The 72,089-nt window shown below is 40.1% G+C and overlaps 4 protein-coding genes across 4 annotated transcripts; 2 read left to right on the plus strand and 2 right to left on the minus strand.

The window, feature by feature from the left end:
• Positions 1-24,798: 24,798 nt before the first annotated feature.
• Positions 24,799-40,754, minus strand: wdr43 (WD repeat domain 43). Its single transcript, XM_071471125.1, has 18 exons — positions 40,483-40,754; positions 39,471-39,605; positions 38,859-38,980; positions 36,632-36,752; positions 35,055-35,173; positions 34,823-34,925; positions 34,409-34,473; positions 33,930-34,089; positions 31,907-31,993; positions 31,621-31,746; positions 31,296-31,445; positions 30,884-30,970; positions 30,751-30,782; positions 30,488-30,551; positions 29,649-29,762; positions 27,843-27,912; positions 26,097-26,155; positions 24,799-25,943 (listed from the first exon to the last, which is right to left on the minus strand). The coding sequence occupies exons 1-18, from the start codon at positions 40,687-40,689 to the stop codon at positions 25,791-25,793; spliced, it is 1,974 nt and encodes a 657-aa protein (XP_071327226.1). The 5' UTR covers positions 40,690-40,754; the 3' UTR covers positions 24,799-25,790.
• Positions 40,755-41,703: 949 nt separating this feature from the next.
• Positions 41,704-45,668, plus strand: trmt61b (tRNA methyltransferase 61B). Its single transcript, XM_071471126.1, has 8 exons — positions 41,704-41,857; positions 41,959-42,818; positions 42,952-43,054; positions 44,066-44,256; positions 44,400-44,491; positions 45,074-45,276; positions 45,355-45,435; positions 45,536-45,668. The coding sequence occupies exons 2-8, from the start codon at positions 42,033-42,035 to the stop codon at positions 45,568-45,570; spliced, it is 1,491 nt and encodes a 496-aa protein (XP_071327227.1). The 5' UTR covers positions 41,704-41,857; positions 41,959-42,032; the 3' UTR covers positions 45,571-45,668.
• Positions 45,669-45,722: 54 nt separating this feature from the next.
• Positions 45,723-51,178, minus strand: spdya (speedy/RINGO cell cycle regulator family member A). Its single transcript, XM_071471127.1, has 7 exons — positions 50,884-51,178; positions 50,264-50,560; positions 50,098-50,156; positions 49,934-50,019; positions 49,645-49,816; positions 48,833-49,190; positions 45,723-46,299 (listed from the first exon to the last, which is right to left on the minus strand). Exons 2-7 carry the CDS (start codon positions 50,511-50,513, stop codon positions 46,238-46,240), a joined length of 987 nt encoding a protein of 328 aa, XP_071327228.1. The 5' UTR covers positions 50,514-50,560; positions 50,884-51,178; the 3' UTR covers positions 45,723-46,237.
• Positions 51,179-51,590: 412 nt separating this feature from the next.
• On the plus strand, positions 51,591-57,922 carry pcare1 (photoreceptor cilium actin regulator 1). The gene is made up of 2 exons (XM_071471430.1): positions 51,591-56,282; positions 57,004-57,922. The coding sequence occupies exons 1-2, from the start codon at positions 52,906-52,908 to the stop codon at positions 57,125-57,127; spliced, it is 3,501 nt and encodes a 1,166-aa protein (XP_071327531.1). The 5' UTR covers positions 51,591-52,905; the 3' UTR covers positions 57,128-57,922.
• Positions 57,923-72,089: the final 14,167 nt, after the last annotated feature.

The raw sequence follows: 72,089 nt of genomic DNA on the forward strand, positions 1-72,089 counted from the left end.
GTCAGTGGTCAGCATGTGTTGTAGTTGAGTTTCCCTTATTTCCTCACATAGAAGGTGTCAACCCTAGCTGTAGCTGCTGTGATCCCATTCCAAGATGGAGTCCAGTGTCAGCAATGTCACTGTCTTTCCAGATTTGAGCAAATATCTTTATGAGCACAATGTCATCACAACTGAAAATAACGGCAAAGCTACAAAATAAGTTTTGAGTCGTATTAAACTGGAATCATCATTCAAACTGGTATAATAGTTTATCTCTTGTCAACCATATGTTTTTGTAACAACAGCAGCATGTCCTGCCTCACTTATAAGCTGAAGTGCGTCAAACATATGTGACATGTTGGGAGAGTATTGAACTGAGTTATTAACTGGCCTGAGTTAATGACAGCAGACACTGACACATAGCCTGTGTCAGAGGCCTCTGTATGACGCACCACTGCTGCCTGGTGCTCAGCCACAGTCCTGAGGAGACCTCTGACCTCTCCGCTCCCTCTGGACAGCCGCTGCCTTCCCTTTTATATGACTTCATCAATCTTAGCCGTTAAGTCTCGAGCTGTGGCTACTCTCACAGTGAAGAGGAGGTCTTTGTCTGCCTGCCTAGACCTGTGGGATGATTTGTTGATCTTCATCTTGGAGAGCGTTTGTTCACTCAGACAGGTACTTCTGAATGTGCTCAACACAAGATGGACCTGTGGCATCCTTTCTGGGACGAAATGGGCCAACTTGACCCTCTGCTGCCCTGTGACTCACCCGTTTCTCTCTGTCTCTTCACTCTGTCACCGACTACAAATGATTGGTTTCATATTCAGTCTCTGTATGTTCATTCTGGAGAAACAAAGCAGTTATCTTCTGTGCATTGTAGCACTATTGTGACTTGTAATAGACACAACCCTGAGAGCGCTCCTGGTTCGGTGAAGCGACTGTGTGTCTCCTGGGTAAAGATATAAATTGTAACTGTGACTGAAAGTTTGTAGGCTGACACAGCACTTTTCCACAGAGTAGATGATGTCAGTGAGTCAGCAACTAAATGAATGATCAGGGCGATATTGTGTGTTTAAAATAAAGATCTTTTATTTGTTGTGAAATATTTATGTTTTATACAAAGACAAAAAAAAAAAGCTCAGTAATGAGAATGACTTGCATTTTCTTGCTAGGAGTCAAATTGAAGAGGTAGACGCTTCCATTTCCACTGCTGATACCTCAGAATGGGACACACAGTACCAACCACTTAAAATGAATTTGTGATCATTTCATACTGAATTTCAAAGCCTTGAGGTCAGTGAAGCTGCACAAAAACCTACTCTGTGTTCACTTAGTGCACATCACTACCTAATTCTGCTTTTGGGAAAGCAGTGGTGGTGACTGCACCTGTTGCTGCCTGATATGTCAGATGGTGAGGAACGCAGTTTAGTTTGAGAGGATTTAACTGCGTCATGCATATTCAAGATCACCTGTTTTTACTGCAGCAGTACACATAGAGTGAGATGAACTGCAGTGCCGCACTAAAAACATAAAGCAGAACCACCTATCAAACTGGAACAGTTTTCCCCTTGAAGGCCATAAAAATGGAGCTTTCCTCATGCGTTTAGTAGAATTTGCATCGAGCTTCCATTCAGCTGAGCCAACAGGACGGGAAGCTTTAGTGACAAATGAGATGCAGAACAAAGACTTTTTCTTTTCATTTAAGCCCCTTAACAAGAACACAGGTCTGGAGGGGGGGGGGGGGGCTGTTATCATTCAACCTTCAAACTGTGCTTCCTTTAAAATCACAGAGCCTTGAAACTCTATCTGTGTACACCATTTCAAAGCTCTCAGTATCACAGTACCAGGATTTCAAACACACACACACACACACACACACATATTAAGTGGTTTTACACTTTTGGACTTAATATATTGAATGTAAGTTGGTTATAATTATGATGTGCTCAGCAGCAGAGGCCTGAGCAGTGAAATCACTTTAAACTCATGGTTTCCAGTCTTTTCTACTTTTTCAAATTACTGTCAATGAAACTGCAACAAAAGTAAGTGAGATGACACCACTTGTCCCATTTACCTCTGAAATGTTTCTAACCATGCTTGTTGTCTGCTCAGCCAAATTGCCATCTTCATCCATAAAGCCCCTTTTACACTGGTCATAAAACCCACTAAGACCCACTTACATCGGGCCTTTGTCTGCAGTGTGAAAGGGAACAATCAGCATTCACTCCCGGGTCAAATGACTCTGCAGTAGAAGCAGGTATTTATCGGCTGCGGCTCCGATCGACAGTGATGTAAACAGTTTTCTCCCCTTTTGCTGTTTTGTCTTTTAGAGCACAAACACTATATACAGACCTGTCGCCTGCACAGTGCTGTTACATCTAAAACACCACAGCTACACTATGCGGGGGAATGAAAGGGTGAGCTGCTGAAATAAGTAAATTTAAAAAAGCATCTCCCGCAGCGGCGCCGACACCTGCGGAGCACCGTTTACCTCACTCTTTCTCCCCTGCGTCTGTGTCTGTATGTGTGTGTGTACTCTGTAACTGCATGTGATGTGTTAGTGGGTTTAACCTGCATTTAAATAAACCTGTAGGGTGTAACATTGCTTGCACGTACTATCCTGTGTTTTCCTTGTGTTTAGGCATTAGTTTTGTTACAGTTCAGCTCCAGCATTTCCTGGTTAAAACAAAACATCCATGTCTCTGTATCTGTGTGCATGTGTGATGATATGAGTTTTCTGTAGTTCAACCCAGGGCCGGAGACATTATGTTTTCACCCATTCTCATGAACAAGATGTCTCAGTAACACCTTGAGGGTATTTCTTCAAATTTGGCAGTCAAAGGTCAAAGGTCAAGGTCAAGGTCAGAGGAATCCCTTCACATTTGGCACAAATGTCTGCTGAGACTCAAAGATGAACTGATTAGATTTTGGTGGTCAAAGGTCAAAGGTCATAATGAAAACAAAACAATAACAAAACGCTTTTTAGACAGAACTCAAGACTTCACACAATTATGACAAAGTTTCACACAAATAGTTAATATTTTATATGATTCTGAGTAAACGGGGATGTAACCTGAAAGTAGTCTGATGGTGAGGTGGTAATTCTAGTTATTCATTATTATTATTATTATTATTATTAATCGCTGAACTATTGGCATGTTTTTAGTCTTTGAATCTGCTGCCAATCAACTGCTCCAGGGAAACTCAAGATGCCCTGCAAATTAAAAGCCTTTAAGGAACAGGAAAGCCTTAAAAGGTAAAACAATATAGACAGAAAATGTGCAGTTTAATTAACAGCAGCTTAGCAGTGATCCAAAAATCACTAAATGCAAGCATCTAGAAAGAATGAATAAAACAGTATTTGTATTTAAAAGAGACACCCAGGACAGCAGAGCGGTGACATGACTCTGTTATACTGCTGTGGGAAGGTGCATTATCCCAAATCTACAAGGACAACATACTGGATGTGTTGATGCAGCAAACAGCATTAGTTAATTAAAATGTGAGTCGATAAGATAATTTCTTATTAAAATATGATCAAATTAGAAATAAAATTCTGCCTCTAGTATAATGCTGCTTTTTAAAAAAAGGCCTGGGTCTGTAATAAGCAGGCCCCTGGCACATTAAAAGCAGGCTTAATTTGGCTAATAGGTTTTGATCCTTGAAGTCTATTTACAGTATTTAGAAATGTTGTTTATCTTGGAGCAGTAAAGCACACAGCGGAAGTAGCAGCAGATTCTTCTAAAGCTTGAAAAAAGACACTTAGTCTGCGTGCCATGATTTTAATGCATCCAAGTCCATTTCCAGAGTTACATTATTGATTCAAAACTTCCAGTGTCATCATTACTGATATTAAATGAAGCTTGCCGGAGTGCAAATGCTCTAACAGTTTACTTCCTGAGTGTACACAGTCTGCCTCCCACTCGCTGTCAGTTCACGGCTGTCTGTATCACAGCATTCTGACAGACCTGACAAAACTTTACAAGACATTAGAAATATTAAAGCTGAATTCTACCTCCTGGAGGACTATTTTGTTTTTCAAAGTTACATATCGCAGAGACTGAAAAATATAGTGAAGTAGATGTGGTTACCCACCGCTTAACCTCCCCGGGAGCTGATCTCCATATCAGCTCCTTCATGTTGTACTTGCTGTTGTTGTGCTCCAGAAGGTCCCCAGCAGTTAAAGGAGGGATGAGCAGTGAGAGGCTTATTCCCGCTCCTGCTGCTCTACATGGGGGCTTGTCAAACTTAGTTTACAGGCTTGGTGCTGAGGTCTTGCCTAAAGCCAATAAAGTAGATACAAAACCTCTATGAATATATAATTTACCTCCTGACTCCCACCACCTAAACCCATCTATCTAGCTGCTTGGTTAAATGAAAACTTCTTTCATCGTTCACCAGAGTTTTATTTAATAGTCTCACTTGTCAGGTTAGCACAGAGAGGACTGAACTTAAATTAAACATCGCAGTGCCGAGCTATTCACCGTCAGGCAAATATGACTTCATCCTGACCCAAAGGTCAGTGTCATTATGTTGAAATGTGATGACTGTTTTTCTGTTCTTTAAATGCAGCAGTGTCTTCACTCAGTCCTCCCTCGGCTCTGTCCTCATCCTCTTACTCCATCATACAAACATCTCAAATAAATAAAAAAAGAAAACAGTGAAATTATTGGATGGCTCAGATAGTGATTCCAGCTACTTTTCCTCGGGCCTGCTGTTAAATGTGATGGAGACTCTCATCTTTATATGACTTATACTTGCTGCCTTTTGAAAAGCTTGGAACTCCAAAACCCCAGCTTTTAACAAACTAAGAAAACAGCCTTGTGTTATAGGAGGAGTAGTACACAGCTTGTGGAAACAGTACAATGTGCTCTCTGGCTCTAAAGGAGCTTTTAACAGATTAAAAAAAAACATGATTACATCATCAGGGTTATTTCACATTGGGCTTTAGAACACAGTTTAAAATGATTCATTGATTTATCGACAGACAGAAAGTAAATAGGTAATTATCCTTAATATTTGATTACTCATTTGAGACAAACATTTACTTATGAGCACACTTGCAACTCACATGGTTAAGCACATTCCATATCAAGGCTGAGTCCTTTGCTGTATTTCACCCCCCATTCTGCCTCTCCCCTGCCTTTCCTGTCTATCTCCACTGTCCCTGTCAATAAAGGCAAAATGCCCACGAGTAAATCTTCAAAAAACAAAAGCATTTATTATTCCAGCTTCACAAAGACAGGAAAATGTATTTTCTTTGTCTTATATAATAGCATAATGAATATTTTTGGGTTGGTTTTGGTTTTGGACTAATGCCAAGGTCACTAATGTGGTCCAGACCCAGAAACTGTCTTATCTGGACCTGGACCTATAACCTATCAATTATTTAGAATTATTAAATTTTGATGAACGTTCACATGATGCTACCAACCAGTGCTACCAAATGGTGCCAATCACTCCCACGCACAGGGGACAGATGAGTCAAGACACATAAATGGGGGAGTTGAGGGTGAGATATAAGAAGGAAAGAAGATGTTACAGCTGTTCATTTGTTGAGATTGTTTATTAGATAAATGGATGAGACTGATCAGATGTGACTAGGGAAACTCAAGCCACACTTTTTATTTCATTTTTGTAAAACAAAGCACTTTATATTCTTTAAGATGCACATTTTTTAAAAACTCTATATTATATATTTATTACAGCCCTCATTTTCCTTAAAATCAGAAAAGAGCTTGCTTTAGTGTTAACAAAGACCGAGAGAAGATATCACATCAAATATCAGGTCTCTGCGCTGCCGTCCAGAGTTTGTTAAAGAAAAATTTAAATTACTTCTGCTTGCCAGTAAAACTCTCAGTGGCCTTGAACTTCAATACATTTGTGACTGTATTTTACCACATGAGCCCTCTCAGGTCATCTGGCAGTGATCAGCCAACTGTTTCCTCAGTAGTGTAGCCAGAAATCATGTTGTGGGTCAGCATAGAGTACGGCCACTTCTAAGACCATAGGCAACTATTACGATAGCATTAAATCATATTTTAATGAAGTAACATTGGGGTGATCAGGGCCTGCAGGTCACCATTCATGTTGGGAATACACAGTTTGTTACAGAAGCTTGACTTTATGTCGAGTCAGATACTTCATCAAGTCAACTGCAGGATAAAAGTAGTTGCTGGCTGGTTCATTTAGGGCTGAATTAGTATCGTCCACATCGTCCGTCCACTTACTATCTGACAGCAGTGCAGACCAAGCTGCAGCTTTGAGAATAATGGCTGGATTTGAACATTTGACAAAGGTCAGCGAAATGCTTTATTTCACAATTTATTATTATTAAAAAGGCTAACATAAAGTAGCTAGTTTGATAGGCTCCCATTCCTCTGTGCTGAGCAGCAGGGTCACTGTACAGAGTGACAGAGGCTGGTCGCTGACAGATGGGCTGCTCATTCAGAGGCAGAACTATCATTAAGTGGTAACAAGAAATGTTTTATTTTCAGGAGTCACAGTTATTCACTGGAATTCATTAACTCAGCTTCGACCAGATGTGTGTTTGAAGCCCAGTGATCGATGAAGTCCTGGGCTCCGAGTGGGTGGGCTCAGGCCCACCCGCAACTACGTGTATGGAAACATGGAGTAACATCATTTACAGAGTTACGATGCACCACAGAGCTTTGACTCAACCTTGCACTTATATATCTACCTTTCTATCTATTTCTGGTTTTATATGTTGGATTTATTTCAAAATGTCTAAAGGTAAATGTTTTAATTTGTGTAATTTGCATTTTAATGTTTTATACTGTACTTCATCTATATATTTTAATGCAATATGTAAAAACCATTTTGAATCAGGGACGTTATGTGAGCCGACATTTGAATGCTAAGTCAGCGCCATAATTCTGAAAATGTGACGGTACATGTTCTTCATAGAGATTGTTCCAGGACTGATGCGGGCAGTTTAATATCCCTGCAAGCTTCCTAGTCTGACAACAAATGCAAAGAGAAGAAGAATGTGGCACAGTAAACAATAAAAACGACACATGGAATAGCAGCAGCAAGTGCAGGTGCAACAACAGGTCTGCAGTGGCTTGTGGAAAAAAAAAACTGCCAAGACTGGTGTATGGAGATATTTTATATTTGACGCAGATCAGCAGGGACAATTTATACACAACCACAAGCCGGTATGCAAACGGTGGCACAGAGCGTTTCAAATGAGAGGAGGAAACACCTCAAACTTATCTAAGTAGCTCAAAGACAGACAGTACGATCTGTGCACTGAATTCACACTGAGTTTCAGTTGTTGACTTTATATTTACAACATGTTGTGTGTGTGTGTGTGTGTGTTTGTGTGTCAGTATACTGTGTGTGCAGCAGCCTCTATTGTTTTCTGTTTTTTTCTGTGGTATCAAATTTGTTGTTGAGAATGGTGGAATTTCATAGGTATTGGTAGCAACAACCAAATTTCCAGTATTGCGACATCCCTGCTCTGAATTGCCTACGTGTATGAAATGTGCTCTACAAACAGATTTCTCTTTCCTTGCCTTGTCTTGCAATATCAGAGGTGCAGGATTCAGTATTTTGGAGCTTGACCTATTGAATCAGCAGTCAGAATAACTTTGTCTATGCTGCTCTGCATGCTACAGACTATACTTTTTTTTAAATTGGAAATTTTTGAAATTTGTCTCTCAGTTTTACATAAGACCCTGTTTTACATACAACGACATGTTTTACAAAGGGCTCTAAGAAGCAGCATGGTTTTCTCCAGCCATAAAAAATGCATGTAATCCTTTACTTTATCTAAAGTCAGTATTAGTGAGGGGCCTTGGTGGCCCCAGTGCTCCTTGACAGACTGTCTAAGTCTGTGAAACTCTGTCACTGCTGAAAACATCAGGCCACAATCTCCAGCAGTCATTCAGCTGGGTTTAAATTAGACTGCGGAGGCTATAATATGTGATTCACATCTTTTTCATACTCAAACCATTCATGACCCCTTGTGTCCATCTCCGCTCATTTAGCCAGGTTTTTCTTTCAGTGTGTACATAGTTTTTTTCTTGACAGTGAAAAGAGTGAGACTGAGCCCGAGTGCTTTTTTTACTATTTAAATCCTGACCTCTCCTAACCTTCAGGAAATCGCTCAGCTGGTACATTTAGACTAACTCTGTGTTAACTTCTGTTTGTTTTAGGCCCATTATGAAAAGAATCATCATTATGTTGGACCAGGAGGTTACTGTCTTTATGCAGTTCATTCGTTCATTCCCCTCTCGCCCGTACAAGTGGAGGATGATAGCTGGAAGCAGCTTTCCTCAGAGGTAATTTTGTTTGAGCTAATGAGCGGTGAGAGAGAAGCTGGCTCGCCGTTTGCTTTTAAACGCCTTTGATGAATGACTCCTGTCCCAGTGGCTCCCGCTGTCATTAGCTTGACACCAGATAGAAGTGAAGTCCTAAAAGAAAATGGAAAATTGATTTACCTCAATTTTCATCCGGAGCAAATAGTTCATCCCCGCAATCCCATGCGACGGTGCACAGAGCAAAAACTGCCAGCGTGTGCTTCGTGCCGCACTCATGTGGAAAGACGCTGTTCTAATCAGCAGTTATGCTGTCGTTTCACTGCGCCGCACCTCTATTAATGTGATATGAAAGACAGTCACCAAAGCTGTCTAACTTGGGCGACGTTTCAATGGGATTTATTTGGAAAGCTAGTCCTGTTCTAATTGTATTAGATTTGAGCATATGTTCTGGGCCTAAGTGAAAGACACATTTGGGGATTAATGAAAAAGCCGAATGTTTGATATTCTGAGCCTGGAGGAAATGCTTGTATGATTACATGGCTATATTTATCATTTAGAGTAAGTCCTGCGGGCACATAAATAGAATAAAGAAACCACCAGTGGCAGGCTCTGCTGCTGCCAGTGCCTCCTGTAGCAGGGTTAGGGTTAGGGTTACCTTTCTAAATACCTTTCCTGGGGCTGCGTGTGTGGAGCTGCTCAGAGTCAAATGTTGGTCTAAAGTGCATAAAACTTCTAAGGAACATAACTTATATTTGCCGTGTATAAACATCCCCCTGTTAGTGAGGAGTGACTTTCCACATTTTGGTATGTATTGTGGTGACTCCTCTTCATCTACCTGAAGCGTGGTCATCAGTGGCTTCTGGTGACACCTGGGCCCAGTGTTCAGCAGCCTATAAAATCTAGGCCCTGTCACTCGTTCTCTGTTGGTGATGTAACACCCTTGGTTTCTTTGTGTTTCTCTCTGTTTATTTTATGCACCCTACAAAACTCATGCACACCCACACTCTCCACTTGCACATCATGCACTTTAACACTGATCTTACTGATATTCTCCATGATTGTGGTTCTTTGTTAAGCATATATTTCACTGATTTGTTAAAGAAACTAATCAGCCCCTTGATAAGCCACGCTGGTCAGGAGGAAGGATTATCCTGGCAAAGGAGAAATGCTCACTGACACAGATTAAAACATGTTTGCAAAAAAAAAAAATGAGACAAAGAAGCTTTTTGTGTGCTTAGAAAAGTCTTAAATCTTTAATTTTAACTCATGAAAAATGGAAGCAAAAACAAAAGTGTTGCATTTATGTTTTTGTTCAGGATATATGAGGTCCAAAAGCCTGACACCACTCTCCCATTCACTTGACTATGTTTCTGTCAGTACACCCCCCACCCCCCCTTTTGTGATGACACAAAATAATGATTCATAAGTGCCTGGAATCTCAGTTTACCACGTGTTATTGAGTTAACTGCTGAGTGTTTATTAGGAAGTAGTGAGAGAGGGACCAAACGTGTGATTTCAGACACACAAAGGTGTATGAAACTGTGATGACTGATGTGATGCACTTCAGGACGCCTGTAGGCTGAGTCAGAGCTTGAGGGAAGGTCATGATTTAGACGTGATTGTAGACCTTAATTTTACAACACAGCAGTCAGCACCAGAGAATCACTAAAACTCTGTTAAAAGGTTTTCACATATAAGTAGTTTAGGTTTAGGACCTGCATTTTTAAGAGATTTTTTTTGGGGGGTAGGGGAGTTTTACATGTACCTTTCACCATTTATTGCTCTTTAAAGGTCTAATAGCATCACTTCCTGCTGAATGAATACCCCTGTGTTAATGACAGAAATGTTTTGCAGCAGTGTTAGCTGAGTTTTACTGACACAAACAGATGCTCTAGTGGAAATAAATTAACTGGTTGAGTCAAACTTTAACAGGCAGAGCCAAACAGCCTCAGTTGTTCAACATAAATCAATAAGAAACTTTCGTGATAGACAAAAAACTCATATGGATTTTAAGTATCATATATGTATGCCTTAGTTATAAAGTTCTTGGCTGTAAACCATTTCACGTTGGCTTTTCTTGTGGTGTGCTGGGACGTATAAAATGTCAAAGCAACAACAATAGACGAAAACAGTTGGAAACACAAAAGAAGAGAGAGAATAAATGATCGGAAGATAACATCTAACCAAAATACGGCAAACATCATCATTTTTTTTATTGCACATTGTCTGTGTTCGCCATCTGCGTCCTCTCTGTTTTGACTTTATGGACTGTGGTTATCTCAGCCTCAGGCAGGATGCCATTTCAATGCAGACAGCTCATCAGGACCACTGACAAGTGTTGAAGTGTGAAAATGAGAAGAGGAAGTTGGGACCAAAAATACACATCAGTGTTACTGGCACTGTGCTTTAAGGAGTCACTCAGCATCTATACAGTGTTTTTAGCTACGACACATTCATGTGGCTTGTATTATACTCTCGGTCTTTCACCATTTTCTGGATGTTCAGAGTCTTGCTTAGAGAAGTGGAAATCATTTTTGCAGTCTTCCCTTTCGACTGAATCTACCATTTTTGTTGCAACCTCAATCAGTGATGCCAAGACAGGTGATTCACATTTGGCAATTTGAAAAGCTGTCAGCAAAACGTTTCCAGTGTCAGTAAGACATGGCCGATCCATTCCCAAACATTCAATGTTTTTTATGACTGAGTATCAAGTGGAGACTGGCCAGAAAACAGTGTTCCTGCTCTATAGAAAGTATCATTACAGGAATAGAAATTGTCTTCATGATCACTTCTCTAATGGAGCCTAGTTAAAGTTAACAGGAAGCTGATTTAATTTACCTTCTTTCTTTTCTCATTATCACTTATGCTTCAAGCTCTTTTTTCTCCTTCCTGCTTTCCTCTGTTATCCATTTACACAGTGAATCAGTCAGCCAATAAGCCAAACACTGGGGGGCCACGCCACTCTGGAGATGACAGTCATGCCCTGCCCCTGATAGGACTCTTGGTTTGGACTTTGTATTTAATGTTTTTTATTTTGAAATTATAACCTTGGATGTTTCACTTCGTGTCTTTGTCTGGCTGATGTGTTCCACCTGTGTTCAGTTACCCTTGCCTCCCTTCTGTATTCAAGTCTGTCTCTCTCCCTGAAAGTCCTTTTGGTTGATTAAATAAATCCTTGAACTGAACCAGCATCTGCCTTTACATCCTGAATATCTTACCTCTGTCAGACACTGTCACATAATTTCACTTTAATATGATTTTTTTTCCCCAAATAATTGGAAATTTCTTAAACACTAATTGAGCTGTGTAGAAAACACACATCCTTATTTTTGAGGTGATGGACTGAGTGTTTGAAATTTATCAGAGAAAGGCTCTGTTGCACTGTGAGATTGTGCATATGAATAGCTGATGTTTCTGAAAATGGAACAACCCACGCAGCTCATTATTCCATATTGGTCCAACTTCTCTGCAACACTGCTGTGAAACTGCAGGTCTTTGTCTGGTTCATAAGCAGCAAGCTGGAATACAGGCAGTTCCTTATTCTAATAATCAATCTTCAAAAAGTTTGTATGTTTGCATGATTTCTTATGTTTGCATGTACTACGCTTATGTTTGTGTTGAAGAAAATACCCTGACAAGTGCTGTATCAACCAATCACTTCGTCTAATGATGCGATGTTGAGATGTCGGAGGTGGGCACGTTGTCTGCTCTGCAACCTGTAGGCCGGTGGAGACATTTGTGTGGATATTCGGAGGCTTCTGTTAGCCAGCCCAGTGATTCGCAACTGGGTACTTTTACTGCAGAGGTACTGCAGAAGGGTTTCGTGGAACAAACTATTTGATTAAAAAATGCCCACATATTTGTGTTAAGGAGGAAAAAAAACACAACTAGGTTCACCTCCCACCAACCTCAGTCAGTTGTGTTTCTATGTGCTGCGACTGAAAGTGTGTAACGAAAAATCTCGGGAAAGGGAGTCAAAATAATACAAAATAATGGATAAATAGTTAATGTACAGTGTAGCAGCAGCAGAACTATCACAAGCTTGACTTGAAATGAAAAGTGAAAAAAAAAAAAAAAAGTGAAAAAAGGAGAACTAGCCAACAAGCTAACACTGCAGTCCCATCCATCCCTCTTTATCCTGGAGGGTTGTTAGGGCCTGGAGTCTATCCCAGCTGACAATGGTGAGACGGAATAAACCCTTTACAGGTTGCCAGTCTGTTGTAGTTCTATTGTTTAATAATTATTTTAACAATATCCACATTAAACAGGATAAAGACTATAATGTTTACCGCTGTCAATAGCTAATCGCACTCTGACTCTTGAACACACTGTGACACTTTATGTATTTTGTTTTTATTCATTTTACACATTTATACTCAATCTTTTTATTTTTCTGTGCTCTATTATCTATTTTTAATGTAAAGCACTTTGAATTTCTTCTGTGTATGAAATGCACTATATAAATAAACTAACCTTGCCTTTTTATAATTAATAATGTTAAATAACATCCAAAAATATTTAAATAAATAAATAACTACCATCCTGTAAAATGAAGAGACAGAATATCTTTCTTATTTTGTCTCTCACACAGAGCACAGCCTCTGTTTGGGATCCACAATAGTTTAGCTTTTATTTACTTCCAACTCCAGAACGTAACAGACTTTTACTAGAGGCAGGTCTTTATTTCTAACTCAGTTCTTACTTAGTTCTAACTCAGTTAACTAATTTACATGTTAATACAAACTCAACGCTTCCTGTAAACATTTCAAATTAAAAGCCCCCTAGTGTTTCAGTGGACAGAAACTATTTATTTCTTCACAGGGCTTTTATTGCTGTGCTGCAGTAAGTGTACTGTCTCATTTCCAGTTATTAGAGTTTCTGTTCTTTACATGCTATTCAGATCTGCTAGTTTCTTTAGCAGTTACTAATGACTTCTCTCTCTCCCTCTCGCTCTCCTGCTCCCTCTTGTTTGGTGTGTCAGATGTATAAGAGTAGTTTATTTGCCATAATGGAGACAAGGGTTAGTGTACTGAAAGCGCTCCTCCACTTCCCTGCAGTTCCCAAGCAACCAGGAAACCAGAGCAGCTCAGTAGACTGCCCGTCACAAGAGGTGTAGCCCTAAGCTCCTGGACTGACATCCACACACGGACCAGTCATGCACCAGGTGTACACGCAGTTTGCTTGAAAAAGTCTCTACATCTAGTGACAATGTGCTACGTTGACTGTAAACACCCCCCTACCAGAAACTCCATCTCAGTGATGTGGCAATGGGCTGACCAGTGGTGAAATGTGATCACTCAGTCAGCCAGTCAGTCAGTCAGCCAGGGACATCCCAGATTATAGCTGTTGCAGTCCAGCCAAAAAGTCACTTGTTTCTTTGACATCCTAACTGGCAGACTTACAAACTGTTTCCCATTGAGGTTTAACTGAACCAATCTTTGCCACCCAACAGCTCTGGCTGTGAGAAATTTTTGTAAGAATTTCAGTTTTCTGTTTGTCCTGGACGACAACATCTGTCCATCCTGTATGTCTGAGAGAGAACTGAGATGAAAGTTGTTAATGGTATTTTCACAATTCAAGTTCGGCAGACACACCACACAGGAACGCCACCAATCTGAATACTCTACATCTGTATATTTTTGACTCACTAATGCAGTTCAATAAGTCTGTGTGATTCATTTACACTCCACCCCCCTCACATGTCTTCTGTCTCTTCCCTCTGGTGGGAGGGGGAAGGAAACATCAAGCAGACCAGACTGCAAGATGCCAGATCACAGAGGATCAGTTCTTCTACCAGCCCGCCCTCACATCTGCATCTTTATTCTTGAATAAATAATCACACAAAGTTCTTGTTAAGGTGTAGTTTGTACTCATGCATTTGACACAAAGCAAGTTATCAGTGACATTTACATTTACAATGACTGTTGCTACGCCTGTCAAGCTTTCCATTCTTGCACAATCCACTATGATGACTGTGACAGAGTTACAACTTGAAATTTTTAGTATTTTTTTAAGATCAGGTCCTTATTGAAAAAGCCTTTTAAAAAAAACAAAGTTTCCCATGAGCCCTAGCTTTACATGTGCTAAACGTTATGTCAGCAGAAGAGTTGAGTCCAGAGTGGATGGGTCATGGTTAATTCAGCCGTGTATAGCAGCAGCAGACTGAACACTGGAGAGGTTTTCAGACTACTGCAAAGTTTAATATATTATGGTGGTGAACTGTGGTTTTTTCTGTGCACACAAGGTCATTGTTGGTAAACTTCAAACCATGAAGGCTTCACTCTCTTGATAATGGTGGCCATGTGACCTCTCCTTCAGCACCACAATCAGGCCAAACTTACGCTGCCCTTACACAAACATTGTCCTCGGCCCAGCAACTGTGAAAATAACAGCTGACAAGATGACTAGGTTGTAGAGGAGGTCTCTATTCTGGTGAGTGCTTTGTTGCTTAGCTTGTAAATTTGCATCACACTCCAGTGGTTTATGCTAAAAGTGGAGGCAGTTGAGGCTCGGTAAAAGTGGCTGCAATCAGCATTACTGCAAGACACTGATGATCACAATCACATTCAGCAGTGATAAACAATGTCCTTGTGTCTAGGAGGTGAGCAAAACCACACAGCAAGGGCTTGCACACACATTCCCACACACACTGTCAGTCACACAACAGTGCAGTATTGATGTGTAGTGGTTTGAAATTAGTTCATCTGCCGTTGAAGACAATTTCAGTTGCCACTGACAATTCCTTGGTTCAATGCAAATGTATGACAAAACAAGAAGTGCAATAACTTCCAACAAAACAACACAGTAGATAATAATAATAATATGATGATGATGATGGAAAATAAAAGGTTTTCCACAGACCAAAGAGTACAGGCTGAAGCTTAGTCTAGTTTAGCACACATCCTGTTTGGAGTCAAAACTAATATCTCACAAATACTTCACAATATTATCATCCTGTCACACTAGTGCCAACATGCCAATCTGATCATTTTTATATTGCTCATTAAATTATTGTAAACATTATACACAAGTGCAGAATTCCTACATATTTTCAGGTCCAGATGTTGATGCCCTTGTTTCCTAAACATTCACTTTAGAAGAATATAAAGTAAAGATATATTTTGACTTAACACATCTGTTTTCAATTTAACACATTCTCATAATTTTGGAGCCTTTAACTGAATAAACATGTTGGTTCTGTTAAGTAGGCTACTGTTGACACCTCTTACAACTAATTATGTATCGTGGAGTCTGTAACGTGCGCAGGGACATTTCCATGAATAAAAAAACATATGGACAGAAAGATAGGTGGCAGAGTAGACGGACAGATGTCTAGTGTTGCACTTGTTTTGGCTAAGGGGGGTCCGGTAGGGTCCGGTATAGCAGCTTCAGAAATTAAGCTAAGACCATTTCTTTGGGAGGGAAATGGTTCACTCACTGGTTAGGAGTTCCAATAGTGCAGTAAACTAATGAAAACAAACATACTCAAACATACCCCAGCTGGAACTTTAAAAAATTGTTTTCATGTTGGAAGGAGTGAAGAAGAAGTTGCCTGTCTGTCTGCAATGCACTTCACATGACAATATTCACAATCTGGAATTAATTCTTTTGAACTGTGGACGCTTACAGACTAAAGGAATATACATGAATGCTTCAAAGGTAGGGAGTCGCCACCGTTTTTGCCATCTTGCTGGTTTATGATTTTGTTAAATCTGATTGAAGTATGCTTTTGTACTCAAAGTTTTTTGTAAAATGTTGGATTGTGGAGAATCTATCCATGCTATCGATGTGTAGCATATCAATAGTGGTTCAAACATTGATATCATTATGCATCTTGCTATGCTGCTTTGCACGAGGTTCATGTAGGAAAATAGCTAAAACAACAAAATCTAACACCTCTCACAAGATGATAGATGGTATTAAAAGTAGTGGCCAAATTTAGGTTTGACAGCTGATGTAATTTCACAGCACTGGATGCCAGCTAACATTTCTTTTTCTGTTTTTAAATGAAACTGTTTGGATATTTTTTGGCAGCTCACAGGCAGGCGTGGTGCTGACAAACACTGAAAGGCAGAGTGCAGTCAGAGAGTGGGCTGGAGTGTAAAATCAATGTCATTTCTGTGTCACCAAGATGGTCCAACTTAAAATGTCAAGTGCCATCACTGAAGATTTCCCTGTATTATGGACAAACCTGCTGTGTGTGTGTGTGTTTGTGTTTGTGTATGCGTGTCCATAAACACTTCTGAAAGCTTTTGAAAGTGTTTGCAGTTCCAGGAAATGACTTTTGGTGACATTTTAGTAGCTATAAAAAAAAAAAAAGAAAGAAAATAAATTGGGCGAGGTATTGGACAGTTTGGAAAACTTCAGTGAAAACTGAAACTGCATCAGCATATGTGCAGGGGTTTCAAATTACAATGTGAAATGTTGAATTAAATATGAAAAATTATTCCTCTCTCTGCCGATGCACCACTTTATAAATAATAAGCTGACGCTCAGCTTTCAGACTGATGGTAAATAATGTCAAACCCTTCTTGTTTATTACTCTTGATGCTGGTACTGACAGCATTACCTGAGCAATGTGATGAAATATGTAAGATACTCTTGTCAAAATCTCTTCAAGCACTAGATTAGATAAATTTCCCAGATAGCAGGAGGCAGTTATTCCTCTTGTCACGCATAATTCTCTGTGGACATGGGGGTGAAGTAAGTTTGCTGCAACCACCATCGCTTGTCAAGACACTCAAGAGGCTATTTGTTATTCCTCGTCTGTGAGAGGGACTGACATTTCCTATTGGCAGCCGAAGCACATCTTGCGGCGCCCTTTGCCCCCTTCATCTCCTGCGGTTTGCTCAGCTGAAATGGGACAAAGCTCGCGGGGCTTTATAGAAATTCACTGGGGAACTCCAGCGGAGCCACATCCAGGGGTTTTCTGACAGATGTGCCATGGTATTGTGGGAGTGCGATCGCCTCCGGAGACTGGTGGATCACCTTATTACATACATTTACAAAGGAAATGGAAGCATGAAGATAATAATATTTGAAGCCAGCAGGCGAGTTAAAACTTTTCCATGCTTCTGTTCCACATGCAGACAGAAGCTGAGGAAATAAAATATTACAGCCTGCACCACTTGGTGAGGAACTTATGGATTTATGCTTCTCTAGACTTTATTATTGAACAGGATGAATGTTTTCCATTCACATGATATTTTCCTCTTATTAATACTGATTTTATGGTGTTCACTTACTTGAACCATTTCTACTGCCTGGATGCAGCACTCCAGGCACCTGCAGAGTGTGACTATAATGCTTTTAGCTGCTGGAAAAAAGACAAGTGATTCAGATTCCAGCAAAATACCTGCAAAGCCTTCTGGTTCAAAACAGCGTCTATGGTGTGGTGTGACATTCTGGAAATAGGTAATGGGCAAATTGAATGGCTAAGTGGGAATATGACACAGAAGACTATCCAAAAATGACTGAGGACTGGAGGGCTAAACTTTTTTCTTTGGACCCTCCCCTTGACTTCACATATGGAATCAATGTTTCTACGATGACTGAATCCTCATCGAATCAAAAAGTCAAAAATAATCTCCTTTTAAAACCACTTTTCTTTGACCTTGATGGATGGAAAAATGGAAAATGCCCTGAGGTCAAGATGTGAAGTTCATACGGACTTGCAGAGAGAATCTGACTGCACTTACACTAGGATATTTTAAAACCAACTTTATTAATAACACGTGGACCATATATATTCCTTTCCTAACCACAAACAGGATTGAAAAATAAGATAAGAAATGAACAAGTAGAAAGAATTAAATTAAAGCCATTAAAATAATAATTCAGTGAAAATAATAAAGCAACTGAGAAGAGGCCAGAATGAATTATATTCAGACACAGGAAGGATATATAGACTTTGATTTTTTAAGTAGTGAATTATTTCTAGCGTAGTGAGTGGGGTTTGAAATGACATTTATGTATAGATTGTTATGATGATGATGAAGATGATATGCTTGTTCTTCAGGATGAGTCCAAACAGGATTTGAGGGAGAAGAATTATCCATATGGATTTGGGGCTCAGCCAATCATACGAGGAGCTCCATTAGTCTTGGATCGTGTCATAAGCATTAAATAGATGCTCTGTTGTTTTGGCATTTTACGTGGTTCTGCCGTGTAAAACTACAATCGTCCATCATGTTAAATGTTGATGCAGCAAGGAGTTGGAGGAGGCACTGAAGCTCCTTAATCATTTAGAGAGTTCGATCAGCTCTTATCATGCCTGCCACGTAGATACTTCTGGGTCATTTCACTCAGTTGGAAACCTTTCTAAGCGAAAAAGACTTTTCGACCGCATCCATCAACTCGAGGTACCACACAGGTCAAACCACCTACAGCTGAGGCTGGATCACTGGGCCCCGACAGCTCCTGCCGTTCAGTGTCGACTTCAGCTGACAAGATGAGGTCTTTAACGTGGGCCCTGCTTTATTTGCAAATCTTGAGACCCTGTCTTGAAGAGGCTCACGATATAAAAATCTAGTTTTATGAGCTTGTGCTATTTTAGTTTGCATGTTTAATCAAACTACCACACAGCAGCCCTGGGATCATGTAATATTCCAGCATAGAAAAAAAAACCTCTTCGCACACGTTGCATGGAGAGGTTGAAAAGTTCAGGACAGACCTCGTTCTGAGTCAACGAATAAACTTTTATTGCCATGTGCGAAACAAGAGAAGAAAAGTGAGAGATGTGAGAGCCTTTGGTGCTGAGACCCCATCGTGATCGTATGTGAAAAGGGGGTGAGGCTGTGCAAAGTATCGGAAACCCCCCCGGGGTTTCGACACTGATGGTGTTGATGGGAAAAGGAGAATCTGTTAAAGCAAATAAACTACTTTCATTACATGTATCATTATTACTAAGGGAGTTAGAGATAAAGATCTGAGTCTAATGAAAGTCTGTTATGGTCTGCAGCTGAGGTAAATAAAGGATAAACTGTTGTGGATCCCTGATGGAGGCTGTGTGAGAGACAAAATAAGAAGGATATTCTGTCTCTTCTAACTTTCTTTCTTAGTGATCATCTTACAAATACATATAGCTGAAAACACAGCACAACATTTGTCTTTAACTTATGTGTTTGGTGATTTTGTCAGACAACGCTGTGGTTATAAAATCTGGATCTGACCTTGGGCCGTCCAATCATAGACTAGGTTTTGACCTTGTCTTGTTTAACCCCTCACTCCAAATTCCCTCTGCTCTCCTGGATGATGATTTTTCTTTGTTTCTGGCATGGAAGTAAATACTACTCATGATCCAGGCCACTGATGCTATGGAGAGGAAACCAGTCAGAGGCAATTTGTGCCACAGTTGTGAAATTCGTCCAAAATGTGAATTCACTGTAGCTGCAGCTTGTAAAATCTGTTTCTTAACAGTGTAATCTACCTTCTTTCTGCCATCAGTGGCTCACACAATCTGCTGCTGTGTCTTACCAAACTTCACCTTGGTTGTAGTTGTGGTTAGTTGTAGAGTTGCAGTTAACTCCTCATCTTGCATATTTTATGTCCTGAGACTTGTATATTTCTTTTTGTATTTTCTAATTTATATTGTAGTGATGATTCAACCAGGAGGGCTTTGTGCCAGTCCAAGCTGCAGGCTCTTACCTCTTGGTTCCTCCAACTTCACGACTCTCTCACAGCTAATTCCCCCCCACCCCCAGCTACAGTGAAATGATTGAATAGTCAACACTGCCAGAGCAAACCAATCATCTTGTAGGGACTGGGGGACTGGCAAGTGTTTCAACGGCAAATTTATTTATTAAAAATAGTCAAATGCACTTAGAGGAGTAGAAGTACATTCAAAAAAGCAAGGGTGAGGACAAATATAAAAAGAAGATGTATATGTGTCAAAGCGGTAAACCTGTGGATGAGATGTGACAATGAAGAAAGAATGTGTAGTTTACTTTGCAAATTTAAATAATTGTTTTAAAAATATGGTGATAAATAAATATAAAATGGAGATATGATTATTAATATTGCATAAAAGTAGTTGTGAAAGCCTTTTAAAACTTTTCTTCCTTTTGGTCAGTCATGGCGGTCAAATGTTTCTTTCCATTTTGCGTCTCCTTGTTTCTATTTTCTCTGCTTGCTGACTGTAGTGAGAAGGTCACAGATTCATGTAACATTTTGTAGAGAGGGTGGGTGTACTAAACTCTAGCTTCAGCCTTCACCTTTTCAGCCAATACTAGTGTGTTTTTGCTTTTTGTCTGTTTAATATGTACATGGACCGAAATAAATAACTGAATTGAATTGAAATATTTCTATTTAAAGTTTGGTTAATGACAGCCAATTCACAGCACATCCTTTCTGAACATAGATTAATTTGTTCAGTGTCATTTCATATTCAGATTTTCCTTTTAAATTATGACCATTCTTTCCTTTTTTTTCAGTTTTGTTCAGTATGTTTTTGAGTTTCAGTCAATAGACTCCTCTCCACATCTCCATCCATTTATCAGCTCAAGTGTTTGACTAACCTTGAAGGTGCTGCTTTGTCAGAAGTCTAGAGGACATACCTCATCCTTTCTGGGTGGACTGAAACATTTCCTCTTTGAATATATGGACTTTCTGCATAACATCAGCATGGGGTCACAAGCCGGGTCTGCAGGTTAGATCGCACAGTGCTTCTAAAAGTTTTCATTTGTCCGCAGCGAGCTTGGAGAGCTGTCCTCCGCCCACCTCTCCAGCAGTCAGCGACAGTGAGAGAAAATGTGGTGACAAAACACAACCTGTGTGTGCTTTAAAGTGATGTAATGTTAAAAAGTTTGAACTGTTGTAACTGCTGCATTGAATTATGCATGCCATTCATTATTCATGCACCCTCATGAATGCATTATTCAATGTGCCAAAAGTCCCATTCACACAATTAGGGCTTTAGTGAAACACTGACATTTCATAAAACAGTTCATAAATGGTTAACTACCAATACTGGTGGCTCCAGGTAAACAGTCGCCACCAATCATTTGAAAATTGACACAGTTTTCTTTTCCTTTGGCTCAATTTGTCCCACCACAGTCCAACCACAAGCTCTGTTAATGAGCGGACATCTATTCTCAGTCATCAGTAGCATGACAAGATGATGTCTTCATCTTCATCTCCCTCATCCTCAAGACCCTGCAGGCAAATCCAAGGACAAGGAAAATGTGGCTTCTAGCCAGTAAATCTGACAACACTTGAGTCCCATGGTGGTTCCCATCAAGATAAACTCGCGCCTTAACCCAAAACTGTGCTGCTGCAAGCCTGAAGAGAGCCAGAGGGGGGTTTAGAGGAAGACGCAGGCGGCTGACCAGAGGTGGGGTGGGGTTTCATGGAGGCGGCTCAGTAAAGTGAGACTTAGTGTGAAAACTGTCTTGCGTGAGCCTGACAAACCAAACAGGGAACAAGTTGCACCTTAAAGTTCACTCAGGGGACAGATCACACTGACTCACAGTGAGGGAAACACACAAAGAAAGAATGAAATGGAGAATAAAATAATACAACAAAAAACTGGCAACAAAGCAAGTTGATCCTGAAGACGAGCCAGACCAGGACCAGGTTAGTCTGGAGGGAGAGGTTTCCATGGTAACTGCTCTCATTTATGAAACAAAATTTCTAGAGAATAAGTCTGCAAGGCACTAGACACAGCTTATAAACTTCATCTGCTGTGACCACGATTTCAATATCTGAACTTTTTGCTGTTGGGGAGTGAATGACTCAAACTCAGACTGTAAAGGTGTGTGTGTGTGTGATTTATGAGAAGCAAAGAGCATATCACTTACTGAGAAACTTCATCTTCTCATTGCCTCACTATGGGAGCACTCATGCTCCAGCAGCTCTATCATGGCTGACTCACCCATTCAGGTTCAATCAGTGCTAGATTGCAGCTGATTCAGTGCAGTCATACATAGACTGCATCTTCCTAAAGAAAAGATTCACAAAACCCATCCAGAGTTTCCTGTTTGTGATAGATGTAACTATCTCTGGGACTCTGGGTCGTAGTCTCTGGTTTGTCCTAAGATTGTCCTTTAGGGCAGGACATCTTCAAATGGTATTAAAAAACTTGACAGTGCACTGCCACACAGTGCACAGCACACTTTCATGTTTGCTAGTTGCAAAGAGGACAATTCTGAAAGAATGGAAGGCTACCAGCACTAATGGTTTCTCCAGGCGGTTTAGGGAGCTGGTCTCAGGGATACATCTTGAGAGGCTTCAAAGCAACACACAAGATTTTAATGACAAATTTGAGAGAAACTGGGGCCCGATCACTAAGGTCCAATATTGTACAAAGTAAGATTTCCGTGTCTTGAGTTTTAAAACAAGCCGTCAGGACTTCTGGAACTTTGTGATGTCACAACAAAGCAGTCACCGCCCTTAGCCATGCCCCAAGCCCCACCCACCTGGACCCACCATCCAACCATGCAAAATGAGTCAAACAGAAGAGAGGCTCAGCCAGCTGACAACTAACAACTGACCTGTTGTTACTAGAGCTCCAGAGAGAAGCCTGAGAGATGTAAAACTACACTGATGGTTTTTGGTTCTTAAAACCACAAATATATTTTCTTATGGACATCAACACTTCAAGTAAAAGTGTAAAATATGGGACCTTTAACTCTCCATCGTGTTAATTGAGGTCACTGTTTCATGATTTCGAATGTAACCATTCCTTGCCATATGCTTTCTTTTTAATGCTGGGCTGATACAGGCTAAAAGATTTCACTGTTTTCTACTCTGACTTTTGTTCTTCTGTTTGTCCTTTTTTATCTTGGCATGTTTGAAAGTTTATTAATAGATGTTTTGTCTTTGTTTGCATGAAGGAAATTAAACATAGTAAAATAAAACATGAAAATAAAAAGGCTGGCTCTCACTCAGTGGTTGTTGTGCAGTCAGGTCTGATTCATTCACTCAGTTTTAAGTTCCTTACATACTGTAGCTTCCTGCCAAATCAAGTCCTGCTTCTCCAAAAAGGATGATACCAAACTATATCCAAACCAACACAAGACTGCACTTTCCCATTTTCTGTTTCACAAGTGCACTCGTGATGTGAGACGGTTGGAATGCAGCCCAGGCTCCTGGGGTAAGAACAAAGAACAGCAGCAGGTGAAGGCAGGACGGATATTTGTCCTATACTGTAAAAAATGACCTGTGCTCTCAACCTACATCACAAAGTGAGGCTTCAGCACAGGAGAGCGTCCTCCTCCCCTCTGATTCAAATCATAAATTCACTCCATTACGCAAATTACATTCTGATATTGTATATGATCACTGACAGGTTCAGACTCTTAGAAGAAATACTAAGGGAAAATTTAGGTTAAAAAAAAGAAAAATATGAGCAAAAGCAGAGCCAACAACAACAGCAGAAATAAAGATTTCAAGGTAAATGTATAAATCCTTCATATTTTTCTGCCTGTTTCTTCAGGCACTTTGAACTCTTCACTTTCAATTCATTTTGTCACAAAATACATTTGTTAGATAATAAATAACATTCAGCAAGATTTTGAAACATTAATCCTTAAACCAGCTGTTGTAACTGTAAACTCCCACCTACAGCGAGCTATTTTCAGAGCAGCTGCTTCGACTAGTAATATAAGGAAAAGCACAGAACTACAGACCAATGAGGACTGTCCGTGTCTTCCCTCCCTTCAGGACATTTACTGTACCTGCAGCCGACCCCATCACGACAGACACCAACCACCCAGCTCGTGTCACTCTCAAAATACTTTTTGAAAACACTTTTGTTGAAGCACAGATCTCACTGCATCTGCTTCGCCAACCTTTGAGGCTGGACCGGAGAACCTGCGGGAGCCACGCAGCAGGTGAGAACTGCTCAACTGATGCTGTGTGTTTTCTCCTGCACGGCCATGGGGGGCAACACTGGGCCTATTCCACACAGAGGTGACATTCAAGCTCTGTCAAGTGTTTTCAATCAATACTTTTGTTTTACATTAGGGAAAAACATGCACAGGAGCTGGTTGCTTATGTTTTTTCCTACTTCCTAGATATTTACAGCGCAGCAGAAACTGTGTTATTGAAGATTTAAAGTTCATGAGGCGTCTTGTGGTCCTAGATTCACCGTCACCTAGAGATTTCCCCAGTATCATTTTAGAGTATTTCTGTTTGCGTTGGGCCACTGTGGGCGATGATGCGTATATCAGAACTGCTTTATAGTAACACTGGATTTTTATATATTTTTTGCAAATGTGCATCTTTGACACTCCTGTGTGGCAGTTTCTCCATTAAGCTTCCCAACTGATTTTTTTGGAAAATGTACTATAATCAAAATACAGTCTAGATAGTAATATCACCATATAATGTAACATTACATGTTTGACAATTTCATCCCCATTGCCCGCTCCTGGGCTGAACATATAAAGCCTGAAACATCTGTCGAGCTGCCTGGGACATAAAAAAGAAAATATGCCCATAACGTCAAATACAAACTCCACTTTGGTTACTGCCACACCAACATCAAGCAAATTTAAAAAAGCAGCACTTCCCTCCCCCCACCACACACATTAAGCCATTTTAAAAACCCATTTATTCACCTATTAGAGCAAAGTTCACATCTTTTCTCAGTCGCCCCTGTGACTATGGGTTCGTGGCAGCGGACATCAGGACATGCCCAGAAACTAAACGCACAGAAAGAACACAGTAAAAACAAGAGGACTGCAACAAATCCAGAAACCAAAAAACAAAAAAAAAAAAAAAATCACAAACAAACAACAGCTTTCAGGAGACTTTACAGGAGTTCATTTAATCCCAAGGATTTCTGGGGGATAGCTGTAGAGGGAAGAGCTCATACAAACACTTCACTGTACATACAGATTTACATTGTGTGGGGACATGATGTATCGTGTTGCCTGGCAAGCCCACCTCTGGATCGAGCAGTTTTCTGTACAACAGCCGGGGGCCCTGCATCCCAACTCTACACCTGAGCTGTGTTTGCATCTGTGGGCTCTGCTGAACATGGGGGCTTCCAGATGACCTACAGAGTGGGATTAGAGTAGACCAATTACAGACAGACTGCTGTCTCATCTACTGTTAAGCTGGACATACAATATACTCTGATACTATTTATTATATATCAACATTTGGAATGCAGACTGCAGTGTAGGCAAACTGGGAAACCGCCAAATGATCTTTTCAGTCATTTTAATTCAAACTCAGGCTGTAGAGCTGGTGTGCAGACTGATCCGACAGAGCAGGAGGAGAACTTGCATCAGTTTTGTTTTGCAGAATGTTTTGCCCTCCTCCCTAAAATGTTGCACCTGTTCCTCAGACGGGGGAAAGACAGAGAGCATCACGTCACCAACGTTGTGGGTGAATCAAGTTATGGCGAGGCAAGGGGGGGGGGGGGGGTTGTCGAGCTGCCCACGTTTCAACATGTGTCCCTCGATTTTGTAAAACCATACTTTGTTCTGATAAAATCAAAAGCATGAAAATAAAATGAAAGTATATATAACTCTTTCAGGTCCATTTTATGTGTGATTTGTGGCATTTTTTCTTCCTCATTCATTCTTCTTCACTCTCGTTCTCGTGCTCCATGTCTTCCTCTCCGTTTGCTTTGGACTCTGTTCTGCTGTCTGGATCCTCATTTTCATCATCTGCTTGATCCTCCTCATCTTCTTTCATCGTCTCCTCCATCAAGTCTTCCTCTTCCCAATTCTGAGGAGGACAAAAATTAAATATGTCAGTGCTGGACTACTACACTGGACACGACTAATCCACTGGTTAGCCAGTTCCTCCACCTCTTCTGGCATTATTGTCGCAGACTCTTCTACTTTTGAGCGGCCATCTTTCTGGCTGTGTCGTACTTACATCAGAGTCTTCATCAGGAAGACCTTCATCACCAGAGGCCTCATCTTCATCAGATGATTCTGTGATGAGGAAGTGAGGAAAAACAAATCCATTAGCTGATGCTGCAAAATTTTCATTACATCAATAGCTGCACAAACCCAGCCGCATTCAGCCAGTCACCATCTGCTACAAACACAGTGACTGCTCTTTGATCCAGATTTTACTGACTATTCTACTGGTGTATGTCATAACTGCAAATATGTTGACACGCTGAAGAACAGGAAAATAAGCCAGAGCTTATTCTGAAGAATATAAAGACTAAGAATTACATTATGAAACATGACGTGGCCCAAACGTGGCCTTTTTTCCTTCAGCCAAATATGACACAGGCTAACTCAAAGGCTATTTTCCCAACAATGCTGCTGGGTAACAGGACAGGCCTGCACACATTTCCAGTGACAGTACAAAGCAGAGGATGAAAAAGGTCATCGAGAGTTTGTGACCATTATTACAACATGTACCCATCAATTCAGTGAGTGAAATCATTTCAAGTCAGGGACAAATTGTTTTTAGAAGTGCTGCTACATGTTGTGTAAAAGCAGCTGTTACATAACAGATTCACAAAATGTACAATTTTTGAAACTGGCAGCTGCTAATATCTGCATCTCCCCTGGGTGACTGCTGTACATTTATACCAGCCCAAATCTAATCCCATCATCTGACAGCCATTCCTGCAGCTTCTCTAATTACACCGGCTCATGCTACAGAATTATTAATGTTTAATTAATGCAACTCATACAGGCCACAACCAGCACAATCAGAGAGCACAGCAATTGTCTGCAACCCAGACATCAATTCATGAAACCCGACTCCCCAGCCTGTTGTCACAACCTGCACAAACAGATTCACTAACTAGTCTAACTTGGAAGTTTACTGTCAGATTCCCATGTTGGAGCCATAATAAGCCCAGTGCACAGCAGCATCTGCACAGGCCTCTAACAACCTCCTGCTCATCAGCTGACTTCATGAGCTTTTTTTTTTTTTCTTTAAATGGACCCTCACATCCTGGACCGCTGACAGCGGTGCTGCAACGTAAGGCGCAGCTTAATTATTTCATGAAAGCCAATCTTCTACGAGGTTCAATAATGCCTTTTCTACAGTACGGTAATGAGAAATGAGAGTGAACAGAGTGGGGCCTTGTTGTTCCGCTCAAAGGGGAGGATCTGAATGCTGCCGGTCAGGTTGCTAGGCAACAGGAGTCATGTTTGCGTGCAGCGCATCGCCAAGAGTGGCTGCATGATGGGCAACATTGCCTTTGTGAAACGTGACTGATTCAGTGCTGACTTAATGAGAGTAAAACCATTTAAGGTAAACTGACAAGATAATGAATGCGAGTTGGAATAAAGAGAAACGTCAGTGTGACCTGTTGCTCGACAACATGTGTAGGGAGTCACTACAGACTACTACAAATGTGCAACTGATGAGTTTGAGGCTGAAACCAGATCGTTTAATCCTGTCAGCTGCCACTCACACCGCTCACCGTGACTGACTCTTCACATGGACTCAGACAGACCAAGGTTAAGATGCTACACATGTGGTTTGAAGGACTTTAAGGAACTGTGGCGTAACCAAGGCTTTACACAACAAGGACACAAAACTAGTCAGAACGCAAGAAAAACCCATTGTGAATCTGAACCTGTGTTTAACATGTTGTGATTGAAAAACTCAGAACTGAACATGAAGGAGGACACGACAAGAAGAACTTACCCTCTTCATACACCAGCTTAGCTGTGTGGTCAACATCTGTCACTGTGTTACTGCTGTCACTTGTTGCCACCTAGTGGTAAAGAGGAGGACAGACATTAAAGATCCACTGAAGGGTGAGTGCAGAGGATTTGATTTCTTTTCTGGTTTTATTAACCAGTTGCTCTGTTAATTCAATTCATTTTCACATAAAAAGGAGCCTGTGATATAAAACTGAGCCGTGTTTAGTTCAAGAGCACTTTACCTTGAAATCCTCACAACAGACGCTGAATGTTGTACTTTTAAATCACTAGGCAGGAAGAGAGCTAACGTTTAGCTGTTTGCATGTTTTTCATGTTTCAGCAGCGCAGTGCTCGAGGTTTACAGGTTCTCTCCAGCCCTTTGGCTGAACACCTGGTCCAATTAGGGGCAGCGTGTTTACATGCTGCCTTTTTTGGATTAGGTTGTAAGAGCAGAAGTGGAGCAAAAACTGATGTGACTTCACGTCAATGGTGCAAATAAATAGCAATTCTTTCATTTAAGACTGATCCATGACATTCATGCAGCTCCGCAGTGTTAAACGGCTGGTGAGGTGATTCTCAGCCCCGCATTGGGACAATTTACATCTACGTCTGAATTGTGTGGATGTCACACACACGCAGCCTATCTGAGGAGACAAAGCAGCGGTGTGTTCACAAGCTGAGTGATTGCTGAACAAATTCTCCTCAAGGTCGGGACTATTAACTTTGCATTTTCTGAACGGATAATGGTCGTTGTAGGAGAGGTGTGCCCAAGGACTGAGGGAAGCGCAAGTTTAAACTCAAGGTTAAAAATAAATACAAGAAGTTGACTGACAAATTTATTCAGTTTTTCCAAAGTTAAATTAAAAGAAACCTTGTGCAGCACAAACACACCACTAACTATTTGTTATTCAACATAAATTTCCTGCAGGAGCAGATTTGCACAAAACTCACTGCACTTCCCCGGTGAATGAATACTGAACTACGAGTAATTTCCGGACTATAAGCCGCTACTTTTTTCACACGCTTTGAACCCTGCAGCTTAAACAACGATGCGGCTAATCTATAGATTTTTACGGGCTAACAGCCTCCAGGGGGCGAAAGTGACATTGAGAGTGACAACGAAAGAGAGACTGAGAAAGTGTGTGACGAAGTCATTCTGAGGCTGTTCAGTTCCGACACTGAAGACGACGACTTCAGTGGTTTTAGTGCGCAGGAGGAAGATGAAGATAGGGATCAGTGACTTTTCTGGTAGGCTAACGGCCTATGGCTGGTAGGCTGGTAATTTTTTTTTTTTTTTAACCAGTCGTGTTACTGCTGTGACTGCTTGTTACTGCCGTGTTACAGGCACTGTTCGGAGAAAAGCACTTATTGAAATAAAAATAAAAAAAATCTTTCTGTGTAAATATCTGATGTTACAACGTGGACACCTGCGGCTTATAAAGAGGTGCGGCCTATATATGTACAAATTCTTTTTTCTTTTTCAATTTAGTTGGTGCGGCTTATATTCAGGTGCGCTCAATAGTCCGGAAATTACGGTAAATGTCTGTATTATGACCTTACACAAACTGTTCTGTTGCTCCATTCTCTTCCACAGTCGTAGTGAGCTTGGCCACAGGTGATGTTTTGGGTCTCAACACATTTCACAGCTGAATTTCAAACAACGGTGAGTGGAGCAGCACTCTGTATTTAAAGGCTGCTGCCGGGCTCTATAGCATCGTCCCTCCTATCCAGTTCATATGTCTAACACTGTTAGAAAACACACAAGGCAGAGATACTGTGCCTGTTTTCTTTCCATGACAAGACCCACCTGTGTCATCAGGAGATACAGTTTCCCATGCAGCTTTGTCAGCTTGTGGAACATCTTCACTCTGCTCTCAATCATGTGATAAAGCACACCCAGCTGGGTGACCAGGTCTGGCAGCTGTTGGATACACAGATGGATGAGTTGAAGGTAAAAAGCACAAAACACACAAACAAGACAGCACCTGATGAGGAACCCTTGGACAAGGCCTCGCCCCCTCAGTTTACCTCTGCTTTCATGTAGCACACACACTCAGCCAGACACGAGACTTCACTGAGCATTTAAAAGTGTCACGAGTGGATGACAATCCTCACATGGGGGCGAGGGAGGAGGGTCACCAGAAATTAGGCCCTCTCTTGTTAAGATCAATAACAGCAAAAGCTCTGTCTGTATGGGTGACACAGGGGCACACACATAATTTTAAAGTCAAAGTCGGCTGACAGGGTGCCCAGAAATCAATCATTTCCTTCACCGTGTGTAGTGTGTCATGGATATTCAGCTGCTGGTTGTGGAGGTATTTTGGTCGTAGTCACACAATCACATACACGGTCAGAGGCAGTGCTCTAACCTCTGCTGCGTGGTGGAGGTAATGACTGTAGATTCAAAATAAGATTAAATACGAATGTCTGCAAATGGAGACGACATGCAAAGACGGGTGCAGTGTTTGTTTGTTTGTTTGTGTGCCTGTGTGGTTTAAACTGCTGTGTATGGTGCTTAGAGGTAATCACAATATGTGCTGTTGGGATCATGCAGAGCCTGAAGTGCACGTCCGTACGGGAGGAAGCAGAGCACGAGTCAAACGAGCAGCAACAAACTAGAGGCTGGTAGCTTCCAACGGGACTCACCGAAGCCAGGTATGATGTGTGGTGCATGAGCACGGCCTTGAGCCACCGAACCATTAGAACTGCCCTGAAGGAAGGAATAAATGTATGCTGTTAAGTGGCAAACTTGCTTCTTGATTTTATCTTTTCACAAGGTTTTTACACTAGAAACTAAAAGCAGTGTAACAAATATCAGTGACAACTTTATCGACAGTTTCTAACATGTACAAAAACTGAAGTAAAGCCAGTTAAACACTTAAGAGTCGACCTGTGGAGCTTTCACTTACGTAAAAGGATGCCCTTGAAGCCTCTTTGTGATCTACAGAGGAGGAAATAAAAGCCTGGTTAAATACAAGTTAACACAAATTTAACCTCTGATATCTGACACAGAAAAAAAATACACAGAAAATTGACACTCACCTCTTCCACCAATGGTAAAACAGCAGGGAGGGGTAACCGGGCAACCGTTTTCTTTATTACCACCTCTTTGCGAGTCTGGAAAACTTTCTGTCAGAGACAAAGAAAAAAAAAAATGATTAAGATTTGACGATTTCAAAGCAGATGTTCATGTTTACATCTAGGTGACATGAATATATTAACATGTTTGATCTTATGGAAGCCTGAACATCTGAAATGTAATTTCAACAACATTTTTGGGAATGAGTTAAAATTTTCACAACACAATCAATTGGAGTTTTGGCTGGGATTACATTTTTTTCTGTTTCTGAATTTTCTGAATGGTAAATGAGCAGAAACAAACCTGACTTGGATGAAAAACCAAACTAACCTGAATGTTTTCTTTCAGATCTCAGACTCAGAGAGGAGAACTTACATTTAGGATGTTGCTGTCATTGCTCTCCAGGCCCTGCACCAGCAGCACTGCAAAATTGTCTGTCTGTAAAGAGGCCGTCCCTTTAGGAGCTCCCTTCTCAGTGGAGACTGTGGACAGATCGATTTCACCTAGTCGCTCCGCTATGGACATCTACAGAAGAACAGAGTTATTTTAGGTAAGTTTCAACAGGCATCATTCAGATCTGTTCACATGGATTTATCCATCTTATCTACGGCTCTACCTTTAGCACATCACAAAAAACTAAAGTCAAATCTCAATGAGCCACTGTTTGGTGCATCATCATTATCATCATCACTGATCCCACCTCTTTGGTGTCTGTGTCTTTTTTCCTCTTCTCTGATCCCTGTGAGGTTCCCTTCACTGGGGCTTGGTGTCCAGGAAGCCCTGGGACCAACACTCGGCTCTTGGCGTTGACAATCGGGGTTTTAACCTGAAAGAGCCAACACATTTCATATTATTAAGTTCAGTCACAGATCAAGTTTAAATTCATCAGAGATGCTTGTGGATCAGCAAAATAATAACCATCTGAAGAACCTGCTCACACCATATTTATCTTTTTTTCTTAAAGAGAATGAAGATGTAATAGTTACCTTGGAAACTGTGGTTTCCATGGAAAGGGACAAGCTGGTCTGAACATCTCGGGTCAAACACACATGTCTCTCTGCTGTGTTGATCTCCTGTAAAGATGAGAAGAGAAAAGGTGGCAGGTGAGTCTGGAGTCTGGTGAGAACGCTGACGTGGTTCCTCTGAAATGTCCGTCGCTGGTGAACGTGTCTAAACTGGACAATTCACCAATAAAAACAAAGAGTCTGAATTTCACTCTCCTCACTGTAGAAGGCCGACACAGACCTTCATCTAACAGCCAACGCAGCTGAGATTTATCAGCTCTACACTGCCATGCATTAAAGATCACTATTTCAACACGCTGCTGTTTCCCTGGGGACAGTTTTAGTAGCTGCGCACTCAGCTGTCACTCACCAATATAATGTCACCATGAATCTTATTCAGAGGAAGCTCTGTGCCTTGCAGCAAAAGTAGTAACTCAGTCCTAATAATCTCATATAATGAAAGCTTATTAAGCAATGTGAAGTTGAAGGGACAAGCATGTTTCTGATTCGCTGGAATAATGCTCGAGTTTTTTTGCCCTGTCGCTGTAGCACAAGATGATGCACCTGGAGGATCAACTCCACTACATTCAAAACTTTATATTATTAATGTTATTCCGACGTCTCGGCCCGTGACTGAGAGTGACCAGGTCTTTGCTGTTAGAGACCAAACTGTGCAACAGTCTGAGATCAGACAGGCAGCAATATGTGCTTTTGTTATCAGAAAGCTTTTATGAATGTTTTGATACATTGTTGTGTTTTATTTTCCCACTACACAGACATTTTATATTTTTGTGTAACTTCCCTCTGTTTTATGACACGCTTGTTTTTAATTGCTGTTTTTTTCCCTCTTTCTTTTTATAAAGCACTTTGTAACTTTGTTAAGTAAAGTGCTACAAATAAAGTTTATTATATTAATAACTTTAGGAAAACCTTTTGCAGTCAAATATTTCTCTAATTACACTGTTTTTATGCTGCTGTATGTGTAGATGAACCTCTGCTACATCAGCTGTAAAAAAACATGGCTGCATTTCTTCACAGTGGTCTGACCCACAGCAGTGTTTCCTCTGCGCTGCTAAAATTTCATGTTTCATTACTATTCATGACAAAATGTAACCACCACAACTTGCACTTTCTACACAGCGCACAGCTGAGTGGGGCCACTACGAAACTAACTGGACCATGTCACTCATCTTCTAACAGATGTTCAGCAGCCCAACAGGCTGTTTGTGAGTGTGTGTGCAGCAGCTGGCATAAGGCGACACAGACCTCCTCACCTCTCCTAATTGAAGACCTTGATTTATGTAATCTGCCTTATCTTTGTTAAAGTGGAAATATAACATACGAATCAAAATTGAGTTAAATAAAGCGAATGCTTTACCAATGCTCAGAGCAAGGAAAAGGTTAAAGTTAGAAAATGGTTCCTAGACGCATTAAAACGACTCATTCCGTGGAGGAGGACAGTACGACAATGTGCAGACTTACTCATGTCTGTTGGGAACAGCACTGAACCCCATATAATCAAGGTATGAATAAAACTATTTCAATTTGTTTGTGCACACAGAAAAAAAAGAGCTCAAAACATTTGGAGAAATGTAATAATATTTGAAGCGTGGGCCTATCATGACTGCAACACACTAACATCATGACTCTAAGCTTGTCTCTTTCATCTGAACATCGTTCGTGCAAGCAAAACATCCATTTCATCACTTCTCAGGTTATTAATATTAATTTATCTGAAGTGTAATGCTCAAAATGTCACGCTTATGTTTGTTGTTCTGCCACAAATGTTCACAAACAATGTTCAAATGAATGAGGCCAGCTTGGAGTCACTTAAATGTTAATGGTTTTTAGTGTCAGTGTGAGCATACAGTTGTGTTACTACTGGGATGAATCTAAGGTTCTTTTAAGCTGTAGCTCCACTGACATGCATTAATATGGATGGGTAAAAAAAAAAATCCTGGCACAGTGCACACACATGTATTTCCACAGCCTCCTGTGCACTCACCACTTTCTCCATCACAGGCTGTAGGTGGTTGCCGTAGGCCAGCAGCACCGACCGAGTATCAGCTCCGAGGGCTGCTGCCAGCAGGGGGATCGGCAGTGGGGAGTCCTTTGTGTCTGACATCTGCACCGTACACAGGGGTGACAGAGGCTTCTTACAGGGCCTGTGGGGTCAGAGTTTTACACAGGTTATGAGCATGGAAAGTGCACAGAGTTGATTAAAATGTTCTTGGTGAGATTTAACTTGCAATATGACATCATGTTGATTACTGCATCTGGGAAAAGGTAAAATCTCTCAGACTGTCATCTGTTGGTAGTGCAATGTCCCCTAGCAGCTATCATGGAGCAAACGCACCAACTCTGATTATGAACAAATATGAAATGACTGTTAGGCTCCATGAGGAGCTGTGGATCTAAAAATACACCTGTTTTTAACTGTGCAATTCAGAGCTGAGCTGTAACAGAAGTGTTTTAAGGTCTTACCCATTTAAAAAGTGCTCAAAGAGATGCAACTGCCCATCCTTACACACCACTGCCAGCCTCACCGCCTGTAAAACACCACAACACACAAACATTTGCAGAGGGTAAACAGGTAATATGAAGCAGAGCACCACCACCTTGAGAAGATGCTTTAATCCAATGTTCTCTCCAACTAAATTTCTCCAGTTACTGACACTTGATTAGTTATTTCCACAGGATAATGGTCCCCAAATTGGGTTCCACAATGTCACCATGGTTTTTTATCCAACCTGTATCTTTTGTTCAAAATTGGTATTTGATGCAGTTTTGCCAACGTCATGAAGCGACTGCAGTTACTCCATTCCCATGATACAACATTTCAGTATAACCACAGATGTTACACCCCCAGTATTCAGTGAGAAACGTCTCCCCTCTCACCTCTTCCTTGCTGTTGGATGTGACGAGATCAATGTGTTGCGGCTCGTCCGTCAGCGTGAAGGACACCACTGAGTTCTTGTCCTTTCCGTCTTCTCGTACTTGCCTGCGGCGACACAACTTCTCATCAGTACAGTGATAACAAGAGCAAGGCTGATGAAAACCAGAAGAACATTTTAACATGACATGTAATGTAATGACTTGACATCAGCAGCAGCTCAGGATAAGCACTCACCATACACTGAGCAGTCGATCGTGTGCAGCACCAGACAGGAAATAAAGTCCGTTGCTGTCAGGAGGTCGCGTGGTGGCGAAGCACAGGGTCGTCACAGCCGTGGAGTGGCCTGTGAATTTCTGCTCAGTGGAAAAAAGAAAAGGTCAGAGTCATGTCAAACTGGTTTATAATGTTCACCGTTTCTCTGTGGTTAAGCTCAACTTGCTGTAGTTGGAAACTTCTGCTTAACCCATTAAGACCCGAGGCGCCCTCTGAAAAAAATTAAACTTCTAAAATCTAAGCTCTGTTTGAAAACAACCTAAAACCTGAGGGTTTCCTGAAAACCCCGATGTTCACTAAAACCTTTATTACTCAGCCTCTGAGGCAGAAACATGAAATAAAAAACATTTCAGAGCTTAAACCTTTTGACTTTTATTGTAGATCACTGGCTTTCTGTTGGAAATTATATATGGCTGGAAAACCACACACCTGTCAAAATTCTCAGTTCAGTTCTAGAAGTCAGTTCAATTCTGAGACTGGCTCCCACTCGCCAGTCCTCCTCCCCCTCCTCCGACATGTCTGACCCTGAGCCTTAACTAATTGGTTAACTGCTACACAGGTTGAAGTCTGTGTCTGAATCTTCTAAGTCATTGTTTTTGTTGTTTTCATCCAGGTAACTGCTGTAATCTGCTTCAGTATCTTTCCCCTCGGTCAGGTCCATGGTCTGAACCACAACAAAATCACACACAAAAAAAAAAAAAACATACATTTCCCATAATTTCACCCTCCTGTTAGGAATTCCAGCTAATCACAGTGCATTTCATCAGCCACGTATCTTAAAACAAAATAATCAAATCCTACTCATGTACGTCTCGTCTGGTCTTAAAGGCAGAAGCACGTAGACGTCATGCCTGGTCTTAATGGGTTAATTGCAGTGGTTTGTCAAGATTGCAGCTTCTAACACATTTGCATGAAAATAGAAGCTATATTTTCCGCACTATAGGGCGCACTGGATTATAAGGCGCACTGTCAATGAATGGTCTATTTGCGAACTTTTTTCATATATAAAGCGCACCGGACTATAAGGCGCATTAAGCGAAACAAAACAGTCAGATAAGTCATTCAAACTTTATTAAACGCGTTCACAATAACTCAACATTGTTCAAACGTTAATGAGCGTATTCACAATAACTCCCAACCTTGTTCAGTTGTAACACGTAAAAAAAACAGTGATACCGCTAAATCAAATGTTAGCGTATTCACAATAACTCCTTATAGGTCCTTATACACACACACCGTAATATTATGGTGAAGCACAGTATGTATTACTCTGCGACGCTCCTGACTACGATAGTCGTAATGCTGCAAGCGGTGCGGCTTTGTAGTTTACCAAAGTCGTACTAAAACATTTTGACAGAGCGCCGTGAGTGCCGTGTACCACACAAAATCGCTTTAAGGTCAGTAAGCACAACCAGAATTAATCCATATATAAGGCGCTCCGGATTATAAAGCGCCTTATAGTCCGGAAAATACGGTAGTTGACCTCTAATAACTCAACAAATTTAGATGTTAATCTGCTGATTAAACGAGACACTCACCCTGTAAACCTCCTTGGTGTCCAAGTCCCACATCTTGATTATCTGTCCAGCTGAGAGCAGCAGTTTACCATCGTAGCTCACACACAAACTGGTCACTGCTGCACGGTCTGCCTTCCACTTACTGTGTCAGCATGAAGAGACAATGACAGTGGTTGGTGCATGTGTTTATCCATTTAGGTGAAGGTTTGTATTCTAACTGCATCTTTATTGGATTCTCTCTTTTCTTTTTGACGTTACTCAACAGAACCTTCAGCAGTAGCTGCTTTATTTTCCATTACTGTCAGAGCTTCCTCTATTGTGTTTTTTATTGCAGTATTTTTCATATTTAAGTGAAGAGCCTGAAACTTTACAGATACATTCAACAGAGCACTATGTACTGTTGCACTCCACCTGACAGCAGCAGGAAATACACACAAAACGCTCACCACTCTCCAAAACCATTTTGTGGACCACAAATGGGCTTTAGTGAGCATGAAGTGAGGATTCATGGTGACATTACAGGTCATGATACACCCACTGACTGTGCTACCACTATTAAGTCCTCAGGGTGAAATACAGTGACAGTAATACATGATGGTATAGCCTTCAATTGGCTTGTTGGTGTATTTCAGTGCTCACAAGTGAAGTGTTAAGTCCTTAAAATCATGTTAGAGCTGTTAAGAAGTATTAAGTCGCTTCCATGTTCAGATTTTTCAGACTATCAAGCCCGAACTGGCATTAACATCAGTCTCAGGTGATCTGATCACAAGTGGACAGCTCTAAGTTCAGGTATGAACGCAGAGATGCAGTGAGGACACATAGGAGATCTGATCACTCAGACCACATTCAGCAGTCGTCTGGGGCACATTCTTATAGCAGATGCATCCTGGCCACACTGAAGGACCATCTACTCTACTGACGTCCTCTGCAACAGTCTAATTAGTCCTGCCAGTTTTATAAGGGCTAAAAACTTATTTCACTGTATTTTTCTAAAATGGGTTTGGGGCTCTTTTTTTTTAACATCTGGACACTTTAACAGATGAACCCCACTCAAGCAATCTTTGGTAGACTTGCTCATATGCTGGGAATCATCGTCTTACTCACCACTTACATTCACTGGTCAGTTTGGTGAGAGGCAGTGTGGACATGCTTATACCTTACTGTGACCACACAAATATCTTTTCTGATTGACAGATTAACAGCGACTTCAGAATGTGTTCCACTGTATGAATGTAAAGAACACCTGTCGGTCAATCCATTCATATAAAACACTGAATCCTAACGCAGTGTCATGGATGAGTGAACTGCAGAGGAACAGAAATGAACACAAAGCAGCCGGCAGTTTGAATTAATGCTGCCACTGACAGTGAGTTAACAGAGATACTCTGGGTTAAAAAGTCCAGCTGTTGACTGAAAACTGCATTTACACTTTTGCAGTTGGCCTCCCAAATCCTGTCCTAAAACCTTTTCCAACAAAAGCTCCAGACCAGCATTCCTCTCTGCACAAGTATTTTACACAGATATCTGTGATTGATGAAGGTTTGAGGTTTCTCAATGTTGGTGGGGGTGGGCAAAACAGAAGCCTAAGTTGTGAATTTTTACACGTGGGAAAAGTCAAGGCAATCGGTTCAGTCAGAGGGGAAAAGTCACAGCTGTCACTCAGAGTCTGTATGGTGCTGGAGTTTAACAGAGTACTTAAAAAAAAAACAAAACATGATACAAAGCTGTAAACAGTCAACTTTTGGATGTGTCCATGAAAACATTCAGGCTTCTCATTTCAGGGGGACTCTCAGTGTCACCAGTGACAATGACTAAAGAAACTGGCAGAAGGTCAGCTGTGAGTGTGACTCAATGTACTGTGGGTTTTTGTAGTTTAGCAAGACCAACAGAGGGAAGAAATGAAATGTGAAAGCAGCATAAGATGATGTGTTTCTGGTAACTCAAGATCATACGACACGTCTTCACAGTCTCAGACAGACTGATCATCTTAACACCTTCAGATGCACTAAGTGTTTTAAAGTGTGATGCACTGAAAGAATATTTTATTTATTATTTTTCTCCACATTTCATCCATCTACCGGTCTCTCTGGATGTGTTATTTCTCTTCTAAAAGATCTAACATCATCTTGTTTAACTTTTAAGCAAAACAATGTGACTGTGTAGCAGGAAGAACTGCAATATTCCTTTCCATGCTGATTTTTTAAAATATACCTTATACTTATACTTCTCTGACAAAGCAGGTACTGACCTTCGCATCTTTCCTGTCTGCAGGTCCCACTCTATAATATTTGTATCATCTGAGCCACTGTATAATAAACTGTCGTCAGGGTGCCACTGGACACAATTCACTCCTCCACTATGGCCTCCATCCTGGCAGAGAAAGAAAATTACAGTTAGAAGTGATAAACAAATTGTCCCATTATTCAATTCAATGTCCACAGTGTTGGCAATATATCATTTCTGAAACGTCCAGGGTTTCCTACAGGAAAATTGTTAGTCTAAGTAAATCGTACAGTGTCAGAGATGTTGATTGAACTTAATGGTCATTTTGGAGGCCGTAGTTGTTGTACTAGTGGAATTTGATTGCATTATATTACATAGTATTTCTATCTTTGAGACCACAACCTACAGCCTTAATGATGAACATATTTGCCACAGTAAAGCTTAAGATTTCTTACTCTGACATAACAATTCATCTGCAAATTACACATTCTCTGCATACTACAAAAATGTTCAAGGAACTGTGCCACGCAACCTTTCCCAGTTAGACAGAAATACTTTACCAGGTATTATGTGCTTTTTATTACACTTCTATAGGATAAGATGTATATCACAATACACCAATGACTGCCAAACTCACCAGGGTACAGTGCAGTGCTCCCTTTGCTGTACTGTAGATGAGCACAGTGCCCGCTGCTGTGCCCATCGCCAACAGGTCTGCCTTCTCCTCCACCTGCCCCACCTCCGATTTCCTCTTCTTCCTCCGAGGGCCCTCCTGAAACACAGCACATTTGAACTGTTAACCCTACCTACACGTTATGAATAATGACAGAAGAATGAGCATGCATGGAGGCTGTAACATCAATTATCGGCCTATTAACACAGGCCAGTTTGGATTCTACACAAGGACATTGGCTGCTGGTAAAGGCAAATACTCTTTTACTGAAACTTACCAATTCTAATGATAATTTGGGAATTTGCTTGCTGAGCAACACACGGGGTAGTAATGCACATTACTAAGGCAATATATTATGGATACAATAAATCAGTCCCATACAATATCAAAATACGTAATCACTGAATTTTTGTCTTCTCTAAATCTCTTGACTGGTGCTTAAGAGTTTACGAATTAGCATCTGATACGCTGAGGTAAAACTTTTTGAACCTCCCCTGCCCCGAGTGTCATGGTGGCACACGCTCCCGAAGCTTTGACGAGCTAATGCTAACTTAAATAACGAGTTTAATTGTAGTGCAAACGGTCCAAAGACACGGAGAAATGATTGGTCGGATTGATGTCGCTGAGAGAAGTATTCTTTAAAGTTAGTTCACATTAAAATGCCAAGTAAGAACATTGTCCATGTTTTCTTGGACTACCATGTGGGACTAACATGTGCGTCCTGCGCAGCTGTTGAAAGCTAGCTAAAGGCTAACGTGGCTCCCCTGCTAACTCAGTCTGTGTCAGCACACGAAAGCGGCCGCATTAACGCACAGCCGAGGATTTCAAGGCTTCTCGGCACATTCATTTGTGAATAGTAACGCTCTTGTTGTTTCAACGCCCGCACTTCTATATGAAACTCTCTCACAAAGCGCTTGCTGAGGCCTCGCTAGCTCATGTAGCTAACAGCAGGGAATTCCTCATCAGCCCCACGTACCTTGACTGTCCGGCATGGTCCCCAGGCTATGCAGGTACAAGTGGCACTCAAATGGGCTGAAGGCACGTACTCCTGGTGAAGTGTTTTACTGTCTGTGTTCCAAATGCGAAGTCTACCATCCTGGGCACACAATGCCAAGTACTGTCGTGATTTGGGTGAAAAAACGCAGGGTAGCTGCAGCGGAGAGCTGCCAGCATCAGCCGCCATTTCTGAAGCACTGCTTGCGTCTGCGTGCGTGGTTTACACCAACCACGTGTGGCCGTCTGAGGACATGCGCGTTGGCGCGTCAGCAGCGCCGCCCTCCCATTGGCTGCTGCCAGACGACAAGCAGGTTGTTTGATGTTGCCTTCAAGCCGAGGCCACCGCGACAGTAGCTGTAAATATCACATTTTACACATAGACTATATATAAAAAAACAGGTCGATGCATTTACATCCTTTCAATAAAAAAAATTACCACAAAACTGACGGCGTAACTAAAGTATTCAAATTCTTTTTTTTTGTTAGTACCGATAAAAAATAATGAAATTTGTGCCAATTTATCTCTGCGTCACATCTCATTGGGGAAAGGTGTAGTGTTAAAATAATTACCACCTTTTACAGTACTTGAACGCAGCATCAACACAAAAAAAAAAAAAAAGGAAAAATGAAACTTAACTGCGAATCTGTCTTGTGGATCTGTTTTTGATATAAAAATAGCTTACTTGCATTTCCAAGCCAGTTAGTCAGTGTACGTGTGGTCAATTTTCACCTTTCATGAAGTCGAAAATCAAATTCCTTCGAGAGACAGACATCGTTTAATAAAGCTGCTCAGTTGAAAATGTAATTTACATGAATGCACGAAAGCAGACAGTTTGATGAAGTGTATTACACTTGGTTTTCATTTGAATAATCTGAATGCATTGTTTTGTGGCTCTAGTGTTACTAATAGACAATGTATTTCCAACTATTGGTCATAAATTCAACAACAATTTGTCATGCAATAACTGCATAATGCTCCTCTATTACAGTGAAATATTTAAACAAGAATTCGCTGAGGCTGATATCACCAAAAGTAGAAGATTTATAACTCACTCAATTTCCAAAACCACGGAAACATTGCAAATGTAAAGAAAACTACAGAGACCTTTAAATATATTTAATATCAACATGACCTGGCGTAAGCATGGCCAGAACACTTACCAATAATATAGAACAATGAACTCTCATCTTCTGTTTACATGTCGCCCTCTGCTGGTACAGTTACATTACTACACCTGTCGCTTAGTAATGACGCTGTTCACGTGTGTTTTGCCAGCATGGTGACCTCCTTCCATGAAGCCAGGCTAAGGAGAGCTGAGGACCAACGAATTATAAATTGTTAAGCTGTAAATGGAGTAAGTGGAATTTCAAGAAGGTTTACTATCATTTTTACTTTGAGTTCTTTATTTAGCTGGAAGACATAGTGTTGTTAATAATTGCAGCTGTTATATTCTAGGTTTAGTTCACCGAATTGGATCTCTGATCATCACCTTTACTTTTAGTTTAGCTGTTGTGCTATGATCTTAAGTAATGGCTGTGCAAATGCCCTTTGGTGGATTTCTGCTTCTGCACAGACTGACGAGAACTTGCACATCCACTCAAAGACATCTCAGGCGCAGAGACATGCTTTTAAATTTCACAAAATGTAGACAGGAGATTAGAACATTTTCAACTGGTTCTGTGAGGCGTGACGACAGTGAGAGAGAGGACTCAGACTCTTCACACCTGAGCAACAAGCTGACATCCAGACAAGCACTGCTGGCCAGGAAGAGGAGACCCCTATCCCCTCTGGAGAGGATCAGCAGTCTGCTGCCCCAGGATGCCCTGAGCCCAGAGGTGATGCAGCTGAGAGAGCAGAACCAGCAGGAGGCTGAAGAAGGATCCAACATCCAGGCATCAGTTCCACACTGCACCCAAGAGGAAAGTGGACATCCTGACACACTGACAGGAGATGAGACAACACCTAAGGAGGATGAGTCGGATAGCCATCGTGCATCTGATGTAGCAATGGAACCAGTGACTTCAGAGAGGCAGATATCAGCCACTCTCCCAGGGGAAAGCTTGCTCACATCCGGGGAGATGCTTGTTGCTGAGTATTATAAGAAAGGGCAGGTGGAGTTCAGGAAGATGTTCAAGCTTCAGACAGGGACTCGTCTGCACAGCAGCTGGGGGTTTATCCCGCATGACAACATAGCCGGGCAGCCTGCAGGTCAGGTCATGAAGACAAGCATGGGGATTTCCATGCTCATACGGCGGGCCAGCCTGGAGGATTATGTGCTGTATATGAAGCGGGCCCCTGCCATCGCCTACCCAAAGGTATTTGTTTGTGTCTTTATGTCTACCTCAATGCATGCCAGTTTCTGGGTCTTTCAGGGTCGCACTAATCCCCTGTTCTTTTCAAAGACATTGTGCAATTTGTTTCTTTCTCTCTGCCACCCTCTTTCCCCAGGACGCAGCCACCATGCTGATGATGATGGACGTCACAGAGGGAGACTGCGTGCTGGAGTCGGGCTCTGGGTCAGGGGCCATGTCTTTGTTACTGTCCAGAGCAGGTTTGCACCTACTGTGGCTTTCTTCCCTTAAGACTGTCTTCTGAAAGAGAAACTTAATTAAATTAATAATTCACAAAAACACGCACATTGTAAAAAAAAAATATATACAAGAATCGGAAACATAATTAGCTTGAACACAACAATGTTGTTGCTGTTTAATTAAAAACCAATGACTTTGTTTTCTGTGGGGTTAAATAACAGTGGACGCTGTTCATTGTAAGAGCTGTTTTGAATCAAAACTATAATTTTTAGTTGTATCACTAATGGCTATTTAAACCTAATAATTATTATTATTGTTTGACACAAAAGATACCAAATGAACTTATAGACTAATAACAAATCTAAGAGTTATGTATTGCATAGAATAAAACTGAATTCAAAGAAAGAAAAATCTGGCATTGTAAGTTATTAAGTTAGTAAAATAGGTTCCAGGTGACTGATGGAAAAGTCTAATGGGAAACTCTGGAGACCTCGCTCACAAGAGACAAAATAGACACAGAGACTTATTCAATTCACACACAAGCTGCATTAAATCAACAATTTAAAGTGAGGTAATGATGAAGCAAGGGTAGAGCGTAACAAAAGATCAAGCAGGTTTATAGTTTATGGGTCAAATTTTAGGCTGACCTGAACCTTATGCCTCGAAGCACAGCTCAGATTCTCCCCATAGGAGAGGCCATGATACTGAGGTCATTTTTTAGACTCTTTAACAACAACTTTAGGTTTATATTCTCAAGAAGCCTGTATTGAATACCCTCATAAAAAAACTATTTCAATATTTTGTTTTTCCACTTTTCAATAAAAAAGTGGCCGAGGTCACATTTTCTTAAGTTCCTATTTTCTGCTGACTTAATGTCACAGAAAGTGATCCAGAAAAGGTTACTATATTCCTGCAAATCACTCAGCATGCTGTATGTAGTGCATTCTGTGAGTTAATGCAGTTATAATAATGAAATATCTCTCTGAAGGTTGCAGAACTGACTTCCCACCGTATGTTTGTGTTTTTCCCAGTTGGGTCAAAGGGCAGCGTGGTGAGTGTGGAGGTCAGGGAGGACCACCTCAAGAGAGCCATGTTGAACTACAACCGCTGGAGGTCATCGTGGAGTCTGCGGCGAGGGGAGGACTGGCCTGACAACGTTCAGTTTCACAACGCTGACCTGTGCACGGCTTCCTCGCTCCTCGCCGGTCAGGGATTCCATGCGGTCAGTGTCTGGTCTGAAGGTGGTACTCCACAGAGCGATTCATAAAACAAACCAGTGCTGGTACTAACTAGAATGCACAGAATGAATGAACAGATGTATTAAGGCTCTGGGAATCACATTTCATGACATCATATCTGTTGCAGATCGCTCTTGACCTGACGAACCCTCACCTGGTTTTACCCACTGTGACTCCACACCTGCACCCTGGAGCTGTATGTGCTGTCTACCTCGCCAAGTGTGTATCTACTGTTTCATCGTCTTTCAAAGCAGATCTATGAATACGTGATAAGAACGCGCAGGAGCTTATATATTTTATAAGTAGCTATTAACAGATTAATCTAGTGAAGTAGAAATATCAAGGGGTATGAAATAGTAATACACAAGTACAGTACATGTATGTTGAATTAGTGCCTATGGATGTCATTCTATGGATCCAACTATGTAGTAAATGCTTCATATGTACTTTCAAGTATGCAGAATTCAGTATGGAGCACATACAATGTACAGTCTGACTTTCACATTGCATCAGAGGCCAACCTTTATGACACTGTTCACAACAGATTTAATCCCTTTTCTTTTATGTGCTCAGTTTTCAAACTTCTTCAGCACAAACGGAAACAAACGTGATTCATTTGTAGTTTAAACCTTTGAGCAGATTTGAACAGTAGAACTTTATATCCATAGTCAAAAGTGTAATTGGGTGGCAGTTTATTAATACTGACATTGGTTTTATCCACCTTCTTCCTTAATATGTATTTCATATTGGCTTATATCTGCAGGAACTTAACTGCTCACTGACTCTCCCTCTGTACCCCAGTATAACACAGGTCGTTGACCTTCTAGAGGGCATCCGATGTTTGGCGCTCCCTTTGTTGTGTGTATCCATCGTTGAGGTTCCAATCCGACACTGGTTGGTGGCTCCAGCTGTGCTGAAGAACGGGAAGTACTGCACCAGGAAAGCTCCAAGCCTGGTAGAAGACCACAGTGAGGTGGAGGAGAGAGCAGATCAGACTGACAAAGGTGATTTAAAGTAACAATCGCAGACGTCTGATGATGGTGAGCTTTTCCTTCAGTTGATATATAACTGATATATTTCAGAGTTGACTGCAGATGAACACCCAGCCTTCGGGAGTATTCCCTACATTGCCAGACCTCACCCTCAACAACTAAGCCACACAGGTCAGATGTTACAACATTTCACACGGCCCCAGTGTAAATGTTCATACTGTATATGAAGCTGATTTAAATAAATGCTCATTGTGTACTTCTGTATTTTCAGCATTCCTGGTGAAACTGAGGAAGTGTGTTCTGTAGCTGCTCAGCCTGTAAGGAACCCTGGATGACAACGATTCTTTCATGTTTTAATATTCTCTTGCTGTAAATAGAAAATAAAAACTGACATCACAACATCAGTTTTATTGTATTTTAATGTGTTTAGTGTACAATGCAGGCTGCAACAACAAGGATTGAAATTCTACCTTTTATTGAAAACTCAAGAGGCAGTGTTGGATCATTCAACAGGCACAACGGCCATATCACTAAAAACACACCTAGAAGAAACCCAGGATGTGACAGACTATGCTGTAGACATGTGAACTTAATGTCAGAAACTCATTTCCTGACTATTTCTTTAACCATCTGTGAATAAGTGGTCGTAAAAAAAAACAACCTCAAGTGCTTCAGTTAATAAATAACCAATAAATAAATAAATTAATAAATAGCAGGAACTCAGTGCAGGTTAAACAAACTTTACAGTAATACTCTTTGGCATGTCACATTCATCTTAATATATGTTTCCATCAGAGTATGATGTATGGAACAACATTAGCTCATTCTTAGAGTCACTTTAACAGTTGACTTTGTTCTGATAAAATCAGTGAGTTAGACTTGTGATTCAGACCTTTACTTCAGAGAAGTACTACACAGAACTGCTCCATCAGTATATAGAGGGAAGTATTGAAACTGCTGAGGTGTTGACGCCCTACTCCTCACTTATCCAGTCCATGGAGGTGTCATAGGCAGATCCACAAGAAGACTCATCCCCTAACAAAGAGGGGACACAGACAAATGTCATTTAGTACAAATGAGCTACACTGTCTGTCCAATACTGTCAGTCTTGTAAAATTAAATGTGGCCTAAACAATAGTCACACTCATTAAATATAAGACATTGGCTGTGTGACGTAGCACCTCTGCTCTTTTTCCTTAAAGGTAATTTTATTGCATAAAAATTTCCACTCAATAAGCACTTTACTAGGAACACTATACTCATGGTAGGACCAGGGGCACACTGGACGCATGTTGAATTTTTTTCATAATTTTAAATTAATTTCTTATTCATTTTTTGACACAAAATGACTCTAAAATGCCACTGACATCTGACATGAACAGGTCTTTTCTCTGTCTATTTTTGCTGCAAGACACATGAAAAATAGGTGAGACGCCAAACTTCTAAATCATTCGACTCCATTAACTTAACTAACTAATCCATTAACATGGGCGCCAAAATAAGAAAATAAAAAAGACGTTCTGCAGCTGCCATGCTCAAGCTACTCATCCAGTGTGCCAGAGCCCTGAGAGACTCCCTTTACTCAAAAAAACAGCTAAAAAATAAACAGCTCAGTTCTTTGTAGCATGAATCCACAGCATTTTGAAACATTTCTTTCAGGTTCTGGTGCAGGTGGACATGATTTTACCACATCCCAAACATGTTCTTCTGGATTCAGATCTAGTGGCTGCAGAAACTATTGAACTACTGAATTCATTGTCAAGTTCATGAAACCAGTTTGAGACGACTTTTGCTTTGTGACATGGAGCATTATCCTGCTGGAGGTAGCCCTTAGAAGATGGAAAACTGTTGCCATAAAGGGATGAACATGGTCAGAAACAATACTCAGATAGGCTGTGGCATTCAAACAATAACTGATGGATATTTAGCAGCCCAAAGTGTACCAAGAAAACCACTCCCCACACCATTACACCACCACCAGCGGCAGCCTGGGCTGTTGACACAGGCAGGAATGATCCGTGGATTCTTGCTGCAAATTTTCACCCTGCCATCTGCTGCTGCAGCAGAAATCCAGATTCACCAGACCAGACTGCATTCTTCCAGTCTTGACCTGTCCAGTTTGCTGGGTCTGCAGCCTCAGATTTCTGTTCTTGGTAATCTGCTGTTGTAGCCCTTCTACCTCAAGGTACACATGTAAGTGTATAAGCAGGTGTACAGGTGTTCCCAAGGAAGTGCTCAGTGAGTGCATTAAACACTGAAGGAAACTTGTTAAATGTCAAAGGGCGCAAATATTACCAGAGCAAGAGAGGTGCAGCAGCCTGACTAACTCCATTTCAAAGTTTATGGTGGGTACACAAATGTATTCCAGTGGGGTGTCTCTCTAAGTAGACACGAGCAGGAGGAATTTGAAAAGAAACATGAAAAATGCTGTAAAATGGTATTATAAGGAGTCATTGACATGCTAGAATAAATCCTATTCTTAAACCTAACATTCAAGCTCTTCTTCAAATTTAAGGGATATAGGGGATATAACACAATCTTTTCCAGTTTAATTTTGTAATCCAGCTTTGTGAAATTCCTCCCAGGTGTAATCCAGCTAAATCACATCTGCACACAATCCTAATACAGACACCCTAAAATATGAGATGGAAATGAGAGTCAAGTTTCCACTCTCTTTTCAATGGCTTGTTTTTTTTTCTAAGAGAACTGTATTTTTTTTTTTAAAAAAAACACTTTTCCCAAAGCAGCACTTTTGTTGTGTTATACATGGGATTGCATAGTATAAAAACAAAGCCTAATGTGCAGTCATCAGTCTACAGCTTTCTGCATGTTACCATGTGCAAATGAGTTACAGACAGTTAACCTTGATGATAAAGATGCTACTCGAGACAGATGTTACTCTTAAATTCATATTAAACCTTAAAGCGAGTGGTGATGATTTCATGAAGATGTCATTAACTAAAAATTTAATTTCTTTCATTTAACCTCTTAGACCTTGTTTAAGTAAGTGTGTGGAAAACATATGCACCAGCCCTTTAACCCTCCACAGCTGGTTGGAAGTAATTCTACATTTATCCTCATTTCTAAGGGCATCTTAAACGCTAATACTTCTGTGTTTAGCTCAGTTTGTTTTGTAAGAGGAATTTTACCATCACCTTAGCCTTTAGATGCTTTTGGGAAATGGGGCTCATTTCAGAGTTAATGCTGTTTGTGACTTCAGCACTTGGAGCAGTTATTCTGTCACACAGCATCTTACACAAACCTCTGCAGAAAAAAAAATAAAAAAAAATCAAGATGTTTTTTTTCCTTTAGTCCAGCACTTGGTTGTATCGTCAGTGGTATTTTTGTGATTCAGCAGATGTCTTCTGTCTACCTAGAAAGATGTTTGTTTGTCCAGTGAGTAACTGACATTTGAATCCAATATTTCAGCAGACTGTGGCAGCCTCTGAGGTTTCTGTGGGTAGCTATGTGACTGAATAACTGTGACAGGAATAAATCAGTTTGATTATGTCCAGTTTTTACCCAGCTATGGCTGGAGGAGAAGCACATCTGTATTAGTGATACTTACTAGGAACCACCTCAGCACAGCAGCAGGAGGAATAGTGCATGTGGCTTTTAGTCTCCATCGTCTTCCTGCAAGAGGCTGCAGCCTTGGGTGGGGTGGTCTCCAAAGTCAGCAAGGAGGTGAATGGTTGTGGATAGGTGGTGTTTGGGGTCTGTGCAGAAGAGCCTCTGCAGGAAGAAGAGGAGCCCATGCCATGATTTAGCCTGGTGCTGCGGTTACAATGGGCACAGGAGACCGGGGAGCCACAGGGCCCGCGGGGAATACGGGCGTGATCTTGGTCACCATAGTGTCGCTGGGCGCCACTGTGGTGCTCTGATCTCTCTCGCTGCCACACAAAGTGAGAGGGAACAATGGCCATCACCTACACGGAAAGAGATGAGAGTCACAGATGCAGTAATAAATAAATACAGCTCCAACAGAAAAAACCCAGAAGAAATCATAATACTGAAAAACTAGAATTACCACCTCACAGTTCTATGCCTCTGCCAAGCAGTGCAGTATAAGTTTATCTATCTATCTATTTATTTATTTATTCTTAAATAATTTTTATCACAATGCATGTTTGTGCCATATTTAAAAGGTTAAGAAATTCCATCAAGGCTTTCCCAAGATATCACATTCACAAGGATGGGATGGGCAGACAACCTAAACATAATGCCTCTGGCCACAGCTGTTACCAGCACAGAGGCATAAAAACACAACAGAGCTGAAACTTCTGGCATTAAACCAAAGTCATAAAAATTGCACCGTGTAGCAAAAACAAGCCCCTTCAAAAAACATAATTTATCAGTCTCCTCAGTTTCACTTGTGTGTACCTCTTCACAGCAGCGCCTGCTCACTGCAGCTCTGTACTGGATGCGACACCACAACTTGTCTCGCTGCTTGAGGAAACGAGGAAACTGCTTCCTCCAGTTCTTGCCCAGCGCCCATGGAAAAATCTCATACTTACTCTCCTCCTCATCCTCCTCCATGGTGTTGGCAAGATACCTGGATGTGGAGCACAGTAGCACATTTTTGACTGCAAATCAATAATGGGGATAAAATCAGTGGCTCAAATGGTTTGCTTTTTATTATAATATCAAGATCTTTTTGTCTATAACTTACAATGCAATGAAAAAATTCCTTCTGGTGTATTCAGCAATAGTGTAGTGGGCCCTTTTGAAGTACACAAAGGTCATGGCGAGAAGGTACTGATGAAAAAATTGAGTCAGATGATGGTAGGCATTATGAAGTTTGGGAAAGAATTTCAGCCAAAATAACTTCTTTACCTTATCTGTCATTTTACGGCAACAGTCCATCCACAGGAAGTCTTGAATAAGGTCATCATCTGTCAAAGAATTATTTTAAATTAGCCTTTCCAGCTTAATCTAAAGTTAAATTAATCAGATGGATGCAACTGACTTAAAACATTTCATTCATCTTTTTATTATTCACCAAAAAGTCTGAAGTATGATGCCATTTCCTGCCGCTGGATGACAATAGTTGGAGGCATGGTCATTTTGGCATGGTCCTGATGCTGGTTTGGTTGGCTCGGTTGGCTCTTCCCTGGTGGGCCCTGGACGGCTTGGCCGTTGGGTCTTTTTAGCCGGAGACCTCTCCTGATTTGAAGCGTGTGAGCACTGTTGGGTTTGACCCGGACAGTTACTGAGGGGGGAGTCTGGCACCAACTGTGTGTGTGCTTCATGGCGCCGCAGTCTGGATCATCTGAGGTGAGGAGGTTTGTAGTGTGCTCTGAGGAGTAAGGAGGGCAGGTATGATGATGAAAAAAAAAAAATTACCAAGAAACATAAAAGGCTTAGATTGATTGTTAAACGTACATCAAACATAGGTTTAGGTTTGTTTAGCGACCAGACACTATGCTAGCTAGCAAAACTGCTTACAGCTCCCAGTTCTTAGGAAGCTAACACGAACTTATTTCATTTTGTGTATACCGTGTACATTGTGTGCTCTGACATGGCAAAGACATGTTAACTAATATAAATGACAGGTGCTGCGGTTGAAGTCAAAGTTTACTTTAACCTCAACACTAAGAACGTCCTCAACAAAGTCCTCACCTCCGCGGAGCTTCCTGTTCACTTGAGTGATGGAAGAGGAAAAACAAGCTAGGAAGCCGGAAAAAAAAATTGACAGATTTCAGTTTCACTAATACGATGGGACAGAACCTGGTGGCGCTAAAAAACGGAGGCTAATAACGTCGGGAAGACCAGGTGATAACGCTAACAGTGGAGCAGTTTCAAAAGGCTCAACCTGACGACGAGCTGGTCATCAGTCGTTACTGCCGCCGCGCTCCTGGATCCGCCAATCACGCAGCAGCACGCCTGTACGCGGGGACGCGCCGACCAATCGCGTCGCTCTTGTTGTTTTCCATCATCTAGTAATGGCGGACATTGCATTGCCCTGTCCTGCTCTCTCACTGCTGTGTCTGGTCCGCAGACTGGTCCTGTGACGAAATATTGAAGACACATTGATACAGATTTAGTTTAGTTAAACTAAGAGAGGTTAATATAATGGCTTAATTAAAATCTAATTAGAAACCAGAATGGTAATAATTAAATTTAGTTAGGATTATGGAAAGTAAATTTCATAGGCTACTTATATTATTTATTAGTCAATTCTTGCCATAATGAGTTTCAGTCCACCCTTTATTTTTGACTTTATAATACATTTTGTTCATATAATACATTTGCAGCAGATAAATAAGTAATCAGGTGTAAATAAAACCCAACTAGATTCATTTGTTATTTTTAGTGACATTTAAGGCTATATAAATCAGAAAATATGTCCAATGAAAATGTAATCTGTATATGTTGCCTATATGTAGGTTTATTGAGGAGAATGTAACTATAATTTGTGAAAATAGGGGATAGCTTACTGGTTGTTTTTATAGTTGCAAAACAAGAGATCGCAGAGACAGCTGATCATACAAAATAACGTGATGTGACCTCACACTAAAATAAGACTATGCCATAAAAAGTGAACATTAACATCCAAATTCAGTTATAAGCAAATCAACAAACAATGCCCCAGTCAAAAGCCTCCATAATGTCATTGTTAAGTGAACACTACTGTCACTTTAATCTAAACCATAGCCCTTAGTCTAAATTCTAAATACACTTAGACACACATTTATTCTATTAAAATTTTCCTTGTTGTTTGTTTCCATTTTATTGTTTTTTTTTAATTTTTTTTATGACACTTAAAATAGAGGAAAGATTATTTCAGTTGGTGTCCACTATAGAGAGGCAGCAGGAGTTCATGTTACTTTAAAGCTTGCCTCACTGTTCCAGTGAATAGATGCTCAATATAGAACTTAAAAGAAGATCAGTAACTTACCAAAAATAACTGACTGACAGAGCAATTTAGGCCTTTTGGATAATATGGCCAGTGAAAATATCACCACAGTATCCATGAACAAATTTATAGTGACATGATTGAAGTGACTATGTTGTTCTATATCATAAAAGTGATCATAGAATACAACTATTAGTGCATGTTTTCTAATGCAATTAAATGATTAAACACTTTCACCTATATTTTGCTATACTGAGTTGTTTTTTCCCATTTTTGCTAAGGAAATGGCTCAAGGGCTAAATAGGGAGATATTGTTTTCTTGACTATAAAAAGCCACCTGAGGCCAGCCCTCATTACCCAAATGAGCTTATAGTCTTACAAGTAGGTGAGTTTTATATGCTTTAACGTGACATATGCGCACACTGAGGAGTTCACTGAAAGCCTCACTAATCCTCTCAGCTGTGTGTCCTTTGTAAGGCACAGAAGGATGTGCTTCAGAGAACGCTACAAGGAATTTTTTACAAATATGAACACCAATCTGTGGATTTATTTTGCCTATCTATGACAGGTGAAAGAGATTTGTAAAATGGATTTATCAATATTTTGTTTTGAAAGCTTCCTCCCAGAAAGGGATATTATCAGACTCGACAACCTCAACAACCTCAGTCATCTGACAGTGACAGATACAGCAGGTGGCTAAGGACCCTGGCTATTCTTTGCATCATTCACTGCTCTGCGCTGCAGTGTTAGTGTCTCTAAGAAGCTTGTATTTGAAAACATCTAAAATGGGCTGCTCACCATCCAAAGGTAATAATTTTGGGACCTTGGGTTCCCTAAGGAAGAGCAGAATGCTGCCCCCTGCACCTACAGAAACCCCCAGGCAGTCCCCATTGGAGGAAGAAGATAATCAAAGTTCTACCACATCTACAGATGGAGATACAAAGGAGAGGAAGACAACTGGACCAACCCAGGTATTTCAGAAAGACGCACAATTGATACCACAAAAAGAGAGATCTGTCACTGAGCTTGCGACAGAAGCAGTAAACATGGATAAATTGGGGAATCAAGGATTGGACAACAACAAAGTGTCCCAGAGAAAAGAGAAAAATAATGACAAGCAGGATGTAACAGAGAAAAAGTCTGGCAGAAAACCAAAGAAAAATACGAGAGGAGTGAAAGTTCTTAAAAAGAAAGACAAAGACAAACTATCTGCAGAGCATAAAGTGGACTTCCCAGAACCTCTGGTAAAAGCTCACCAAGCTGCTTATGCCTTTTTGAATCCAAGCATAAACAAATATGATGTTCTGCTTGGACTTTTGGAACAAGCAACCCAAACTCAGGTTTCTGTGCAGCCTATGGTTGCTTTTATGGCTCTACGCTACCAGGGAATAATTCAGGGACTGGAAGAGATGGCAGATGAGGGAGAGAAAGTTTTAAAAGAAAATGGAGAACATCTTGCTTGGCCAAGTCAAATGAAAAACCTCTCATCTTCCCCACCTCTGAAGTCTGGCTCTGCTAATATGGAGCCCCCACCGGATTTGTTGCAGCAGCTGCTTCAGTACACCACACAGAGAATGCGAAATGTGAGCCAGATTGTCGGTGGAATTGGGGACTCTGCTTTGGAGGAGGCAGCAGAGTACTTTGCCTCAGTCTCAGAGCTTTTAGAGGAGAAACTGAAAGTCAAACGTGCAGTAGAGACTAGGCTAATGCAACTCTTATCTCGCATTGAAATGGCCTCTCTGCGCAAGCCTGGGCCAGAGGACTCTGCTCTGTTTAGTGAGGACAGCGGTATTGGGGCTGAGAGCGAATCTCTTGCTGGATCTGAAAGACGCCATAGACGAGAGAGTTGTGAGTCAACTGGAACAAATAGAACCACTCCTGTCAGTCCTATGGGATACACTTCCATGGACATTAGGCAGGGAGTGTCAAGGCAAAAGCTTCTAAGTCAAATAAGTCCAAGTGTTTCCCTCACTTCACTCAACTCACTAGTTTCTACATGTACCATAATGGCAAATGACCAACGGGACTCATTGCTAGGATCAGTCTCGTTAGATGATGGGGAGGAGGATGACAATGATGATAATGAGGAAATGGCTAGAGGCATGGGAGATGTGCAAGTAGGGTTTAGAAGGCGATCAAATTCTTCAGCTGTAGACCATGAACAACACCCACGACGCCTACCCCCAAAGCGCATAGAGAATCCTCAAAATGTAGAAATGACTCTCAAAATGAAAAATGCTATAAGTGGTAGGATACAGTTTGTCCCATCACAGAACCCTAGTGCCAAAGCAAAGGTGGCAGGCAGCCCAAAAAGCAGTAGACACCAGTGGACAAATGAAGAGCAACAATCTCCAAGGAGGCCTCAAACAGCAGCACCTGTTCGAAAGGCATTGGTAAAGAAGACTCCAGTGGCTAGAGAGCAACGTTCCCGGTCAGCAGAATCCCTGCGGAGCAAAGGTGAAGATCCTACTCTGCTTGAACTAGAGAGGACTCAGAAAGATTTAAATCAGAGGCTGCAGAGGATGGGTAAAAACAAGGCAGGAGTAAATACTAGGACTGCTCCATCTAAGCAAAATCAGGGAAGCTCACTCGCTCAGTCTCCAGCAAAAAACTGCAAACATCCATCACTAGAAAAGAACACCAATCCCGAACCACTTAAAGACAAAGCAGACTTAACAAGGCACAACAATAAAAAACAGGAGGTAACCAGTGATGTGGAAGATGATAAGCAGAAGAACAAGAAAACATCTAAGGGTCCTCTAAAAGCAACCCCACCCCCTAGCCCTCCCTCATCACCACGACCTTCTTCAGGCTTTCACAGAGGCAGGAATTCAGTCAAAAAACTGATTGATACCTTTAGTCAAGGAATAGATGAACTTGACAGTCCTAAGGTTTTGGGACCTCTTAAAGGAGTACGGAAGTGTGGTGTTCCTGTGTTACCAGGTTTAGGAAATATGGAGGCTGTGCTTAGTGCTGGGATTACCAGCTGTAGGCCTGAATCCATCTCAACTGAGAAAACTGATGATTTAGATCTGGATAGTCTTCCTCCACCTCCTTTGGAGGTATTAATGGACAATTCCTTTGAAGGTGCCCAAAGTCTTTCAACTGGCGTTGCAGATGATGGGGCTACAAAAGTTGGCAAATCACCTGTGTTAAAAAGGACTGGAGTGTCACAACGACTGAGGGCCTCAGTTCAGTCAGTAACAGTGTTGCCAAGCAAAGGAGGCTTGCCACAAGCTTCCAAGGTTATTTCCCTTACTAGAGCAGATCAGCAAGACACATCTGCTCTGTCAAAGGTTAGCCAACAAGATCCTCAAGTGGAGGCAGACCCAAGAAAGGAAAATGATCCATTGAACAAGCAAGCCAGAAAGATTATACACCTAAGACACTCTTCAGACTCTCAGACCGACATATTGTCAACAAATGTAGAAGCCAGTCCACATGCCAGTCGAGAGGAATCCACAGACTTTCAAGATGGTGGCAACCCTTCAGTGCCTGGACCTAACAATAGAGTGTCTACATTGCCTCCTTCTTCAGTAGTCACTAGCCAACCACCTGCCACCCCACCTAAGTCTAGGGGGCGAATGTTACCATCCACACCTTCTACGCCAAACAGTTTACATCGAAGACTTCCCAGTCCCCACAATTTCAAAAGACAACCTACTCCTCCATCTTCAGCTAGCCCTCCTGTTAACAGGAAACTCCCCACACCTCCAGCAGTTCAGAGGAGGCTCCCCAGCCCTGTTGCAAAGCAGAACATCTTAAACTCAAACTCAGCCTCCTCGTACCCCTTCAAAGCGCCGTCTCCACCAGCCTCACCAAAAATACAAAGATGGTCAAGAGAGAGTAGCAGTGAAGACTCATCTAGTGTCCGGATGATCAATAATGCTCGTTCAGTCTTCTGCCCTGCGTCTCGATCTCTGTTTGAGGCCCAGCCTTGTTCAGTTCCCCGACCCCCTGAAGCATGGACTGCTACTGGGGTGTCTTTTCTCTCACGTACTTTTGGTAATCGTGGAAGGTTTCCTGTATCTGCTCAAGGACCTCGACCCTTCATCCGACGTAGTCATTCAGATCGAAGGCCAAGTCTAAATCTGCCACCGAGATCACCAGGCATCTCAGTGGCTGAGACTTGTGGGAGTGAGCCAGCAATATGTTCACAGGGGTGAGTGTTTACAATGTTGTCATATTATACAAAGTAAATCCTTCAGTATTGTGTTCACTTCCATCTTTGATATCCTTTTGTTTTACAAGTACCTTACTTTCATTCTAAATTCTGAAAATTGAGTGATTGAGAAAAGAATCTGTAATTTTCTTGTATATAACGGTTAATTATTTTTAAGAAGAACCAAGAAAATAAAGCATATATAATATATAGTAGCGTCTATTCAATTTTTATGAAACATCAGTCCTAAACTCTACTGCAAATAGAAAATGCAGCAAAGCCACAATATCATACCACAAACAAGATTACCTGTCTACTGTATGTACACTTCATAGTAAATTAATGACTCTTTCAACCTGACATGACTGTGTGAGATAAGCAAAGTAGTACAAGGTATGAAGCCAATCATAAGAATCTCTCTGGATTTCATTCTGTCTTTGTCTTGTCATTGCTGTATTTCTGCATTAATTTTAAATGTTGAGCATATCAAGGGTTATTTGTCACAATAGTCACTAATAAATCTCCTAAAATGTACATTAAAAGTGAGTCTAATTTTAGGGGTTATTGTACCTATGTGACCTTGCGTGTTTTCTTCAAAAGTACCTGAGTGAATTTACGCTATTAATCACAGTAATTCACCATTACTGTTTATAGTTGACACAAACCCACCTGGTCCACTTCCCTAATTGCAAATGACAACATTGTCCATTCATTCTTATAGGCTGGATGATGAACCAACCAGGAATGATGAATTATGGGGCAGCCAATCAGACCTCAGGACTACACCACGCTCTGCATCACACCCAGATCTGTGTATTGTTGGTCAGGCCTTGCACAGAGATTAAAGGGGCCAGTGAAGGGCCAGTGGGATTATGGATTAGCAGGCCTTACCAAGGATTTCAGATGATGGTGTTTATGCCACAGAGAAGAAAGGAAGAGCTAATTCTGCCTACTTGTTGTGGTCACACACCTCCACATTGTTTATAATTAAATGTATTTCAGTGTTAAATTCTTATGTGCAACTTTGAATGCATACATGTACACATGCACAGTGTCTGTGCATAAACATGCTCTTGAAATTGTTTGTGCATAGTATGTATTTCAGAGATTAACACATTTTAGGACACAATTTCATGTTTACAATATATGGAACTGAATTATGCTTAATTTAAAGTTGCATAAGTTTACTTTCTCTTTCAGATCACTGTTTACATCTTACAAAATGAAAATACTATGTCCAGCTTTTGTCTATTAGAAAAGCAGAGAAAGTCCACAAACAAAATGTGGTATTTAAAATTATTCCTCTGTTACTGACAATGAGCTGGCTCAATGAATTAAGTAAATACACCACATCAGTTACACGAACCATTCAAGGATTTTGTGTAATTTTTTTGAAATTATTGGTTCAAGCAATAATGTCATCATCAATAATTTAATATCATAAGATTTTTATTAAGCACGTCTTAATAACTTCAGTGAGAAATCAAGTCTCTTTGTTGTCTTTTGCTGCAAGCTAAAATGTACCTGTCTGCCATTATTTTCAAAAGTGTTTTTTAAATCCATTGTTATTTTTGTGTGTTTCATGTTTTCTTTTTACTATCTCTTTGTTAATAAAAGCCACAGTCAATCATTTCACCCTACCAATTTGTATGTTTCATCAATAATATTACCACTAGTAACTGGGACATCCTCTCAAATATTGGGTTTTGGACTCGTGCCCTATGCAGTAAATAAATGTAACAATATTTACTCAAGTTCAAATATGAGGTATGTGTATTTTCATTTCATTCTGCTTTATACCTACAATTAAAAGGGTTATGTAGTTTTTAATCCACTACATTTTTTATATAGTTTCACTTTCACTATACTTCACTAATTAAGATTTTGCATACAGAACATTAGAAGACTTTATAAAATATGGTGTTTTAGATTAAATTACCCAACAGTCTATAAAAATAAAGCTGATATGAATAGTTATTTAATCGATTAGCCAATCAACAGAAAAGTAAAACTATTTTAACATCAAATTAATCATTTTTTATCCAAAAATGATTGGACATTTCATGGTACCAGTTTCTCAAAAACAGAATTTGCTGCTTTCAAATTATAGTAAACTGAGTAATTTAGAATTCTGAGTAGTAGTCAGACAAAACAAGCAATTTGAAGCAAGCACTTTGGCTCTTGGTAATTATTTCTTTTCTAAGTTTTATGAACAAAACAGTCAGTTTACTGATTGATTTAACAGTCAGCAGATCAATCCATAATCAAGATAATAATACAGCTCCTGTATTCCACACACACTCAGGAAATCTGCTTTTAGGTCTCTGTTGACTTCCACTAACATTTATTTGCTAAAAAAGCAGATGTTGGCTCTCAGAAGATTCAACACTTACAAAAGCAAAGTTGTGTATGTTTTTTTTTTTACATTTTCCTATTCCTTGGAGATGATAGTCATGTTGAAGTCAATGAAAGCTTTGTGTTCAAACATATCAAAACACAACACTTTTACTTCTGTTTGTCATATTACCAAGTTACCAGCTGTGGTCAGCTAAAACTCACAATAGCCAAAGCAGAAAAAATCCACAAAGAAAGAGAACACAGGGCCCATTAACAGCAACCAGTAAAATCATGGCCTCTTAAAAAAAGGTGAATGTGTGGGTCATCTAATAGCACAGGGAGACGCACTAATTGTGACATAAAAGTCCACTGGGCAGTGGTAATTGTGATCCAGACCTTTACCACACTGGTAAAATCATCATCTTAAATATCAGGTGGAGCATAAGAAATTCTGTAAAGCTGGAAATGGGTTGCTATAAAATGTCATGCGAAGCTTAGGTTAGAGTTTGAATTCTCATGCCATGTCAACAATATCATCAACACTGATGAACCAGAAGTCCCACATTGACACTTACTTCACATCATTTTACACATTTTACAAATGCAGAGTGGTTCTTATGACATAATTGAAAGTGGATTACAATAACGTCTGCACCTTTTTTCGTGCTGATGAAGAACCTGAGAGTGGAATTATTTCCTCTCCATCACCTGTGACTGTGTCTGCATATATTCTGTTTTTGCCTTTTGTCATGCATTGAAATGAAGCTGCACTGAAGATTGTTTTTCCTTTAATGAATAAAACATTTGCTTCCTTCAAACAATTTAAATTAAAAAGGAAATACAACAGTATTATAATACAACAGTAGAATAATGCTGGCAACCAAAAACTCAACATTATACACTAACACTTTGATGTGAGGATGCTCATTTATCACAGGGGGCCAATCATTTTCGTTTAGAATATCTATATAGTATATAGTATTTATATAGCATATTTGAATTTGTGGCCTACTGCACTGTAGCATACATTCAAATTACTCTAGTATATTTATATAATAGTGTCATTCAAATGAGCCAACAACCATTATTTTCTGATTAATGCAGTGGCGTGCATCAGGGCAAACAAGGCAAGTAGTGCTTGCCCACTTTAGGCTATTTGTCAGTAATGCTACAACTTCTCAAGACCCAAGCCAAGTTCCTGTGCCCCCAGACGCAAAAATGAAGCATACAAAGAAAAGAACACTGCACCTACTGTGAAACATGAAGGAGGCTTGGTTATGTTCTGGGGCTGCTTTGCTGCTTCTGGCACAGGGTGCCTTGGATCTGTGCAGGGTACAATGAAATCTCAAGACTATCAAGGCATTCTGGAGCAAAATGTGCTGCCCAGTGTCAGAAAGCTTGGTTTCAGTCACAGGTCATGGGTCCTCCAATAGGATAATGACCCAAACACACAGCTAAAAACACCAAAGAATGGCTAAGAACAAAACATTGGACTATTCTGAAGTGGCCTTCTATGAGCCCTGATCTAAATCCTATTGAACATCTGTGGAAGGAGCTGAAACATGCAGTCTGGAGAAGGCACCATTCAAACCTGAGACAGCTGGAGCCCACTCCTCGTGAGGAGTGGGCCAAAATACCTGTTGACAGGTGCAGAAGTCTCATTGAGAGTTACAGGAATCACTTGATTGCAGTGATTGCCTCAAAAGGTTGTGCAACAAAATATTAAGTTAAGGGTACCATCATTTTTGTCATTTTTAGGCCAGTTTCATTAGTTTGTTTTTTAAAATGATTCTGTTGAACCACAATTCAAAAGCAATGTCTGATTTTGATTAGTTAATTTTCAGTAAATTTTTATGTATTATTCATTTTGTCAGTTTCAAGTTATTTCAGTGACCATTGTGGGTTTTTCTTTCTTTAACGGAAGGGTACAAACAATTATGCTTAGCCTTTCAGGTCCCTGCATGATTTAATCTACTGACATCCTCTGTGTTTATGTACAGTATTAAGAGTCAAATGCAGTTTTACTAAGAGATACCATTAAGAGATACCTGGGCCACTGTAACATACTGTACCTTCTCTCATATGCAATCTATATTAAAATAAATGTTTTTCTTAAAAAATGAATGTCATCTTCATAATTTTGCTCAAAATATTTTATTTGAACTGATAACTTATCTTTCTGAAGAAGATTTTAAACAATATTCTTAAAATATTTAATATTTTCACCTTTTAATCAATATTTTCACATTGTCATCCATGTCATTCATGAACCCTCAACTTTTTATTCAATATTTTCAAGTTTTACTCATTGTTCTCAAAATTTTATTCAATATTCTCAAACCATCGCTCTATATTCTCAAAATTTTATTCAGTATTGTCATGTTTTATTCTTTATTATTAAAATTTTATTCCATATTCTCAGACTTTCTGTCCATATTAGCTTAATTTCCAATTAAATTTTCTCACTTTCTAAAACAAGATTTTATAAAAATCTGTTTTGTCATGATAACTGACATTTCTCTATACAGAGTTTACTTTTGCACAACTCTTCACACAGTTCTCTTTACTGACTTGCAGCTTAGCACAACATTTAATTCCAAATCATCAAAATGCACTAATACAACCCAAACACTTGATACACATCTGAGGGTCAACTCTTACACAAGAACACTGACACACCTTTTCATTTATGGGTTAAAAACTCTCTAAATATACTATAAGAGTAGATAGGTTTGTTATTCCTACATAGCCAATGTTAGCATTAACAGGTGTTTACTTACCCATCTTGCTGAGAGCTTCAGGGCAGTCCTGACGCTACACTGACTCGGTATTGGAAAGTGAAGAGATGGGCCAACCTGGCAGGGGCTAGCTGCTTTGCATGCTAACTTCAGTAGAAGAAGTGATAGAGATAGAAGCAAAACAAAAGCGCTGCTCTTTACCGCTGAAGACAGCTTGGTGAGTAAAGAAATTAAGTTTGATGCTGAACTCGCAACCTTTTCTTGTAGACTGGTAAATAAACAGTTGCTAATGCTAACATGGGCTAAGTGACAATAGCAAAACTCGCAAATAGCATCTTTGATCTAGATTAAAAGGACTTGAAAATATACATAAGAAAAGATTGGTCACTGCAACAGAAAGGACAGAGCAATAAAAATGGTGTTGATATATATTCTCTTTTTTTCTACTATACATGTATCGTCCACTCATGAGGAAATGAAGTTTGGCACAAAAGCCAATTGAATGACCTCTTTCTCTTAAATAAAGCAACCCACTACAGTAATTGAGCTGGGTGGATTACCTGTCCTCAGGGTAACTCATTTGGTACAGGCAGCAGGAAGTCACGCCTGCAGTAAAACCTGTTCTCCAGCAGAGGAGGATCTCGCCTCACAATCCATCTCCCATCATCCCTCTGCAGTCAAATGAAACTTGATTAGGACACAAACACACAGGTGGGCCACAAATGTAATGCACCATATTAATAGTTTCACTTTGTTATTTCTAGATTAGGGGACCAACATATTCCACCATCAGTAATTTCTCTAATGTGTCAGACAATACACTGAATAACATACACTGCACTCTAATACTAAAAAAAAAAAAAAATAGAAAATAAAATTGAATTGTACAAAATGTAAGGATGACATGGTGGAATGTGATAAATCCACTGAATCAGAATCCTTTCCTGAGGGGCAACAGGAACATTTGTGGATAATACAAAAAAAAAAAAAAAAAAAAAAATCAAACTGAATAAAATAATCCTTAGGTCAATTAGGGAATGTTGCCATGAGGCTGTTCAATTTATTAATAATGGCGTTGGTTATATTCTGTTTGTCTTCATTTTTATACTCTCCCTTTGCAAGTAAGATATAGTTTTTAAATTCCCATTGGGTTCCTCTTTTATGCAGGATTATGGTGTAATTTTAAAAGAGCTGAAATATCCAACCAATGCAAAGAGAGAAAAAACCTATATTTTAGTTTGTATATTTGTAAATAAAGGTACAGTTTATGTTCACATGAAGAAAAAATTATTTATTTTGTTGGTTATTACGTTATTTTTAGAAATGAAACAATGCACAAGCCTTGTGTATACAATTTGAACATGTTACTTTCCCAAAAGACATATGGTCTGCCAACCCTCTCTGGTCCAGCTTACATGCATAATTACTTGACTTAAGCCTGACAAAGTACACTATTCTGACAAAACCATCTCACTGGCCTTCATTCATTACCTATTGCCTATAAATAAATGAATAAAAATATAAATACATACATGATGATGTTTGATGATTTATTCAGTGCTGCTCTACTACCTGTGTGTATAATTTGCCCCTTTCCTGAATTTGAAGTTGTTTTTATTACACAAAGACTGCTGCTGGGATCAGTTGCTGAAATAAAAAATGGGAATAGGAAGTGAAATAAAATAAAAAATAATGAAATAACACAAATGTCAACCTCATGCTGGCGCTTAAGGAAAAGTAAAGGGATCAGAGGGCATCAAAGATATGTGGAACAGAATTAATCTATCTGTAATTATTAAGAGTTCAGGACTGACGGACCAACCACAGACAGACGGACATTGCCAACTCTGGAGCCATGCTTTCTATATGCATCCATGCTGGATTTCTACTGGCCCCCGGGTTTGGCATGTTCCCAATTAGGCAGATCCCACTTTACAAACCTGTCTATAGGAATTAATTGTTACTGTTTACTAAAAGTAAAATTACTAAGTAAACTGCAGCAGCAAATATGTTTTGTTTGAAACATGATATCTGGCTGTATTATGTTCAGAGGCAATGTACATTTTGAACAAATGAAGCCATATGTTTATTAAAGTAGCAAAGTCACAGAACGTAGATGGGATTGATGTCAGACACACAGAGTGTTCAACTGGCACACCAGAGACTGCAGCCCTGCCAATGGCTAGACCTAGGTACAAAAAGTTCCTTGGTTAAAGGAGCTATTTGTAAGTTTTACTCTTGCTGCATAGCTAATGTTAGCATTAACAGCTGTTTACTTCCTAGTCGAGAGGAAACATTGCAAGTTCAGCATCAAACTTCATTCCTTTACTTTCCAAGAGCTGTCTCTATGGGTTAAAGCAATTCTTTTGTTTTGCTTCTATCATTTCTTTTCTTCTTCTGAAGTTAGCATACTAACCAACGACCCTTGATCCAGCTGGACTGTCTTGTCACTTTCTGATGCCGAGTCACTGTAGCCTCCAGTCCGCCATGAAAAAGTAGCACTATGTGTAGGACGTAGTGTAATCTCTTGTCTTGTTAATGCAGTATGGCTGAAGCTCTTGGCAAGAGTGGTAATACCAGCAAACAATGCTAACTTTGGCTGTGTTGCAATAGCAAAACAGCTTTAAGTTTAGGGAAATATTGTGTTTTTTGCTGAATGTCAATAAACATGTTGTGCTTGAAGTTAGTTTAATTAAAACAGACCCCAATCTTTCCCTCACTTTAATCAAGTGCAGTTAGTTCCTAAAGATGACCATAAAAAATAATATACAATAATATTAATGCTGTGGTCACAACAAGTGGATATAGTACTGCAATACTGGCAGAAAACAACACTGTCTGTGAACATTTTACTTATTTTAAATATTGCAATGATAATATAGCCTAATAACAACAACACAATAAAACATTACAGTTATAGAAAAGTTACTCTGGTCACAATAACCTTTCATTCTTGATTACACACTCTAAAGAGTTCATTGATCCAGAAGTTCCAGGAATATATCAGGCTCATCTCTATGCCTGTGTTTTTTCCCCAATGCAAAAAACAGTATGGCTTTTCACCTATTATAATGAGACTATTAAACTGAAACGAAACAGTGGCTGCTTGGGCCACAAACGGCAAAAATGGAAAAATGCTAAAAATAACAGTTGAGAAAAAAAAAAAACCAGTAAAGACAGTACAGAACAGTAGAGAAAAGTTATAAAGTTATAAAGTCAGTCAGTTAACTTTAGCCTAACCAGTTAGTGAGCTAGTAAAAATACAATCATTTCCAACAATGTAATTTTCATATGTTTAGGTAATATTAGCAACCATACAGCTAGCTTAAGCTGCTGGTGGCATCAGAGCCTAACTAAGTAAACCTCTCAGTGTACTGACATTAGTTACAGTGTGTTTTGTTGCTCATGAAGGTTTCATTTGAATAAGAATATTGTGGGTTTTTCTTTTCTTAAGTTGCATAGTCTCATTTTAAGGACAAACAAAATAATAATGTCACAGCAGAAGTTGAAGGCTAGCTGCTCACCAGCAGGTATCATGTCAGTGCGCTATTGAGAAAAATTAAGGCACCAACACAGCACCAGATTCATGACTTAAGGGGGTCATTCAGTTAGCAATACACAAAAGTTCCTGAAATTACAGGTCTAAATAAAAATGCAATTGTCCAAAGTCAAAGGACACCCATCACCTGAGGTGCATACACTGCATACACTCTTTATTTTGTATACATATCAATGGAAGAGGTAATTATTATTTTGAAGGTTCAAGAACGTCTCAACAGCCTTCAGAAACCTGCTGTGAAAGCCATACAGTCCCCTCCTGGGAAATCTAATGCTGTTTATGCCCTTCACATTCAGCCGAACTGAAACAGTTTTCATTCTAAACACAGCAATCAGTGGACATTTTTTACCTCAGCATGGCTTCACTGGTTCCTGGCATCAGCATTATAAGAATAGGAAATTCACAAGAAGAGGAACTCACAGGTCACAACAGTGTGTGGAAGCATAAGACTCACAATGTTTAAAAAACAAAACTTGTAGAACAATGTGTGCGTACTGGTCTGACTTCTCAACATCATAGCTATGCACATGTTAATTTGAATATGCATATGTAGCCATGTGTAGTGATAAAATACAGGAAAACAATGATAGAAAAGATGTGTATTTTTTGAATATGTACTTAGCATTTTATGATTCTTTAGCAAGATTAAAAAACTAAAATGATCACCCAAAGTTTATGATTTGTAGCTTTTTGTGAGGCAGTAGACGTTAAACACATACTGCCAACACACCTTGTGTTTTAGAGATCGGGAAATAAATGTGTGTGCACCTTCACCCAGCTGAGAAAACCAAGTATAGAACTGTACTTTCTGTCAGTGAGGCTGGTATATAGGAAGTTTGCAGAGCACACTGTTACCATTTTATTTACACTCCTTAATGAAAATGTGCCATCTTAATAATTGGAGGTAAATGATGAGTTAAATGATGTATTAATGCTCTTCATTATTTTTGGTTTATTTCTCTGTTAATGAGATGGAGCTTAAGTGATATTTACTGAATGAGTTCCCCTCATAATTGGCGTGTCCACATTGTTATTGTATGTTTGCACAGCCGGTCAGGAGGTGAAATCAACATTTGCCTTGCTCTCCAGCTCTTCAATGGATGTCATGGCCCCAACAATTGCATTTGTTGTTGGGTCTCATGGGTTCACATCAGTTCACTGCTCCCATGAAGGCAAAACAAATACCTGCAGACCTGCAGACAGTAACCACACACATACTGTAGAAAAACATATTAATACTGACCTGTAACTGAATAGTACTTCTAATCATTGTAGAACTCAACATACTGCTTTAAGTAAAGTACAGCGGCTTCCATGCTGGAATCTATGAATTTATATGTACACTCACCGGCCACTTTATTAGGTACACCTATTCAACTGCTCATTAACGCAAATATCAAATCAGCCAATCACATGGCAGCAACTCAGTGCATATAAGCATGTAGACATGGTCAAGACAACCTGCTGAAGTTCAAACTGAGCATCAGAACGGGGAAGAAAGGTGATTTAGGTGACTTTGAACGTGGCATGGCTGTTGGTGCCAGACAGGCTGGTCTGAGTATTTCAGAAACTGCTGATCTGCTGGGATTTTCCCCCACAACCATCTCTAGGGTTTACAGAGAATGATCTGAAAAGGAGAAAATACCACACCAAAATTAGACAATAGAGGAATGGAAAAATGTCTCGATTTCTGCTGTGTCATTGGGATGGTAGGGTCAGAATTTGTCATCAACAACATAAAAGCATGGATCCATCCTGCCTTGTGTCATTGGTTCAGGCTGCAGTGATGGTGGTGTGATGGTGTGGGGGATATTTTCTTGGCACACTTTGGGCCCCTTAGTACCAACTGAGCATCGTTTAAACACCACAGCCTACCTGAGTATTGTTGCTGACCATGTCCATCCCTTTATGACCACAGTGTACCATCGTCTAATGGCTGCTTCCAGCAGGATAACCCTCCATGTCACAAAGCTCAAATCACCTCAAACTGGTTTCTTGAACATGACAATGAGTTCACTGTACTCACATGATCTCCATAGTCACCAGATCTCAGTCCAACAGAGCACCTTTGGGATGTGCAACTGTGTGATGCTGTCATGTCAATATGGACCAAAATCTCTGAGGAATGTTTTCAGCACCTTGTTGAATCTATGCCATGAAAAATTAAGGCAGCTCAGAAGGCAAAAGGGGGTACTAGCAAGGTGTACCTAATAAAGTGGCCAGTGAGTGTATATTATATGCAACTTTCAATTTTCAAAATCAATCAGCTGTGGTTAAAAAAAACAACAACAGACATATCATCTGGCTAGAATGTGGCGTGCTTTGCTGCATCAAAGAGATAAATTAACATTTTCAGACCATTTACCTGGTTATTCTCCAGCTGAATCTGTTTCTGATTTGCCTTTCTGTTTTTAATGTGGCTCTAATGTAGCATTTAGTATCGGAAATCTGCACCTCTGCCCCAATGACTCCTCCAAGATGACGCCAGCTGTCTTAAATGACATGATGACAATGATCTGTGACACAAGAGTAAACAAAACTATCATTATCTGAAACTCTCCTCACCTTCCTGAACTGGCCCAGATTCCATTCATTACACAAAATCCAAGACCACAGCAAATACAAATGTCCATTATCCCATTTGCACAGCCTCACTCCTCTGGCTGGCTTGCAGCTACTGAACTCTGTGGTCCAGTGGGGCTGAGAAAAAACATGACCCACCAGCTGCCATGGATGCCTCTTATCAGGCCTTGTGTGTGCTCAGTGCTGGTTCAGACATGGCAGCTCCCAGATAATACTATCTGATAACCATTTGTGTCAAATGGCCCTAGCCTGAAGGTGAACTCTGATGCAGATGCAGAGATGAAGAAAAAATGGACTGGACGGTTGAGCGTGACGAGCATGCAGAAATATTTTGGCACGGGAGGGGCTCACTGAAACATCCCATCTGCAGGCCTGTGCCACTGATTAACCTCAGATTAAAAAAGCATTTTTGTCTTAAATGTGATTCAATCAAGACAGCATGATGTATGTCTGCACAAGCTGGTGTCAAAAATTGGCCATTTGTTTGAAGTTTCACACTCAGTTGAAACAGCAAACATGACCTCCTGCCTTACTAAATCTATAAGCCATGACAATGGCTGTAGGCTGGTATCCCACACATTCTGACTTCCTTCTTTGAATCCATTCTTCTTTGTTTTAAATCTGTCTTAATGTAGTTCATCATTTGTGAAGCATATTAAGATATGAGATGATGTGTCACACATGAATCTAAAATAATTCAACTTCAGAAGAGACTCTTGAATTTGCCTGAACACCCACTCCCTCTAAAGATCTTTAACTAACTCTGGATTAGTGAGGTGAAATCTTTATTATATGATTCAGTTATTTTAAACATATTGTTTCATGATAAACAGCTGCAACAGAGCTTTATGTGTAGCTGGACTGAGCTAAGAGTCAAAGCAGGTAGGTCTAAACAGTAATGCTTAGGTATATTACCAAACAGTCAGGTTTGATAGTTAGGGAAAATACTTCTGTAAAATGTTCTTCATTTGTAGTGAGTTATTCTGCCATAGGCAACTGTAAGTATAAAAACTTGAGCTGTGTAGAGAGTCTTCTTATCAATCTTCGGACAGAAGACAGGATAACTAATTTAGGATCATTATTTGTAAATCAAAGTTTTTCATGATAAACATTATCAACATTCTAGGTTCACAACCCAGGCCTGAGGCCTTTCTGTGTGTGTGGGTTCCCTCCGGCTTCCTCCACAGTCCAAAGACATGCACGTTGATAGGTGACTCTAAATTGCCCATAGCTGCGTGAGTGAGTGTGTGTGGTTGTTTGTCTCTATGTGTCAGCCCTTATCCTAAACCGGGTCGGATAAGCGGTATAGAAAATTCATGGATGGATGGAAACTTTTTCAGATAGAACACATTAATACTGAAGGATCCCTCTTTTACTAGAGTGCTGAGTTAACAACATAAATGTGAGGCAACTAAATTTTTATCATGCCTTTAATGAGGTCTCTTAAACTAACCAGAGTGTTGAGTTTCTATTTTTAATTATTCTATAAAGATGTGGCAAAATATGAGTGAAAGCTGACTGAGTTCACTGTGGAAACCAGTCTGCAGAACCTGAAATGAGGGGAGTCAGAAAACCCCTCACACATGAACATGAGCAAATGATGCTCTCTTCTTACACAGAGACGAGCAACCCTCATAACAGTAACCAATTACGAATCAAGCCTAATATATTAATGATTGTGGAAAAATAATATTAACAGTTTTTATTTCATCAGTACAGCAATAATAGCTCAAGTATAGTAGCAATATTCCATCAACTCCTCCAACCTGAACAACCATATATAGGTCATTTTTTCCCTCTGATACAACCCACAGGAGTGTATGAGAAATAACTGAGAAGTGTCTTGGCAGGTGTACAGGACCTTGGTTGTCATGGTTACAATAATTAACACATGGACTGTAATGAGAACGGTGCATAGCTACCTTCATTGTCATGGTTACTATAATACTGGTCAAGGCTTGGTTAGATTTAGACACAAAAAGTGCTTGGTTAGTTTTAGGAAAAGATGGTGACTTGGGTTAAAATAAATACTTCCTCAACATTAGACTTTGTTGCAATGGTTACAGTATAATAACAATGTGCTTAACTTTGTCAAACGGTTATGGATAATAGAAACAACATAAACATAACGTGGACTTTGTCGCTCTTCATACCATGTCACAACACTTTTCCTTTTGCTCCTCTCATAATTACTACGACCATTAGATGTCGCCTGACAGCAAAATGTAACTATGGGTCATAATAACCTCCTACACAAACGACCTATGGGCTCGTTTTTTTACAGGTCAGCCTCCAATATTTCGTGAGGGTAACAGGGATCCACAAAGTGAATGGAGTGGAAGAGAGATACTCAAACACCTATGTGATATTTCTTCTTTTACGGACACTGAACCAAAAAAACAACAATAATGTTAATGCTAGAAAAATCACAACACATATCCATGTTTTTCAAACCAGTCCTCAGCTTTGATATTAATATACCATATGCTAATGTATTCACAAGAGGCATCTTCATACCACTTGCATATACCATTGTCTTTCATCTACTGTAGATGAGCTGCTTCTTGTTTTGTTATCTGTGTGCCCTCAGGCCTTGACACTCTTTCATCTCTTAAAACTGTTGCTCACACTGAGTATCATGATGTTAATTTTTGCTGATTGCTTTCTTGGGAACATTCAAACTGGTTACTCAATGTGTTAATATTTATGTAAATTACTCCATTATTGTTTTCCTGCAAGCCTCAGGTATTGGAGAAAAGAAGAGTACCGTTAGGGATTGTAAACAAGTTATTAGGGGTGAAAAGGAAATAAAAAAAAAAAAGAAGAAAATAATAAAAAAGAGGGTGGGGTTATATATATATATATATATATATATATATATATATATATATATATATATATATATATATATATATATAGTATATAGTTTTTCTTCAGGCTGAAGGTAAGGCACTAATATGAATTTTCATTTTGGGATAACAGAGAATTGTCATTTATTTTTCTTTCACCTCAAATTTATATTTTAGTTCTCTCTCAGAAGATCCAAAAAAAAAAAAAAAAAAACAAACAAAAAAAGCAAACAAACTAGTTAACACAAGCTGAATGTCAGTGGATCTTTATGAATATTAGTGACTGTAACCTATATAATGAAAAAAAAAATAAAATAAATAAATAAATAAATAAATATAAATATATATATATATATATATATATATATATATATATATATATATATATTTACCTTTTCTATTTCCAAATATGTCTGAATTAATACACTAAAGGACTTATCCAAAAAATTTGTATTTTTCAATAATGTTAACATTTTAAACATAAAACAACAATTCAACACCCCTTCCCCCTCGATACTTATATACAGTCCCTTCATATTACTGAATCGTTTTTTATTACATTTAGAAAACTGTATGAAATATCAGTGTGATTCTAAAACATGCTGACAGTCTTCTGAAGTTACACAGGCCTATACCATCTCATGTAAGTGTTATTTTAAACACTTAAACCTGGAATATTTATTTGTTAATGTTAATCCCTTCCTCCTTCTATGAGATTGTGCCATGTAGAAGATTTGTATGCCGTGCACTGATATGTACTGTATGTGCACTCAGATAATCTTAGGAATAATAATGCTGGACTGTGCACATTCAGCATCTAGGCAACTTTAAACACATGCACAGCCTTGTGTATGTTTACTAGATTGTGGCTCAAAATTGCTATCTTACAAATGAATAACAATCTAACCCCAGAAAGCCTCTTTATATTGAATATGTGTCCTGTGTGTTTATTTTAATAGACGATGTTCAGTAACACTTTTTTTGTTGGTACAGTGTTGCCAACAAAATGTATCCTATAACTACACACTGAGCCACTGTCAAATTTCACGGGTCATTTGCATATAGACAGCACAATCAAAAATCTGCACTGACATGAGAGTTAGAATTTTTAGATTGCTTAAGTCTCACAGTGATGATTGGATGAAAACTGATGATTAACAGGAACGGATTCAATCAGCTGCATGTATGATAACGAGTTATAATGAAAATAAATACCAGAGGAAAGGGCAAACAGGTCAGCATTATTGGGATTCAGAGCAGAGAGAACAAGGAATCAGCATACAAGGAAAAGATCTCTAAGCTTAAAGATGCCCTAACATCCTTAAAGACAAATAGTGTGTTTATATTGCATAGGCTAAGCTATTAGTTTAGAGCGGGTGTGTATATCTCTGGGCTTTGTACTCACTCACTGCATGAAGACTGAGGTCCCAGCACAGTGCTGGCATGCTCTGCATCTCAATAATACCATTAGCATTCAAGGTCTGTAAACTCTGTTGGACTAAAATTACTGGCAAACTAGGAGTGAGATTGATTAGATAAATGCAGTAAAGGAAAAACCCTGTTTACTTTGCGTGTTTCTATCTTTGGATAATGCCTTACTCATATATAGAATGAATAAAGTGGCATTATGGAGGAGCTGCATTATCTTTTTTCCACTGTGGTACTGAGAAGTGTTGTTACCTTGCAAGAATATGGGTGTAGTAGTTTCCCTGTGCACTGGGTGGCAGTGTTAGCAAAAGGA

Source organism: Trachinotus anak, unplaced genomic scaffold, assembly GCF_046630095.1.
Source record: "Trachinotus anak isolate AG129_WGS33_773 ecotype Australia unplaced genomic scaffold, CSIRO_AGI_Tana_v1 ptg000033l, whole genome shotgun sequence".
Lineage (NCBI taxonomy): Eukaryota > Metazoa > Chordata > Actinopteri > Carangiformes > Carangidae > Trachinotus > Trachinotus anak.

Coding starts and splice junctions, on each gene's coding strand:
- wdr43 (XM_071471125.1), bottom strand. CDS start 40,689: ATGGCGGCTGATGCTGGCAGCTCTCCGCTGCAGCTACCCTGCGTTTTT. Junction 36,753..38,858: donor CAGACAGGAAAGATGCGAAG/GTCAGTACCTGC, acceptor ATGCTGACACAG/TAAGTGGAAGGCAGACCGTG. Junction 29,763..30,487: donor ACACATCATACCTGGCTTCG/GTGAGTCCCGTT, acceptor TGTATCCAACAG/CTGCCAGACCTGGTCACCCA.
- pcare1 (XM_071471430.1), top strand. CDS start 52,906: ATGGGCTGCTCACCATCCAAAGGTAATAATTTTGGGACCTTGGGTTCC. Junction 56,283..57,003: donor CCAGCAATATGTTCACAGGG/GTGAGTGTTTAC, acceptor TCATTCTTATAG/GCTGGATGATGAACCAACCA.
- spdya (XM_071471127.1), bottom strand. CDS start 50,513: ATGAAGCACACACACAGTTGGTGCCAGACTCCCCCCTCAGTAACTGTC. Junction 50,020..50,097: donor GCCGTAAAATGACAGATAAG/GTAAAGAAGTTA, acceptor TTTTTTCATCAG/TACCTTCTCGCCATGACCTT. Junction 46,300..48,832: donor CTGTGCTGAGGTGGTTCCTA/GTAAGTATCACT, acceptor CCTCTTTGTTAG/GGGATGAGTCTTCTTGTGGA.
- trmt61b (XM_071471126.1), top strand. CDS start 42,033: ATGGCTGTGCAAATGCCCTTTGGTGGATTTCTGCTTCTGCACAGACTG. Junction 42,819..42,951: donor CTGCCATCGCCTACCCAAAG/GTATTTGTTTGT, acceptor CTCTTTCCCCAG/GACGCAGCCACCATGCTGAT. Junction 45,436..45,535: donor TCAACAACTAAGCCACACAG/GTCAGATGTTAC, acceptor CTGTATTTTCAG/CATTCCTGGTGAAACTGAGG.